This window comes from Dermacentor variabilis, chromosome 11, assembly GCF_050947875.1.
Source record: "Dermacentor variabilis isolate Ectoservices chromosome 11, ASM5094787v1, whole genome shotgun sequence".
NCBI lineage: Eukaryota > Metazoa > Arthropoda > Arachnida > Ixodida > Ixodidae > Dermacentor > Dermacentor variabilis.
The window spans coordinates 54,530,398-54,602,486 of NC_134578.1; the positions used below are offsets into that span (position 1 = coordinate 54,530,398).

The following is a 72,089-nucleotide window of genomic DNA, read 5'->3' on the forward strand; positions in this document are numbered from 1 at the left end:
GTGCACAATTGTGTAGACAGCGTCTCAAAGGGTTGACTACCCATTACCGCCTGCACATACAAAATGAACGCAGCTTTTCTTGTTTTCAGTTGTTCACGGGCTGAGAAATGAGCGCTCAGCTCCTAGGTATCCTCTTCTTTCCTCTCCCCTAGTACACATAGTTAAGCACTTACTCGCCAAATACTGACTTCCTTCATTTTCCACATCCTGCTGTCTCTGCAGCGGCTGTCCCTGAGTGACAGCACTGCATGCACCGTAGAGTCATGCTACCTTTTTTTATCGGCTGAAACACGTAGCAGTACCGATCTGAACAGCTGGAAAAAACGTACGACTATGCCCGCCCACTATGTAAATTCCCACTTTTGAAAAACCTCGCAGGGCAGGTACGAGAGTTATCGAACGTTTCACAGGCATGTTTATTTTTCGGTCGGAAAGCTGATGCTCGCTATCGGATGGAGGTGGCAACTGTGTAAGCGCCCGTCGTCTAGTTCATATAATATTTTTGTTTTAGCGTCTAGCTTTCGAATTCTTTGTTCTCCTTGTTCTTCTTGCATTACGGCGCGTAATTTCCTCTCGACTGCATCGAAACTGCGTCCCTATGGCCGATAGTACGCAGGCCATGTGTGCATCTCCGGATCTCGCAGCCTAGGCCCTCAGGTTTTCAAAAAGCTCCGAGGGAAGAGCAACTATGAGCGACCACAAAGGTGTGTAGATGGTTTATGCTAACAATTTTCGTAATAGTGGAAAGCTTCAAGCTTGTTGTTCGCTAAGAAAGCATACCGTGTACTTCAAAACAAAACGTTGGCATGGTATCGTGGTTTTCGCATGCTGTGCGTAGCAGATCTGTTGAATGCCGTTGGAACATGTCTAACAACTTTCTCTTCACTTGTTGTCCCTCACCTATGCATAACATTAATTATTTCAAGCTCCACACATTCAGTGTATGTCTCTTCTAGTAAATACATTAAATGTTGCGGTGGAGCCTCATATTAGCAAATATAAGGCTCCACCGAAACATTTCATGGATTACGAAATAGTACATTAATATAATTGTTAATTACACTGTGATTTGAATCTTGCCCCAACAGCCAGAAGTAATAGAAGAAAGCTGCTTACTGGTATCTTTCGCGCGAGATTCCAGGTGGTGCAATTGTTGTAGCTGTCCTATAGATAGTCATTTCGTGCCATCAGCTTAATGAGTACAAAACAGCTTTTGTAGCAGCGATTACGTTTCGTCTGCCTCTTTAACGGCAACAAATGCGTCCCGCAATGAGAGAGGGTTACGTTATGTATTAATAAAAAGAAATTTCGGCATCTCACGATGAATGTCCACGTAGATGCTGTCAGCACTGAAGCAATGAAGGGAAACACCTTGCCGCAGGCGGCTGAGAGAAAGATGAGGCAGGTAGGCAGCAAGATTTCACCCTCGAACTTCACTGGTGACACGCTGTGCCATCTACGGACACCGACACGAAGTACGCACATGTATGAATATATCTACAGAAAATATTGTTTGCATATCTTATGGCGCGGGTTCGATTTCCACCTGTACCGGAGAAACTTTCATGATAATTTTCTCTTTCAAGAGTGGCACAAACCATGGGTGTCAAATTCGCGTCAAAAAGGCTTATTGAAGAGCGGCGCCTACCAAGCGACACCTTCTCTGCCCATTACCATTATCCTTGTAATACTTTTCTACTGGTCACCAAAGGTCATGCCAAAGTTTGCTATAGGGACAGAAGAGGCCACTACGGGTGTCACTAACAGTGCAGGGTGACATAGGCTGGGCCTCTTTTCAAGTCGGAGAAGCACAGAGCAAAATTTGTTTTGAAGAGAGACTCAGGAACATGGATCAAAATAAGTAGGCGGGCAAAATGCACAAGTATCTCTACTTGCAAAGCATGGACACCGAATGGAGGAAGAGGTCAAGAAAGTTCGCAATCAAGTACAGGGTAAGTGAAACTGTAAATAGACAACCAGGAGTGATCATAAAGGTGACAGAGACAGAGGCAGTGAATTGGATGCAAAGAATAGAAAAAAGAAAGCCCATGCAGATTTACAAAAATGAACCAAAGAAATTAGAATCTGTGCAATAACACAAAGGGCAATGCCATGCTAACTGACGCTCGAGCTTATTGCCTAGAAACAAAAACTTACGAGAGTAAATATTCGCTACAAGATCTAGCATGCGTATGCTGCGGCGAAAATCTGGACACCACTCACCACAGTCTATTGGAATGCGAAGAGAGTCACCCAGTGAGACCCGTATGCAGCGCACACCTTCCAGGAGCGCTTGGATTTAAAGAGGACGAGAACATCGGCCGGTCAGCAGTCAAGAAAAGCCACAGATTGTTTTGAGATTAAAGCCGGGAAGAGACTGATACCACCGTATCCGTTACAGGTAGAGGAAGCGGTACAAGGAAGATAGCGAAGTTTTGAGAGAGAGAAAAAACATATTAGGGTAGTGTACACAAAAACGCTAGAACCTAAACCACGTGCAGCATAAGTAATCATCTTAAGCAGGCTAGATGACTATATGTCACCGCCCTGTTTCAAAGGGGATACCAATAAATGATTATTATTGTCATCATTATCACATAATAATCGCTGGTGTCGTCGTCTTGCATCGGCGCTTGCGAACAGCTTAGACGCGGTCGCACTAGGCCTACACGGCGGGCGATTTTGGCCTGCCGAGCTTCTGCAACAGCTGTGTCGGGTCGACGTCCCTGTCGTCAGAAGCGGAATCGTGGACTGACAAATGACACCCTTCTATTGTCATACTGCAACGACACAACGGCCTCCCGCTCCAACGCTGATGTCATAAAATTTATATAGCTGCTTTGTACATGCGTGCTGGTCACTTATTTCTTCCTGCTTTCGTTTCTTCTGCTTTACTTATTAGCCTCCCCAAAAAAATTACATTTCGCATATTGCTGGTGTCGATAGTTGTTAGAGCCCACCTTTTCGCGACTGAATACCGATTTAACCGGGCGGTGCAATTGTTTAGTCCGGCATTAGTCCGGCAGGTGCAGCCACTGTTGGTTATTCGTTCAGGTACCGAGTAAATTGCTCAGCGCTGACAAAAATACCTGAAATTCCAACCCTGCATATCGGCGTATATTAGTAGTGTCGAATCACACTAGCTCAGCTGAGCTGCGGGATAGGAGCGGCCGGCACCTTTGTAGGGCTGTGTTTGATAGGTGTTTCTCGCTTCCTACACTTCATGACGCTCTGCGCGCGCAAGCGCTCATCAAAAGAGCGCGCCGATATTTCTCGGAAACCTCGATGCCTGTTGCATACTCGCATTACCATTGAGTGAGGCGCGCTGCAGTATTTTAGGCCTGTCACTTGTTGGTACGGCATCGTGATCTGGGTTTTTTTCTTTTTTTTCTTTTTTGCGTGATATAGACTGGACGAAAGAAGGCGTAAAGGACGCACATGACGCTACACAGGACACAAAACATCGTTGGTGTCCTGTGTGTCTTCTTGTGTCAAGTCTCATTCGCGCTAAAAAAAGAATTCAAATCAAGATGTCACTTGCTTCCCGTTTAGCATGAGGCAAGCAACTTTGTTAGCACAAGAACAGCAGGACTTCCTCTGCAGGTCCTAAACAGTACGCGCAGAGCTTCCCCTATATGTGGTCACACTCGGCGAGTGCAACCAGCAGCCTTCGGCGGAAAACGGTTACGTGCCGGTGTCAGTACTGCGCCTTCTCACCGCTTCTCACTTGTTCTATGCATGTAGCATGAAACATGGGAAATCGTTTGCCAGAAATGAACTAAATAATCAGTTTGTTTCGTCCCGATTGCTTGTACTTCTTTTCAGGTCCGCCGTCAGTTGGTTCGCGAAGTCGCCGGCTGAGCTAGGTGTAATATCCACTCACCAAAATAGACGCACCTTGAAAGTGAACTTATACTCCTGGCAAGGGTTGACATTTGCCTATTTCAACATAAGAAGCCCAAGTGATATGGCGATCGCGTCGTCGATACGATGTTCTTTTTTGTTCTTATCGGTGATTGGTTTCACAAAACTGGCATACCGTTTCGTCCCTTCCCTCTCGAGACAACGTTGCGGCCCACAACGAGTCTTCGGCATCGTTGTTCATGCTCCCGATGACAATTACAGTTTCTCTGCGCATGGTAAAAGGCAGATATATCGCGTAAAGCCGCGACAGGACACCACACCAATACACCGGCCAGCTGCTGCGCCGCGTGTCACGTGCCCCTCAGAACCAGTGACGCCACCGCACGGTCACTGGTGGCAGCGTGTGAAGCTCTTCCATAGCGTTACGGAGAATTTTCTTGACCCACAAGAAAGTGCCACCAGTGTTAGAGTACTCCGCACATGTAGAGTTGTCCAAGCTGGCGCGAAAGAGGCTGACTGAAAACCGGCACACAGCTCCGGACACACACCCATGGACCCGAGTTGCTGCGAAAGAGATCACTGAAGAACTCCGCATAACATGTGGCAAGTGCCAGGTCACCCAAGTTGACATCAAAGCCTGGTTGAAGAGTTGCGCATACACAGTGGCACATAATCAGTGGCCCAAGTTTGCTCGAAATAGGGTCGTCAAAGCGCGACACCTACCCAGTGAGCCAATATACGTAGCTACGTAGAGATACATAGACATATCTCAACCTTGGTGAAGTTCCCAAAGACGGCTAAAAGTGTTCAACACAAATCAGCGCACGCGGTAGAGCCAGGACCAGACAGTGCTAAACCACTACGATGGAATGCATGCAGCCCAATTTTTTTTTACGCTTTACATTGTCAGCCTTTTTTTAAACTACTACCTGATCGCAACCGTTCCTGGGGGAAGTAAGGGCCAGATTTTTCATACCTGAATAAACTTATTACATATCGACTCCTATCATCCGTGCCTGCCAAATGATGCGTTACAAGTGGAACGCGCACAGAGCATACGAATACAGCGCTACATCACCGAGGCAAGCGTTTTGATGTGTTTATCTACATACGGCGACGACGCAAACTGGCCAGCACCTCTCAAGTATGCGAATTAGCATCTAGGCGCAATTGCTCCAACGAGTCAAAGATCATGCATAATTGGCAGGACAGCATATTTAGCATAAGCATTGAATTGAACTACAGCGGCTATTTAGGACATCGATGTGCCACCACAGTAAGAGCTGTTAAATGCACGCAATCAAATGACACGGATACAGCACTAAATTGAAATGAGTAGTATTGCAGTAAACAAATTTATGATATCAAATTCAAGTAGTTAATAAAATAGAGTATATGCAAGACTGCAGTCAAGGTATAAAGTGAGAACGAAATAATGACAGTGTCTAGGGGGAGCTCGAATTCGTTTTTGATGTAGTACCTCCATAAGCCAACGCATATTGCCTGAAGGTACATTAGATGTATCAGTTGGAGATTCAACTCCTCCAATATAGGTTGAGATTGCTCTAGTTTACCTGGAGATGACGCTGATGGTACTGTAAAAATTCCACTTTTTTACGTTGAAAAGATGTTACATAAATGTCTGCTGGATGTTCGCTACATATATTGGATATTAGTGTAAGGCTGAAACGCGAAGAACATTGACGAGGTAGAGTAGGCACGGCACAGAGCTAACAATGTATCCATTTTTTTCTTGTCTGCGTATTTCTTGCGCTGTAGATCTAGGACTATCAATGTTCATTGCTCATCGAGAAATTTGGAACTAGTCTCACAATTTTACTACGCACTCCTCAGGGCTTTAACCAGTACCTGCACGATGCCGCCACACCTACTATTATTTTGGTCATCGGTGCGTCTTCTCTTCAGTAAGGCTTTGATACGTCTTTCGGTGAAGATCGTTTAAAATTACTCATCTGCTTTCCTCTAGCGCATGAGCGTCAAACAGATCTTCCCAAGCGTTTATGTGCACATAGGGCAGGTGGCACGAAAGTGATGAAGCTAGACAGGCGAAGGTGTTAAAGATTTTTCTCTGAAGACCGTAACTCGTGGATCGCGAAATAAATACTAAAACTTGCGCAGGCTCCGCACCCACTCGTCTCAGGAGGGACATGGGTCTCTTCAGTGCAGTGGCAGTGATCGTGGGCAACAGCATAGGTAAGTGTTCTAAAAAATATAATTATTCTACTACGCTACATATGAGCTCTGAGGCAAAACTGTGCCCATTGTAGCGACGTAATGAACCTGCTGTAGTGTCAATCACTGGACCGGAAGTGCGGCTATTCAGTTCATATATATGGGTCCGTACAATGTCTGGGCCCGTATTTTATAAGGATTTATTCCATATTCCATTCCTCTTTGGGCGCTGCTGAGTGGCAGATCCCATAGATAACCACTGTTGGGTGACACTCCAAACCAAAGACAAAGGGTAAAAAGAAGGGAAAGAAATGAAGTGTATTTTTAGTCTTAACATCGGTTAATAACATTCCTTTTTTTTTTCACCCGCTATTCAAGGTCGACTGGTTTCATTGATAATGCATGGAGAGTCCCGATTGAATTACTCATAAAGCGCGAAAAGGTATAGATTGGAACTTGAAACCTTACATTATCCGTGTCTGCATTGCGAAGGTTGTGGGATCGTCCCCCACCTGCTGCAAGCTGTCTTTTTTTTTCATCTACTTTCGTTTCCATTAAATTATCGTTTCTTTATTTCATTTTACTAAGCACAAGTAATTTCCCCTATGTTGTCCTTGGCGTCAGCGTTTGTTGGCTTCTTATGATAGGTTCATATCAGGTCATAGCAGTGCCGTGCGTTGTCTCTTCTAGCTTCTAGCACCGGAAATAGCAGACAGCTTGCTGCAACGCGACTGCTATGGCGTCCATTTCCTCTGAGCCCGCCGTGATTCATTTATAGAGCACTTCAGAAACGGGGTCATTGAGTGATAAGAGGCTTGAACTTTGTTAGGAGAGGCAACGTAGCGCACCTGTGGCATAGTGTATTGAACACGGGCATAATTTATGCTCCCATGACGTGGGTCGAAAACCAGAGTAACGGTTGTTTTTCAGGGGCAGGCGTCTTTCCCCCACAATAACAGACAGGCCATTTCCTTTCCAGCGCCTTTCCCTTAACTCCTGTAATTTCATCTCCGAGTCTTTATGATTCCACAACTGATTACCCCTGTGCAACTGCAAAAAATATTACTAGGAGAGGTCTGGTTATAAGGAAGTTGAAGGGGCCGCCGAAGTTACTTCGTCATCTATTACTTAGTTTTGCCCACTATCGCCTAATGGCGGTGCACAACTTTAAGCTTGCAACGAAGACGGCTTTGACGCCAACTGAAGCGATAGATGCCAAGTATGCAGTGACATTTTCACAACAAAGTAAAAGAATATTCAGCGTGCGCAACGTACCACTTTTTTTACCTGACTCGACTGCGTTGGCGATAGGTGCCTTCTGTTCCAATGTGACGGTCTTTAGTTTTCGCTTCGCGCTTGTCTCGCCGACAGCGTCGTGGAACGAGAGAGGCGGCGAGGCGGTTCAAAAATAAACAGCTTCCACGCTGTGACGCCAAAAAAGAGCGTCGGGTTCGAGCAGCACGTGGCATAGAACACAGCGCGCCAACTGTGAGAAATCCGATGGCGATAATGAGGCACATCTTACACGCCGCACGCGCAGTTATGAGAAGGACCCGTGTTGCTCGACAGCGTATTGAACGCGCGGACGCGGGAATTTTGAACTTCCGCACTGAATGTGGGGCAAACCCCGTGAAAAGCGACGTATTCGGCGAGCAAGGGTCCACTGTTTCTTGGTTTCTAAAACAAATCTAGTTCGTTATATCCATTGGCAGGATAATTTTACTTCGTTATAACGAGGTTTTCAATACATGGGTTTTCGTGGGTGTTTCAAGGAGAATTTCGCATACTTCGTTATGTCCCATTTTCTTATAACGGAGTTGGACTATTAAACATGTAAAGTGGCTCTGACTGGACATTCGTGGGTACCACATAACTGAGAGTCCTTAAGGAGTGTGGAAGATAACCAAGTGACTTATTCTTCGAAACCGGTTATATCTGCCGATTTCATATTTAAAGAATTACAGATTAATAACACCTCACTATTTCAATAAGCAGGTTGCGTTGCCAGCAACATGTCTTTCTCTCTGAAGGCTGTGCGTTCCGTTCAATTGGTCCTCCTCTGGCTTCAACCTAGTCAAACAACTGTCCATAAGCAGCTGCGCAATATAACGGTGTGTAGTACTTGGACTCCAGTTCAAAATCACCATTTAAAGAACACGTCACATTCTATTCTAGTCAATGATATGATCAAAACCTGTAGAGAATAGATGAACATTGCCTAAAGGAAACTCCATTTTTGTATTTTGAGAGTATTTTAGGGAGACGGATAGTTATTTTGCAAAGAAAAGCTTTTATTCAGAGTGTTGTATCAAATTTGAATTGTACTGAGCACCAGAGTACTTCTTCGAACAATGATTCTGTCTTGCTGAATCATTTCCTTGCGGAATAAGCTCTCACGTTGAAGAGTCCGTTGTTCTCTCTGCCAATACAAAGAGTATATCTAAGTATGCCCGAAGGACAATTGCACAAAATGCTTTAGCTCAACGTAAGTTGAGCATACACCATTAGATTATTTATGCGTTAATTAAACGCATGAAAATGTGATCCGTTGACGCAGCTAAAGCTTGATTATCCGAAGGAGTGTTTCCTTTTTTGAAGTTGCAATGCACTTACTTTTTTTGGCCAATGTTCTTACTCCACGCGTGTGCTAAGCTGCAACTCTCACCCTTTACACTATGACATGCTGCTAAACATGTTTACAAAATACGACGCACTCCTGAATGACTAAATAACATTAACCGAGGATGTTTAAAGAGGAAAAGGACCGCGACTTCAGACGGGACGTAACACGAAGGAGTGGACTTCGGAACATGTTGGAACAACTGGCTCAAAGTTCCTCCCTCTTGAACCTGATTTCTCCTACACTGGGCTCATTTTTACGTTACTACCCATTACTCCGTGCTACCTATCAAGCAGCAAATGTGGCTTCTGCACTAGCCTAATCGCTTCAATTACGTGCCGAGCAAAAACTTATGCCTATTTTCTACGTGTCCGTCTTTGCCCACCATACATCGCAAAGGCCTTTGGGGCTTTCGCCCTTCAACTGGGCACTGGAAGAAAATTGACAAAATCTTGAAAGCGTAATGCTGGCACCAGGTATGACTTCTGTACGAGTGGCTGAAAATCTTTCCTTCTTTAAACATGTCCGACCCAACTGGCTCAAAGTTCCCCCTTCATTAACCGAAGACTGCGTAGTGTAACGTTGTTTCTAATATCATCATCATTTTCATTTATGCTACTACTACTACTACTACTACTAGTAGTAGTAGTAGTAGTAGTAGTAGTAGTAGTAGTAGTAGTAGTAGTAGTAGTAGTAGTAGTAGAAGCCAAACGAATTCTTCACCTCAAATTCGATCTATCAGAAGGCTAGGAAAACGGACGAAGGTAATGGGACATAAGAATGTAGAAGTCGCACAGTCTAACATATGCATTATTAGTGCGACAGACAAACGTTAATACGCTTAAACGCATCGTCAGAGGTGAAAAAAAGAAGCTATAAACGAACATGAGAAATGACACAATGAAGGAGCCACCTGTAAAACATGAAGGGCACGAACAGTAACCTTGCCCGGTAATGAGTTTTCAGACGAATAAGTAATTTCCTATTCGTATAGCGAAATATATGTTGCACTGGAACATTTCTCCTTCAGTGGTGATCTTTTGTGGGCTTCCATTATTTCCCATGTAATCTTGCTGCTCTTTGTTGCTAATAATTCATACTTATCAAACTCAGGCCCGCAATCCCGCTGCTTAAAATCGACACCCAGATGGGCTCTCATTTTGACACGCAGTAGAGGTGTTCGCGAAGCCTCTCGTTTAATTATCAGCGTGTTTGGTCGACATAAGCTTTTCCATCTGTCGAAGGGATACCATAAACAAAGTCTGCGACACAAGGAACAAACTCGGACAGCTGTCCTTTCGCACATGCTAACTTCATAGCACAAGGTACACACTTCACCTCAAAAATCTTGGATGTCGGGAACAGCGGCATGACGAAGCAAAATGCAGCACTGATTGTCAGCACAAACCCTCGTGTATAGTTCATCATTCTCGCTGACTTTTCTCAAGAAAAGGAATTTGCCAAAGAAACTTAGTCGGCAGACGTTTTCTCGAGGGTGGTTGCTTGGAGACTGGAGGACTTCCCTTCTCTCTACTTTTGTTTTCGATTTCGACCGTATGTGGACCGATTTCGACCGCTCTTATCGGCACCATGCGAGTTTATGTGCTGCACAGTCACGGGTTCGTTTTCATAAAGCTCCCGACAGTACGTAAACGTTAACAGAGCAATCATTACTGTTCTCTTAGTTTTAATGATGATGTTGAAATTGAGCCTGCTCTTGTTGGTGTTAATATTTATTTTATTCTCACCTTTCAGAAAAACACAAAGCGCAATGTTTGTTCACCCGCACGAGGCTGAGATCGAACGTTCTTTACCCCCGCTGACAAATAGGCTGTTTATGGTCAAAGGGTCAACATTCGCGCCGTCACAAGCGCTGGTTTAGGCTGCGGGTGGTAGCAATCTGCATTTTGTATGAAGCTGGTATTCATGTTTCAAGTTTCAGCTCCATATACTTATACATTATGTCATACAAGTATGCATGGAAGGATGGAAGAACATTCTGTGGCGAAGATATCTATTAAAACTGTTTGGGGGCGCTGTAAAAGCTGGGGCCATAGAACGTAAGACTATACCATTCTGAGGCACTATAAGTTATAGCTACTCGAAACATTTCTATTCAGTTCCGGCAATCAGCCCTCCAAGATCACTCAAACAATTTTGAGGCCGCACTCACTTTGCCTGTCTGTCACGCGACATGACGAAAACCTCGGAGATCTGACATGACGTGTACATTCTGATTGTGCGTGAGTAGACCGAAAAGAAGAAAAATAATCCTTTCCGATTATACGCTCTATTCGCCCTTAGCCCACCGCTATTGGTAAAACTTTTTACGTGCTGCGCCTACTTCGCCTGTCTGTCACGTGACGTCATAAAACCTCGAAAACTTACTACGCAAACGTGACGTGTGTGTATTAAAGATTCTTTAATATGCCGAACAAAACTGTATTTCTTGGAGGGAAAGCCGCAGACTGCTCAATGCCGAAAGGAATAGGAGATGACTTACCGCTGATCGCTCTGACACTGTCTAATCGGGATATCCTGGGCGAATGATTTGTTTACGTAAATGGACGTAAATCGCAAAACTGTTTATGTTGTTTTTTCTGCTTAATTATGCATAATCAGCGTGTACACATCCTACTAGATGTGGAGGTGTGGCGCCTGCCATGGCGTCGCGTAACAGACAGGCAAAGTCGGCATGGCACAAACCATTTTTGGTCATTTGTGAAGGGCTAGTGACAGAAATGTAATAACTTTACCTTGAAATGCAGAAATGCAATAACAGAAATGACAGACGTGCAATAACTACACGAATGTCACTCCCTCGTGGAAAACACTATCCCGGATCCTCTACTAGACAAGCGTTTCATACCTGGCATCTTCGTTATGCTGCGCAATGTTACAGGTTCTATAATTTTCATCGTGCCAAGTATTGTCTACCAGGACGCCGGTTCCGGCGGCGCCGATCTTCTGGTCTGGATGACAGGAGGACTAGCCTCTCTAGCTCGTAAGTATGCGAAAATTTCAGGTATTCCCCCTTCCTCAATTCCAAGCACTTAAACTGGACATCCAACTCAACAGCCGGTAGCATAGCGCAGAGGGCGGAAATTCAATTGAGGTTTCTATCTCTAAAATGAGCAGAAATATTGTTAACGCAGTCATGTCAGCTACAAAGGCTCGGTTGTCAAGCAGTCCCAACAGAGCCGACAGAGAAGAGTTGGCACACTTACACTGCCGGAAAGACATGGGGTTCAGTGAGCGACAACTGGAAAACCAAATGTTCCTTTGCGATTGTTTCTTGCCCACTTGCAGCACAAAATTTTCAACGATCAACTATGAGGTTCAGGGACAAGTGGGAATTTTTTAGGAAGAAAACCGCGAACTTAACGAGCACGAGAGTCAGGCACAGCGCTGACTTTCAACGGGAGGCACATTTTGTGCGTGGCAATATTGTACAATGGAAAACTGGGGTACAAAGGGCCAAGGTGTTGATCTTCCGTTTCAGGGTTACTGCTGTATCGCTCTTCATTGCCTTGTTAATTTGCCCTATCTTCATTCTAAATAGCTAAATAACACGTTGGAAATAATCCCACATCAATCTATCTCCAAAAAGTTTTGCGTGACCTGTGAAAAGAAACCCTTTAAAATAGGCCTTCCTTTACGGTGGTCTTTAGGATTCGGACGAGCAGCCGGACTTGAAGCGCAAGTTAGATCTGCATGGTCGCAAGCCCGCATAGCTCCCAAAAAACGCACTAATGGTATAGCTTTATTGGCAGAACAAAAAAATTGGCTGTAAGAGAGATACCGCCAACAAAAAATGCGATAGGTTTGTTTCCCAGGCGACCCTCAAAGGTAGAGTGCTGTACATAACTCACTTGACACACCCTCATTGTTTATTGTTTGTTTCAGCGCCTGCCAACAGCTGAAGGGGCTTAGCGGCAGGTCATTGGTGCATAGAAGAGCATAAAAATAATACAACAAAGATACACAACATCATTTCTAGCAATAATGCATAATAACGTAAATGTAGAGAGAATTATTTTGTATAAGAAAATTGAGAAATTGGAAGTACCTGCACAGGAACTTGGGCCAAGCATATTGTGCGCGAACTTCAAGTGTTTAAAGTAATGCGCAACTTTAGAGAAAATACCTATACTGAACCTTTAAGGCAATTTAGTGAGCGTGTAGGGAATATTTTTCAACTTACTCCTAATAAGTGTGTGGGTGTCAGGTGTAATAGTTGTTTATTTTGGCAGTGTAGTAGACTCAATAGAGCCAATTCAAAATTATTTCAGTGAATCTCTGTCTTGAGATACTGTTTAATACACAATCATATATAGCTCACTAACACGGAAAAGTCGGCACAATAGCAGCTTTCGCGAATGCCCGCAGACTGCTGCGTACTCAATAAAACCACACGGGGGTCACTCTTCACATTAATTCTCCCCAAAGTACGGCTATACGGCAATACATACGGATCGGGCAGCTCTTGCTATGACTCGAGAAGCAGTACTTTTGAAAGTATAAGTGGTTTTGTGCAAGCCCAAAGAAAACGCTGAAAGTGTCAAATGCCCGGCAGCCTTATATCAGGTTCAAGAATGGTGACAGCCTAAGCAACGCCAGCGATGTAGCTATATTTTTCAAATCTCCACAGTCCTGTTATTTGGCATGAACGCCATGTATGCATTAATATTGTGCGCTCACATGAAGTGAGTTGTGTAATTTATGTGTCAGGAAATAAATAAACATGGAGAAGTGGGCTGCAATTTGTGCTCCTTATCATCTGCTTGCTGGTCTCGAGAGGAGGAGGAGGAGGCGAAGGACGTTGCCGATTAGTCTCGAGAAGAGGGCTGCTGCTTATCTCTCTTAGATTATGCATGCGCTATTATTTCATGTGCTACTAATGTGGTAATAAAAATGGGCAATTTTTATGGTAAGTTCGCACAAAAATGTACATTAGGTCGTCATAGCATTTCTTATTCAGCAAACATGCTGTCAAAAGGTAATTTTTGTAGACAGGGATAGCTTAAGTGTAGCCTAATTAAATCATATACTTATTGCTGCCTGAAGGAAAAAAATACGTAATTTGACCCTTGAACATCCGCCTTTGCTGAGGGTTCAATATTGTGAATTCCAAACTCCACAAAAGCTGCTTGTGAATGCTAAAGGCACATATTGAGGGATATGAGGGTACCATTCATAGGCACACAAAAACCTGTATAGGTGTAAATTTCTTCACAGTCTACTACTGCAAGTGCACCAACCATGAACTTAGCCTGATACATTTATGGGGAATCCACAGCTATGTACAAAATCACAATTAAGAAACTCCACGAGCGCCATTTTTTCCATCCAGAGCTCGTAAGAGAGACAGTTCTGCGCGTTCAACACAGGCTTCACTGGTAGAGCACAACTTGCACAGGTGAATTCCTGCTTGAGCCCTCCTTCGACATGCAGTCCCAAACAAGTCGGCACTCGGCATCCCATAGTAACATGACATCTATTGCCGAATTTACAGATGCACTCTGCATCGCCGAACTCGGGACGCTACTGCCATCCGCTGGCGGGCCCTACGAGTACGTTAACGCGGCCGCTAAATCCATGGGAAGAGCAGGCGAGCTGCTGGTCTTCTTCTATCTGTGGTCCTTCTTGCTGATGGACCCAGTCGCCGTCACCCTGAACGGGCTTACGTTCACGAGATACGCCTTCAGCTTGGTCTACGGTACTTGCCCGCCACCGCATGCAGCAACAGCATTGGTGACAGTCTGCGTGATCGGTGAGCCGTGAGGTTGCGCGTGAACGTTCGATTGTTCTGCGCGCTTGATTTATTTAAGGAGCAGTGCCTGTGCATTTGTCGGCGAAGTCTCCCGATTTCATTTCCTAAACCTCTGCAGCTTTTACAGCTTGGACTTTCTAGATAATGAAGAAAAAGAAATGAAAAAACTTTATATCGATTCTTCAACAATGCTGCGTCCGGTGATTAATACGCACCGTATCATAAACGGCGCGCCCTCTATTGCACAAATTCTCCATCAGAAAAAAATAGTTTTTTTTATTTCGAGTGCGCTTTCTCCACTACAGTCTTCGACCACATGTAATGCGGCTCACAATTAGCGTATCTTTTCTTATTAAGCACGTGACGTTGCTCGTTTAAGGTTAAACTAAATTGTTACCATAGCACTGGTGAAAAGTCGAAATATTGGCAGTGAATCTGGCAGTACACTTAGGGACATTATCGTGCAACGCAAACCATTATCAACAAGCAAACCAGCACAACGTGTGAGGGGGCGTATTTTAACAGGTGAGGTTTACGAGCACGCCTTTCTGCACGCAACAGCTGAATTGCATTGAAAGTGATAGCGGCGTCAACGCGCCGCCCCCTCTTACGTTGGCTGCTGAGAAAAATGTATTTATCGACAAAAATGAAATAAAATAGAGTTGTCTTTTGTGTCACGCACATAAAAAAATTTAATAGGAATTTTCCTTTCCCTGAATGAATCAGTGTTTCGCTTCATTTAAAAAGAAAAGGTGTTCTTTCCCAATCTCTCTTGCCTGCAAACATTGTAACCTTCAATCACTGCTCCCGTAACCACCCTTGGTGATCTCGGGGACAGTTCGTTCTGAATCGCTTTTCACCCGAAGCTTCGCGATCTGTTTGCATTGACCTTGATGTCTATCCCTTCAACGTAAGAGCGGCAAGAATACAGCGCGCACAAACGTATGAGCCCTTTGCAGATTCTTTTCAAGATGCGGCGCACACAACCGCGCCTGCCGTGCAACGTATGCACTTGTTGGCGGGGCATCAGGGCCAGCCAGACCTGAGGCTCGGAGCGGCGGAGTCCCACTGCGCATATGTTTGCTGGAGGAATTTTAGAACACAGATATGCATCGTTGGTAGCAGTGTCGCGTTGTGGGCACCCGCATTCCATTCCAGTTCCAGTACGAGGAATAAGAACTTACCACAATTCCATTCCTTTCAATTCTTCGGAATGAAAAAGACTGTCCGGCCATTCCTCACTCCAGAAAATGGCCGCGCAGCTCAATTCCATTCCTTAAATTCCTCGACGTAGGAAAGGCGCCTTGGTAGTTGTATCGAGTTACCGATGAACGTACCATCAACCTGATGTCATCAGACGCGTTGAGAACTGAAAGAATACGCAAAACATGTTACCATGGCCAAGAGAATGGAGCTTGGTGACATATGTCTTGCAGTACAACCACACAACAAATTCCCGTAGGAGCAGTTCTCCCGCTACCTATAATATTTGCATAGTCTGCATGTTTTAACGGTTGTGATGGTTTAATATTGTTTAAGCCTAAATGTGGTAATGCTAGAACGATGACATAGCGTATTTTCGCTTAGGTGTCGTCGTTATTTTTAAATACTGCAATAAAGGTGGCAAGCAGTGCAAGGCGCAAAAAGAAGCTCCATTTTGTTTTTATTCCTTGAAATATTGAAACAAAATGTCATGAGCTGAATGGGCGCTTCGCCGTTTACTCTTGAAAGCCCGAAGTGTAAATGTTTCCTTCAGCGGTTAGTTCTAAAAGAAAAATGTGAGATAAACCAACCCGTACAAAAAAAATTATTGAGAAGGCATTGAAGTATCGTTGGTCAACGTTGAGTTTTTAATTGAGCAATTATTGAGAGTTTGTTGGAGAATTGTTGGGTGGAGTATTGAGGAATCTTGAATATTGGCCACTGAAATTTAATTGAAACACCATTAGGTACCTCAATTTTGAATAATTGTTAAGTTACCATTGAAAGTCCATTGTGCTTAGACTGCCCGTTGTGTTCGTTTTGTTGAATGGTTGTTGAGTTACCACTGATTCTGCGTTGAACTGACATTGTGGTAGTGCTGTTGACCTGTTGTTGACTTATTGCCACAGTAATGAAAAGCACATTGTGGCACAGTTGAGATGGCATTGAGATTTCAGAACTCGCCATTGAAATATGATTGACGTTTTGTTGGCCTAGTGGATTTTTATTCATATATTAAAATTTCTTTGCTGTTCACACTTCATGCCCCGGTGCCTGCTCATAACTTTCCCGAACACAAACAAAATCAAAGGAGAGACTGGTCAACTTGAAGTACCTTTATTTCCACTAAAGATGCGTGCACATGAAACATTCTTACAGTACATAAGGCACCACTACATCGAACCTGGAAACATAGGCTCGCACCTACAGCACTCTAGCATTGCAAATACATCTAAAAAATCCTATACATATGAATTCAATCAAAACGATCATTGTGGTCTTCACTCTCGACTTAAGTTTATGATAAAAGGCAAAGCTACTAAAAAGGCAGGGCTTAAGCATACCCTTGTAACAACCAACTTTGAACACATGAACACTTGAAGCTGCTTGCGTGTGAATACACAAAAGACATCTGAATATGTTACATTAAAATGTTTCGCACACTAACACATCACAGGAAGAGCTACGGCTGACAGTGAGAAAGCAAAATAAGATTCCAAACAAATGACTTCACGTAAATATATACAAGCTTTAGCACACGTCTTTCACTGCGATTAAAATTTAATGAGGTACCAAAGTAGACTTGCCTGAGCTTTGTCTTCGAGATGTATATATTTTCATGTTCCCAATTATTTTATAAAATAACATCACTCTACATCTAACAATTGAAGAGACATCATTTCGAAAGTTGTCGGGCATGGTCAACACCTGAGTCATGTTTCTCACGAGCCAGGTTTGCGTTATTGAGAAATAAACTTGTAAAACTTGTGTAATGAATGCAGCTTATCTCCCTGGCACAAGTGAAGAACAAACAGTACACCATTTGATTATGTTAATTTGGGGTACAGAAGAGTTTGTTGGTGGCATTTCCTCAATTTAGTGAGCTCATTCACAGGTAATATTTCTGGATTTGCACAAAGCTAATTAGAGCACTTTTTGGCGCATTTTTCCCTATACCCAGCAACTAAGTGATACCTCAGTCAATAAAGAGATAAGGCAAGGCTAATACCTCGAACGATAAGAGAAAAAATAAGTTAGCACAGAAAATTGGTAGTAACACACGGCTAACATAATTCCAAACAGCCAAATAAATGGTCACCTGCACTTTCGGTATCAAGTACCCCTGAAATAGTCATAAAGGATGAGAAAAGGTTCCAATGAATCGACAGCCAGATTGGTGAGACAGTGAAAAACGCAAATAAATGAATATACAAAACACCAATTACCTCAATTTCGCAGGTAAAATGTTATTAAAATAGCACCAGAATTTTGCTGCATAAAATACATAAAGGTGGCATAAAAATTGGGACAGAGCAGTAACTGAAAGATGGAGGGAGCTACAGCACCCGTGTTGAAAAAAATTACAAGGAAAGTGATATATATGCATATCTAGGCTCACAATTTTCGCTCCAACATATAGAAAAAGAACGCATGCACTTAGAGCATAAAAAGGTTCATGTGCCTGGAGAATGCAGCACAGTACAAAGAAGCGTCATGAGAACCGAAAAGTAGATCTTACTACGAATGATTGCAACCTACAATCAGGCATGTGCCATGTCATGCCTTGAATGGATGAAATTTATAAATCTGACACACAAAGGAAGTTACCATCACTCTTATTGGCTTCCTCAAGGGACTCCTTGAATTAGAAAAATGTACTCAGTGTTAAAAACAAAGAGAAGATAAGACCCTATAGCGTTCTTCCTGAAATAAACAGCGCAAATAACTTCATGTATCAATTTTATGGACACTTCGCCAATTCGGTGTACATATATATTTGATAGCCACCCAACAGACACGAGAAGGATGAATTAAGATAGGAATACACATGAACGCTGACTCAACTAGAAGTTTATTCATGAAGACAAAGATTTTAAACACACTGGCCAGCTTCACAAAGAAAAATCCAGGGATGCGCAGCTGAAACGGCCCGGCACAACAAAAAAGGACCGAAATACGTCCTGTAGAATAAACATGTGCGTCAAAAACTAACAAAAACATGAAAACTGAAAGGTTTGTCCCCTAAGTGATATTGAGAAGTACTGCAGCAACTCTTTCCCACTAAGGGTCACAGAAATCTTCCTTATGAACATTTCTATGGAAGCAATAAATAATGCTTCCATAAGTCCTCTTGTGTTCTGGACTTTGTGATGAAACAATCGTTCTTTCTGCTCTATACCGCAACACCAGAGGAGTTCCAGAAGCAATAATTATTGATCACAAACGAAACAAAATGCATAGCCAAGTTATCTGTTGCCCTAAGTAGGAAAAACTTGCAGTTCTCAAAAGAGTCTTTCTCGTTGGGTAGTATCACTTATCCGACAAATCTTTCGCTTTTTCGAAAGATTTGTCCGATAGTTCTCGTTTTTCACGCAGGTTTATTCTACATGACATGGCTTTTTCATATTTTTGCTTGTCGCACGTGGCTGTTTCTGCGATGCATGGGGGTATTTTTCCCTTTGTCAAGTTGACCAGTGTGTTTAATACCTCTGTAATCAAAAGTAAACATTTAGTAGAGCTTGCGCTCGTGTGTGCTCCCACCTATTTCGTCGTCCATCGCCCGCCTCTGTTCGCGCTGCTGTTTCCAGTACGCACATATCACTTGGTTAGGCTGGTAAACATTTTCGCAAGCAAAAGAAAATACCTCCCCTCAAAAGGTAGCTGATCCTTCACTACTAAAATCCAGAACAAATCGAACGTGAGCTTTCACAACGTCCATGCCGCAGCTAGTACACCACCGAGCAGCACAAAAACTAGTTGAAAATCCCACTTGATAGAGAGTGGCAACAGAGATGCGAGCTTGCTAGTGAATCAGCCACAAATCAACAGGTGTCTCTTGCACGACGCCAAGGTGCTCTAGACGTAGAACACTTTAGCATCTGGGCATTTGCTGCATGCGTAACCTGCGAGAAGGGAATGCGGACAGAAAATGAGATTGCGCGGATTAAGAATCAGCCACACACTGCACATAACTACGCACAAAATAGAAGTACACACTATACTGGCAAGTAAAACTTTGCGACTCTTTACGAGTACTCTCTAGAAAAGGAAGAAATGGGTTGCTACGGTAAATGATAGCTAAGACACGCACAGTGATGTTTCACAGCGGGGAGAAATATTCCCGGCTCTCTCGCAGAACAAAAGACCATGCGACAGTGCATAGCCGATACCAAGCAGATATACAATCTTTGGGTAAAGTCCAGCAGCAGCTATGGTGTTGGGCTGCTGAGCACGACGTCGCGGGATCGAATCCCGGCCACGGCGGCCGCATTTCGATAGGGGCGAAATGCCAAAACACCCGTGTGCTTAGATTTAGGCGCACGTTAAAGAACCGCAGGTGGTCGAAATTTCCGGAGTCCTGCACTACGGCGTGCCTCATAATCAGAAAGTGGTTTTGGCATGTAAAACCCCACAATTATGTCCAGCAGCAGGAATGACCTAAAGATGCGCCGACAGCGATGCGAGCGTGAGCGTGCCTGTACGAGTGAGAACATGCACCGCTTCTTTGAAGCTAGCCGCTCCGGTGTGTCTCCGATCATCCCACGCGATTTGTGTGCAGAACGTCGCGTACACGCCCTTGCGCGTTGTGCGCGGTAGCCTCTGCGCAGTGAGCTAGCTTCATGCAAGCGTCATTCTTCACCGCGCAAATGGTGCTCAAGAGAACGCGCCGAGTGGCACTCCTTTCGCGTCTGCAAGCAACGCACGTTCGGATCGGTCCAACTCAAAGAGGCAGCAGAGAACGATGGCATGTTTCGGTTATCGCCAATTGAAATTGTACAGTACGCCTTCAACGGAAACGCGCCACGCTAGATAAAGATGCTTACTGCGGTAGTTTTGTCGGTGATGGGCGATAAGGCAAGCCCGTCTGCGGCTGTGTTCCTTGCCGACGTCGTCACCACACCTCTGTTCATTTGCGCTGTGTATCTGTACAGCCACGGCGCGGAAGCTGTGACTAATCGGTTGGCTGTTCTCCGCAAATTCCAAAGAGGCGAAATATATTTCGCGGTGCGCCGCATCATTAGCCACAACCTAAATCGAGGCGCGCTTAACCGCTACGGCGCAAATGCTGATCACACTAACCGTATGGTATACGATGAGCCACTACGGAAAAAAAATTCTGATGTTCCACGTGCCAAACCACCGATCTGATTATGAGGCACGTCGTAGTTGGGTACTCCGTATTAATTTTGACTTCCTGGTAATTTTTACGTGCATACAATGCACAATGCACGAGCGTTTTTACATTCCGCTCCTTTGGAATGCGGCCGCTGCAGGGATCGTATTCACGACCGCGAGCCCCAAATTGCCACGGCGGCCGCCATAGTTACGAAATGCGTAAGCGTGAAGTGCAACACTGCCTTCCGGTACGAGTGTGGTACAAGCGTAGCACAGCTGCACACCTGCTGCACGATTACTTGTCGCGGTTCTCCTAAGCTCGTAGTGCCAGCCTAAATACCTTGAAAGGCAGCGCGCCTCTAACGTATCGGAATGCGATAACAAGCGCTTAGACGGCCCACGTGAGCCCCCATGAAAGGTGACGGGGCCACAGTACAATATTAATGCGCAGAGAAGCCGATTATTAGGTGCCAATTGTGTTCTCTCATACAAATGAAGTAAACGTTATTAGACAGGAACACATGAAGCAATGAAATTTTACGCACATGGGGCGCCGCTGCATCTTCGCCTACCATTGTTTCAAACGAAGTGACGGCGGCAGCTAGAGTTAGTATCGCACGAATTTGCTCCGGGGCATGCGGTTTGCTTGAAGAAAGTGAACGGTGTGCTTTACATCTAACGCTCGTCAATGTCAAAATAGAAAAAAAGGCTACGTGCCCAAGAAAATGAGATTACTTACCTATCTGCAGAAGTTCGGCTGCGACTGTTTTGGGGTGCCTTCTCTCCAACAGGCATCATGACCTCTGCCGCGCAACTCATCAGAACAACCAGGCTCGCACATCAGTCGAAGACTAGTAGCTGGGTGAGCGAATCACTTCAACGGATAAGCGTCCCACTTATCATCGTTAAAGCATTTCACTGAAATGTGCGTGATGATGTCCGAAAAGAAAAAAATACTTTCATCAAAAGCACGAGGCGTGGACCACCGCGCAACTGCAACCGAATAACTGAGGCCGAAAGCCGTTCACAGCTTCACTATCGTTTTCAGTTATAAAAACCTTTCAAACACAATATAATGGCACTGAAAAACCGCTAATTAATTAGCAATAATTTTTCAGCGACTAACCTTCATACATTTTTAAGAACAACCTAATTTGTAACGTAAACAATAAATACTACGAGCAAAAAATGCGACTACGAAACTAGCGGTAACCGTGTGTACTGTTGCAAAAGTGTGCGCAAAACGAAGCTTGGTTGCACCCGCTTGCGCGCACACCTACACACCCAAACGCTGCCTTGACGTTTGTAGCGCCATCTAGAAATAAAGACTACTACTAGTTTTGCTATGTTTACAAAAGTAAAGCTTCTAAAATAGTGTGTAGCGCCTTTGCAAATGACGAGGTGACAAGGAAGGTATGATAAGAGTCCGTTACCTGTATTTTTTTCATTTCCCTTTGGTGTTCTTAACAACATACGAGATCTGCATGCTTGGGAGATGAGAAGACGACAGTTAGGCGAGGCTCAAATAAATCGCGTGCTTCTTGCAAGGCGAGAGATGGGAGCAGCCGCAGATACAGCGATCAGCTGTGATACTGTTGCGGCCGTTGCTGAATCCGAAGCTCTTTGAAGTCAATGGTTACAGCGGCTGCGCGCTGCAATCTCAAAGCGCGTTCGTTCTTTGATCTCTAGTACCACGGACATTGGATAAAAAAAAACTATATTTGCTTTACGGACAGTGGGTACGTCGCAGGAAATTCGAAGACCTCACCCGTGTATGTTTGTAGCGTGTGCGCGCTTGCATCCTACGGTTCCCACAGCGCGTCCGATGCTCGAAGGTAGCGTCGTCGCCTGTCTTATCGCCGGCCGCGCTGCCGCCGTGTCTACTTTTGAGGAGCTCCACATGCGTAGTCACCGTGTGTGCAAGTGAATTTCGCATTCTTCTGCTCCGCGAAACGTGCTCATTTCAGATCGTACCCATGGTTATGTCATCTAGCGTATGTTGAAACGACGATGACATTTGTACACCGGCGAAGAAATAAAACTTTATGAACTTAGGCGGTCATGAATCTAGTCTAACGTTGCAATTTTTACGTAGCGAAAATGGCTACGAAAGTGGGGCGGCACCGGACATAGGCGTTTCAAAGCGCTAGCTGTAGCGACAGCACCAGGAAGTGGCACGCGGCGCACGCGCCAAGCATTTCAGAGCTTACTGGCTTTCGAATGAGAGGAGTATGCGCGCGCTCGTGGCCTATTGGTTAGAGTACCAGGCTCGACGGCCGACGTTCGATTCCACCCCATCGGTCACACATTATTTTCTTTTAATGAAAGCGAGGTGAAAGAAGAATCTACCTGCCGCAAAGTTACAGGAATGAGGTTGGAACGCATCGCAATAAATGTTTGGAATGTCTTCATATGCGAGTCCTAATTATTGTATACTGGACTCAACTGCTACACAACAAAAAAAAACAACTAGAAAAATCAACATAAATTACCCAATAAATTGTTTATTGAGAACACTCAACGGAAATATTGCTGTGCAAGGGTTGAGTGAACTCAATTGCTCTTGAATATTTGTTGAAGTCCGTTGTTTCAACAATTTCCCAACAATATATCAATGGTTAATCAACAGTCATTTTTGTACGGGAATTGCCTTCTACCTAACTATGTGTTGCCCTTAACAAACATGAGCTGATCGAAAGAGGTGCTTGACAGCCGATTTCGCTTTGCTGTCATTATCAAGGATGCCACAGAAAACACGCGTTCTATGTCAGCTGACGTCGCATCCACAGTGAAAATTGCCCTTGCGAGGCGGGAAAGCAAGGGAAAGCGGCTAGCATTCGCCTTCCAATAAGTCAGGGGCTCAACCGCGTCTGCGCAAATTTCCTATGTAAGGTAAAGAGAAATTTCCCCTGCAGTGAATCCAGGCATATTGAATTGGTGGGCATTTTCATTTTACCAGATGTTTTTCAACATCAGCTCGCTTGGCCCTGCTTCATAGTCTGCATTCGCAACGATGCTCGCACTGTCCTACCCTAACAAAAGAGCTCCCCCCTCCCCCAGCACAGCAGAACGCATCTGCTCGGCTGTTGCAGTTGAACACCAAAAGGCTTAAACGGTGGGCCTAGGAGTGCACCCATAAAAACGCACACACAGCAAGTCCACGTGCTTGCGAACCGCGTCTACAGGCTACGCTGTAGGCCTTTAGGCGCTTCGTTGCAAAGAAGTGCGACTTTGCTTAAGATTTCCACAAGGGAAACTTCGATACCTCGCTACGCGCGAAGCAAAAGCCCAGCTGTCTCGTGCCTTTTCTGCAGCAACTGCGTGGCTTCCTCTACCGGGGGAGAAGCTCAACCAGCCTCAGTTCATATTTAAACAGTTCACCCTTCATGCGTGCGCGCAGAGCTTTTATCAGGCCCGAATGACTCGAAAACGTGGTAATGAGCCTTCTCATCATTCGCAGCTGCGAGTGCCGCCTCGTGGCGTTCTGAGATTCTTGCATATATAGTATAGTGCTCTTGCATATAGTTGCAACGATGGCACCGCAATCTTGTACGACTTCCTGGGCATTTGGGTCCTAAAAGAAATCGAGGACGACAATTAGTGAATATTGCCACTGCAAGTACAGGTAGCGCAAACGGCAAACATGCAATGGGGTTTCAGAAATAGAATGATTACGTTGCACTGGACGACAAACTGACACTCTTCAAGACTGCATTCGACAAAATAAAGTGGTGACAGATACAGCCGTTTTCTCTAGCCCTACGATAAAATGAGTGCACATTAACGCATAGGCTGCATCTTCCTGTTCTTCAGGAATAAATGTCTTGCAAGTAGTACCATGGCACGGCACTACGGCTGGCATTATCTTAATGAAATGGGTTTCGTTATTCAAATAAACATAGTAGCAGCAGACTGCCGTCTCACTGACTGGTCTTATATGCCAGAAATGTGTGGGTGCGTGCAGAGCGATTTGTACTACAAGCAGTCACGTACGCAGGATTTCATTTTCCCAGGCGGGAAGGGAGGAATGTGTAATCAAAAACAGGAGGAGAATTAGAACGACAAAAAGCTGAGCTAGTTGGTAAGGATTCTTTATGCAAAAAAGGTGAGGCGTGCAGACAGGACACAAAAGAAGAGAAGTGGACAAGAAGCATGTTGTCCACGTCTCTTCTCTTGTGTCCTATCTGCATGCCTCAGCTTTTTTGCACAATGAGAAGGAGATCACGAAAGGGAAAAAATAGCAAGGAGCACAAAACACAGTAAGACAAAAAGATAGCTTGCGCAAGGAAGCAAATAAAACCAAATCTTTTAAAATGTTACTTCGGGATACCATGGGCGTACGTTACACGATTGCCCAATATTGTTTTTTATCTTTAGAGGTATTTCAGAACGGCTGATTGTCGCGGTGAAAGCAGACCTCGAAGTCGTGTAAGCTTGATGCCTGGCCTGCAGCAGAAAAATGACCACAGCCACTATTTGATGGGAAGCAGAGTTCGTTACCTCGGCCAAGGCAACAAATGCAGCGCGAATCCCTATTATGAAAAAGCGAAGCATGCTCGCAAATTCGGCTAAACATGAGCTCGGGGTAGTGGCATAAGAAAGCTTTGAAGCACCGGAACTGTATTAAGCACAGCTGACGTCTGCCCTTTCTTTTCAAACTGCAATTATTAAATTCATACGTTCTCTGTCCACGAATTCATGGAAAATTATTTAACAAAGCTTGGCCCAAACAAGTATTCATGAAGATGGTAATAAATGAACGACGTATCAGTATGCACATCAGATGAAACAAATATGTTATTTTTTAGCACATACCTGCCGAATGGCGTCTTTTATGGCAAGCTGCAGGCTGTGGGTGGCGCAGCCAAATAAAAATTGCTCCGACATATGGAACTCGCTTAAAGGCTCCTTGTTTCAACGCCCCGGGTCGTCGTCGAAATTTTCATTATCGTCCTCTTCAGCCACCCACACGGTAAATGCAAATGCCTTTATCACTTACAAAGCGTTATCTGTCACCACGCGAAGGACCTGCTGAAAAATGAAGAAAAAGCAGTTAACGAAGGCGAAATTGTACGAAAATACGTATTTAACCTTGTCAGCGATGTTCTATTGCAGCAACACTGCATCATACTCGGAGGTGATCCGAGCAGCTACGTGACTTCCCGTCATGCGAGTGACATTGAGAAGGTATGTGTGAGCCGTGAAGTCGCTGTCCACGAATGTTGCTTCGACAGCCAGGAAGCCCTCCGTAGACCGCGATGTCCACACGTCTAGTGCGAAACAGACGTACTTCGCTCGCACCACCAAAGACGATGACAGTTTGGTTTGAAGCGCTGATATTTTCCCGGGCAGGTCATCCCGCGATGGATACTTGCAGCCCGGGACGGCGACCTTACTATGAAAGAATACAAAGCAGATCCTTTGATGAAAGGCCGCTTACGATATTGTCAAACTTACCGTTACGAATTGTTTGAGTCCCTCCCTCTCGACAACAGGAAAGGGCGCCACGCCATCGTAAATCATGTTGATTATGGTGTCGTCAAATGCAGCCTTTCGATCAAAAGGGACGGAGCTCAGCGGTGAAAGCCGATTGTATCTTCGACTGGCTTGCCAGTCCTTTCTCTGATTGCGTGTACTCACGTTCGGGCTTTCTTTTCAGGCACCGCATTAAACTAGATGAAACTCCGGCTGCCGCATTTATAGCTTCGAAGTAATGTTTGCAGCGTGCAGCTTGTTTGTTTTCTTCGCGGGCAATCTCAAAACAATTGTTTCCAATGTGCCAAGATGGCGGAATTACTGCGCGCGTGAGCTACTGGGCGCAGGTGCCAGTGTGGTAGTGCGTTATGGAAACGCTTTTTATTTGCAATAGAACAGAGTTCCCTAGAACAGAGCGAAAGTGGGGTTTCTTTGGTTGGAATCTTCGCGTCGGGGCTAGGGGAGGCGCCGCCGTGGCCGCAGTTAGTGGGCTCCCCTGGTTCCGCTGGCTTCCCAAAGCAATGCTTTAAAATGTTTATTATTTCTCTCTCTTTCTCTCTTCTCTCTCTCTCTCTCTCTCTCTCTGTGGAGGGAGAGGGCGCACAGTTCATCGTGTACGACTGTATACTGCGCCGACCTGCAGATCTTCGTCGGCAGAGGAGATTCCCGCAAATGTCTGCGTGCATCTATACGGGTGGGGGGGGGGTGGTTTGAAGCAGTCTCCGGGAGACGGCTTCTTTCCAGGAGAAAGATTTTGGAATTATATCGCAAGTGCCCTAGTCTGCAAAAGTCTAGAGTGTCATGGTATCCGTTCGGCAAGCTCTGGGAGGCTTGATCAGGTTTGGTTGCATTACTGCCAGGGGCCCGACAGGTTAGCTTTCGGGCAGCCGCATGAGCGCGGTTATTGCCCGACAGTGAGGCGTGACCAGTTGTTGAAATCATCCTGATGCGTGGTATTGAGGATCTAGAGTTTTGGGAAGCTTGCGTGTGCTGACAAGAGCGCGATCAGCTTGCTGGGCGGCCATGACCGCCGAGGTAGGCTCGAGATGCGTTCTGGCAGTCTGTAGTGATGATGTAGTCGTGTTTTCGGGATCTCGTCCTGTCGATGACGATGTGGCTGATGGCGAGTGCTATAGAAAACCGCCCCCCCCCCCCCCCCCGTGAGCCTAGCCTTGCTTTAGATGCTGCAAGAAGAGACATCACTTTGATCTTTCACCACCACTGACACTTGTGTTTCTTTATTCCTGAACGCAATAGCGTTGAGGGCAACGTCGGTGTAATACACGGTGCCTTCCAGCTGGGTAGTCAGGAATTTCTGAAGGTATCTAGCATGTGCCTCCAGGCCACCATTATAATGGTCTGCAAGTATATCGCTATGGTGCCTATGGTTCAGATGTTTGAGGGATGGGGACTTGTTCTCGTAGAACGTGAATGCTGCGGGTAGCCCAGCCGTGAGAATAAATGTCGGCCTGTGGGGGTCCGCCTTAGCCGCTTGAGTTGTGTCATTTTGTGAGCTTCGATGTGTTCCTAGGTGGTGGTGTGCTTTCCGAGATCCCCTTCGGCACGGGCCAGCACTGGTGAGGCTAGGTGTCGGATGCGTTTTCAGTCCCACATGTGGTGCAGCGCTTGATGCTTGGCGTAGGGCAGACGTCCGCCCGATAGCCCAATGTAAGGCAGATTCCGCGGACTTCAACCCTGAGGATGTGTATGTAGCATCTGTACTCGGCCCCGTAACAACTCACGTAATGCGCTACCTTGAGACTAGCGAATGTAATGATGGCCCTGGCCGATCGCCCCATCATGCAAGCACGGAGGATTCCCACCCCAGGTGCCAGCAGGTGAAATAAAGGTTCAGTTTGTGTAGTCCCTGCGTCGGGCCCTGTGATAAATCCTTGGCAGGAGTTCTCAGGATCGGGAGAGGCGAGGCACGTTGAGTGGGGAAGCGATGCGGGCCAAGCATAAGCGATGCCATGTTGTTAAGGATGGTCGCAATTCAATCGCATGACGTGCTGATGAGCGCGATGCTTTGAGCGGGTTGAACACACAGGTGAAATTCGTTGCCCTCTTGCCCCTTGAGGCTTGCCTCGATGCCAGCAGCGCAAGTCAGAGAGCGTCGAGGCCACTCACCGAACGTGAGACCGTTTCTTGGGCGCAGAATGATTTTAAAACTATCGATGGTCAGAGGTGGGGGCGCTGGGCTCGTTGTGGTACAATTCGTTTCAAATGCTGCATCTCTTGGTGGCCGGCAGCTGAGTCAGACCTAGCGTCAGCGCTGTGGCCCCGCAGACCGCGGATGGTGGGCCATGGTCCATACGCGGGGTCTTCTGGATGTTCTGTTGTTGGATAACCGCGGTTGGTGGCTTTCACCTACATGTTGATGGTCAATGGACGTTCGCGGTGCACAAGGACGTGCACAACGTCGGCAGTAGCTGGACGCCAGGCCTGACCACGCTGACGCTTAGCTCGAGCAAGGCCTGCGCGGTGGCTTCTAGGTGCATCAAGCGTCCCTGCTGCATGGGTGGTGATCTTGACGTCGCCGAGGAAGGTCGCGAGAAGCGTCTATTGTCGAGGTCGGAATAGGTCGAGGCAAAGTACGTGAGACGCTATATCATCTGCCGTTGACGCGAGAGCTCCAAACCTCAAGTTCACATCCGGTGGTAGCTCCGAGATGATTCTCTTGGTAAGGTCCAATAAAAACGCACCAAGAGACTCAACGCACTCGCTAGCGCGCGAGATGTTTATAACCAGAAGGACGCCAGCAGCGTTCAGTTGGACATTGGGCCACCCGAAAATCTCAAGTTGGCCCCCATCCAAATTTTAAGTTGGCCCACCTCCCAATTTAACTTGGCCCACCTCCAGATTTCAAGTTTGTCCACCACCAAATTTAGGTTGACCTACTCCCAAATTTATGTTGACGTACCCACCCCGAAATTCCAACACTGCCTACGCCCAAATTCACATTGGTCACTACCAAATTTAAGCCGGTCCACTCCAAAATTTAAGTTGAGCTATCCTCAAATTTCAACTTAGACCACCCCCGAATTGAAGTTGGCCCACCCAACATTTGAAGTAGCACTTGCACAGACAACGGCCGATTTCCCAGTCGTCGCAATGAGACAGATACGATAGTTGTGACTAGGTGCGATAAATATATGCGTAGCAAGAAGCGAATACCTCCTTAGCGCTGTTGGTTGAAACTTGTTGAAGCTCGGCCGATATTTTGATGTATAACTTCTTTAAACTAGTGTCAATTCAGTTACGCTAGTGTTTTGCCGTAAAGTTAGACAATGTGCCAAAGAGGTAATGTGCAAAATGCCTGTGGACATGCTGGTCGAAGTTTCTACCACATTTTTGGCTGTACGTGATAATTTGTGTACTGAAACATATTAGCGGTCATTATCACACCTAAATTATGGGTATTTAGCACCAAGACCACGATCTGAGATTAAGGCACGTTGTAGTGAGGGACTCCGCATTAATCTTTACCGCCTTGTTCTTTAATGTGGACCGACATTTAGGCGCATGTTAAAGATATGAAGGTTCTAGCATTTCCCTCCCATCAAATTGCAGCCTCCGCAGTCGGGGTTGAACCCATCCCCTCGACCTCAGCATACCAGCTATGTAGCCAACAAGCTACCGTAACGAAATCATCAAGTTATTCTATGAGTATTGAATTGAATCAGTTGTGTTAGTTATTGGCTTGCTTCCCATTTTGTATTTTCAGAACTCGCAGCTGTGGTGAACGTGTTTTCTTTGAAGGCCTCCATGAAAACTCAAAACATCTTTTTCGCGCTCAAGCTTGCTGTACTTCTGGGAATCATCATCACTGGCACCGTATGGTGCGTTCAAGGTAAGCTCATATTTTACCACATTACAAGTAATATCGGCTACTTCCGTGAATCCCACATGGATTGGCCTAAATAAGCAAGCGTGTAATTCAATGAGCGAGGCATGGATATGTATTTCCGTTTATTGAGCATATTCACATCCCCTTATTCAGGGGTAAGATTGATCTATGTCTTCTAGACGAACTCTGAAAACCAAGAGCGTTACCTTTATCGGCCATATAAACTCTTCAGCACTCGCTCGCCAACTTAACAAAGACGGTGCCACGCGCGCACAGGCAAACATGAGCGATTGTTTTCATGGCCTCGTTGGTCGCGGACGTTCGCTGTCGATATGCTGGCGTGAACAATAGCGGCAGCAGCAGCGAGCGAATTGACCTTCGTGCTGCCTCTCACTTGAACGCAAACCAAGCACGAGAACAGCGCACACGAAGAAGCTACGAGCCGTCGGCAAACCTAGACCCTGTATTAATCGTAGATCGCTTTCAATATAAGGCCCGCGCGACCGCGCACAGACGCGTCATATGCAGCAGCTGCCAGAGTCGAATGCCCCCACCGCTCTCTCTCCCTTTCCCTTAGTGCCTAGCGCGCGACGGAAGACGGCGCGCTTACTCCACTCCCCGCTTTCCGGCCTTTCGCGCAGTGAGATTGAGCCCTCATCGTCGGCTCAACCTCGCATGCTTGTACTGGCCCACACACACCATACGGCGCGCGGCGACGAAGTTATCGCCCTTGAACTTCATACGGAAGATCGCAGTGGGTGATAACGGCGATGGCAGAAATGCGCCTGGAGCGTCCATATAACTCCTAGCACAATAATATAAAGCTGGTCTTCAGAGCAATATTGAGCAACAATAGCAGCGTCTTGAGTAACCATAACAGCGCCTGTATCTGCGCGCTATAATGCATTTTAGGCTCACATGGTGTCGATTTCGCAAAATTGGTAATTTGTATTGAAGCCTCTAGCGTGAAACTAAGCAGTCCCAATTAATCTGCACCTTCTAGTGTCACACACTGCCAAACCCATCGGCTCTTCAGTGTGCTGGCCTAGAACAGCACGACGTTAATGGGTGTATACCGATGTTGACGCGTGCTTTCTTGAATATTTTATTAAAACCGCAAGGCAAAGCTGGCTATGAAGCACTTCTGCTTAAACAAGTCGACCAAGCTAGAGATTATGCATGATAGCAAAAAAGAGAGGAGAAATAACCCGAACAGCAGCACAGAGATTAGAAGCGATTCATACTTTGTCAGGCCGAGCAAGCCCCACCTGATCTCCTCATTGACGCTCTTTCGTGTGTTATCAATTCAAGTAAAGGTAGCACGTATCTTTCACGCTTTAGATAGCCACAGAGCAAAAAGGCCACGCATTCATTTACACGTAAAGGCAGCGCAGGGTACCTTTGCTGAACAGGTGATCTTAGAGGTCATGCTTTGTCTGGCGTCATCACGCTCGGTGAGTTCAAATGCTGAGCAGAGAGACTGCGCGAGTGCCTGAGATCTTGCTTTATTTTCAGCACCGTTCTTGCTTAACAGGCTCTCCCTGAACGGTCACACTACCCCCGGAAATTTGGTCGCAGCATTTGCGATAGCTCTGTTCCCAGGAGCTGGAAGGTAAGAAAGCATCTATTGCTCTTTTTTTCCGGTAGGGTAATTTGTGCGCACACATTAGCATGCTGCCATAAAATAAGACAGTTACCTCACTGTCTAGGAATGCAGACTGCTAGTGAAATTCTCACTCTTATGGTAAGAAACCGGACACGCTAGAGCACCTATCAAATTAAAACTGTCACACCTACGAAGCGAGGAACATAACCATGTTCAATTATCCCTGGTTCATATTTTTTGAACTTGTTAGTGTTTTGTAACCTGCAGGACTTGTGAGAACGCGCCAGGATTCAAATTGTCGCCGCTTATTTGCAGCGCATCGATCGTCTTCATGGCAGAAGAAATGTCTGATCCATCGCGCATTATCCCCAAGTCTGTCGTGGGTGGAACTGTCTTGGTAACAGGGTTGCTCGTGCTGACGAACGCGGCCTACTTTGTCGTCCTGGATCCCGGGAGCATCGCAGCCTCTGAAGCGACGGCCTCAACTTTTTCCCGGGAAGCGTGGGGCACGGCGGGCGAGTTTATTGTACCCGCCATAGTCTGCGTTTGTTCATTTGGAACGTTGAGTGCCTCATTCTTCACCAACAGCCGACTCTATATGGCCGCTGCTCGGCAAGGGCCCCTGCCATCCTTCATCAACCTGATCAGTGTCAAGTCGTCTCTACCTGTCGTTGCGATTGCGCTCAGGACGTGCATTGCCATACCGTTTGCTCTGACTGGATCAGTGACTTTTCTTGCTAAGAGCTCCATGATTTTCTACTGCTTCAATGTTGTAGTGGTGATGGTCGCCATGCTCAGGCTCCGCGTAAGCATGAAAGACGCCGCAAGGCCTGTAAGAGTGCCGACTTTGTTTGTTTTTGTCAACGTTGGCGTCTCCCTTACCGTTATTCTTTTCCCACTCTTTTCAACGGCTGAAACCGTGCGATACGCATTCAGTATAGGATGCATATTGATCGGTTTGCCAGTTTACATCCTCGTTAAGACTGTACAGTGCCGGTACGCAGGAGAGAAATTACTCAAGGCACTTCAGAAATTGTTTTTAGGTGTCCCCTGCGCTGACTGCGAGAAACTAAAATGAGATACTTCTCAGACTGAAAATTATCTATCTTTGGCACAATTCTTAGCGAAAATATTTGGGCAAAATAGACGCTAAGCAATGGTCTTGCACGTTTAAAAAAGACCATAACAAGATATTTCAGAACGATAAACATGACTAACTTTCATCAAAAGTATTTATTGTTGCGATAGTAACTATATCAACACTTCAGGCACGTTTCCGCCATCGTCATCCCTATGGTCGTTGACGTGATGTACCGTATAAAGTCTAAGTGCCATAACATCATGGCCGCGTGGCGTATGCTGTGGCTGCGAGTGAAAACGTGCGACAGTTCCCGAGGAAGGCGGCTCTATCTCGCGCGCTCGAGAAGGGGGGAAGGCAGGGAAGAAGCCCGCCGTTTTACATCACTCGCAAGGCGGCAAGAAGCGTTCTACTCCGGCAGACTATGGCGCATCTGAGCAAGGCCGGGAAGGCCCTATCTTGAAAGCGATCTCCGATGAGTACAGAGTCTAGGTGCACAGAGGGCTGATATCTTCGTGTGCACTATATGTGTTCGCCGCGTAGTTCACACTGAAGCGAGAGGCAGCATGAAGGTCAGTTCACTCGCTGGTGCTGCCGCTATTCCCCAACGTAATACCTTCGACAGCGAGTGTACGCGGTCATCGAGTGAGATGTGTTTACACTTTCCTGTGCGCGCATGACACCATGCTTGCTCACTTATTGAGCGAGTATTTACGAGTTTATGCGGCCGATAAGACTACTATTCTCACTTTCCATGGCTGCATATTAATTTGCTATCCTAATCGATGCTTAGCCTTTCAGGCGAAACTACGACTGTTAGTGACAAGTGGCAAAGACAATGAGTAGGGCTTCTTGGCCGACGTTCATTACGATGAAACAGCGCAGACGATGGGATGGGTGAGAAAGACGGAACAGCGCAGTGTTCTCTTTGTTTCATCCATCCCGTAGTGTGCGCTGTTTCGCCATATTGAAATGACTATACCAAAAAGATATATGCAATGTTCTGTTAGGGCTGCCCGATCACTATCGGCGGTGATAGTCAACGTGGCGGAATTTTGCGATAAGAGGGTGATGAAAAAGACGAAAAAACAATTTATTTCTGGTGTTGTTTTGTCGGAATCGCTAAGACAGAGAGAAGGGAACTTATTTAAAATAAAGGAGCTTGTGAGGTCGGCCTGAGCTTGAACTCTCCGTATCTGCTACTCTTGTCATAGGAAATGTGAAGAGGAAGAAAATAGGGTATGAAGAGCTATGACGACGATAAGCGCATTACCAACTATGAATATGAGCTTGTCTTTATACAAGGGACATTTAAGAGGCCTGCAAGGCCTACTTTTGTGGATATTTGCAGCCATGTACCTATACTGGCGTACAGCTTTCTTTGTATATCAAGGGAAAGCTACGAAGGCAAAGCACGTGCGACTGAGAGTGCTTCTGAAAAGAGTCCCGCGTTTTATACCACATTTGTTTCGGCTGGGGAAGACAAAACATAAGCACCTTAGTAGCAACAGTTAAATAAAACAGAACACACCACTGAGTGTAATGGTTTGCTTATTTCACGGCTTTTCTCTTCCGCGTCTGGGCAAGCGCGAAAACGTAGCATGTGGAAGCTGCGTCGATTCAACGTCTGTTTCAAAGCACTGTCAAATCCCGCTGAACTACTTGGCGCGGTAACGTTTCTGCAGCAGCCACGCGCCCATAGTTTTCTCTTCATAGCGACAGAAAGCTTTCCGCTATTATAGTACCACGTCTTCGCACAACTGTCTCCTTCCGATGGGAGCTAACGAACAGGTGAATGACCGTCGTTTGAAGTAATATTGTTATATAGCAACAAGTGCGGGCTCAACTAGCTCAGTCACATAGCTCAAGTCACGCACACTGGCAAGTCAGGGTTTGCTGTGTCCGTATTTAAGAGTAAAGGCAACACCTAGTCTGAGCCTGTGCAAGATGGTCATAGTGAGACGTCTATCGTTTATATTTCTCGGGTGACCACTTTTCACTGGCTAAGAAATGTTCAACGTTATCGCTCACCGCAAGATTCGCCTGGACGTATCGAAAGTTTCTCGAACGTTATCAATTGTTCTGTCCGTTGTCTGCTGTTACCGAACCCTGTGTAATCAGATGGTACGCACGACGCAAATTGTGTAGTACTATCTGGAACACACGCGGGCACCAGCCATTACTCTGGGACCTTCGACCAATCAAGTTCGAAACTCGACACGCTTGACCCGCTGATCGAATTGTCAACGATCATTGACTTTGCTCGCTCCTATTGTTGTGCTGAAATGTTGGTTATTTTGCTGGGTACAAGTTCGCCCCAATAAAGAGTTAAAGTTGTAAGTCACAATTTTTTCACTGTATGGTTCTTCACCGTCACTACCACTTGACCATATGCCACGTTGCATTCCACATGGCTCGCGATTATTTCACATAGGAATTGAGTACATCAAAATTCACCGACGTATAGGATACTCCCTAATGACAAATTTGAGCGCAGCTCTACGGGTGCTTTCATTACGCACTAGATTGCTTGGCGCGGACAACCTTTCTCGTGCGGCACATTCCAAACGGAGCAAACTGTTGCGCGTCTGCTTCATTATTCAGGAGATAGCAAAAGGCAGCGAGTGGGTGTGACGTCGACGCAATTTGCAGCAGCCGCCGCAGACAGACCTCTACTAAAGCAGCACTTCGTTTCCATACAGACGATACAGACTACTCTGTCGCCATATATCGCAGCCTTCGTCACCGCACAGCCCCTCTTGCACGGCACTACGCTTTTCTTCTCACGCTTTCGTTCCACCAACGACTTGCCCTTCGTCGCGAGCAAGTCGTGCCACCAGTGTTAGCGGCGAAAACACCCAAGAGATCGCCACATCGAGCCTTACTCGTAGCCGCTCGCCATCTCCCTTTGCAGAAGCAGTGATCCAGGTCAAACACACTGGCACCGCGGACTGACCTGAGCAGCAGACGCCGTGAACGAGCCCTGCTTTCTCCACCTCATGGCACTCTGGACCCCCTCGGAAGCGCAAACGACATCGCACACACGGCTGCGGATGTTGTCGCCGCCAGAAACTCAGCACATGCGCAGGCCGTCACCCCTCCGCTTTCCGTTTCATGGTGCCACTGCGCCCTTCTCTTGCTCTTTTCTGCGTCTCTCTTCGCTGTGGCTTTTCTTTCATCTGCCGCTGCGCTCCACGTTCACTTTCATTCTTTGCGACGCACGTTCGGTCAGGCCGACACCTCCGACGCTCACCGCAAGAACGTGCTATTAGATGCTGAGCTCTAAAATGTCGTGGTGAGTTCCTTGTTGTGCCCAATGACTTGCTGCGGCGTTCTGCATAGTCTTGGAAAGGAACAAAATGCACTTATTGCTTTTAAGATTGCTAGAGGGGGGGGGGGGGTTACAGGCACGCTTACAGGTTACAGGCACAGTCTGTTTCGCTGTTGAATCTCTCCGACCATTCCCCTGCTTTCTGCAGCCTCCAGAGAACCACTGGTAAGAAAATACATACCACTTTTCTTTTCAGGGAAATTATAATTTCTAGCATTCAAGTATTTTGGTTTGAGAACGCAAATAACGTTTCTCGCCGAACAGATATTTTGCAGTCACGAATCACGAGTCATGAAACGTCGTGAAACGTCATGAAAGACATTTTGCAGACATATTGCAGTCAGTGAGCACAACTGTATTCTGCATGATCGTCAAATAAATCAAAATCACGACCTAAACCTCTGCATACAATGTCACCTGATAGGCGTATCTAAAACACACAAATTACTTAACAAAAAACGATTAACGTGGAATGGCGCCGCTTTAATCACGGCGCGTACTCGATGGCATGAACGCAGGCAGTACCTGACGCAGACGCCGGAGGGGAAGGCTCGAGCTTTGTGCCGACACAAGGACACGATCCTGGGAGAACTAGCCCTTCACAGCTTAGCTGTAACAGTCACAGGCCTGCGCAGTACACGCACCACAGTCGCAGCATAAGCTGAGGTAGTGGCTCCATAGGAGCTCCATTTTAGGGACCACGCACTACAGAGTTTTCGCGTCGTTTTCACGAGAAGGATCTGAACCGTCCGCCCGGCGTCGACGGCAAGCAGCTGCTTGCGCTGCGGCTTGTCCTACTCTCTGCACAGCGGTCTGATGAGCCCTATGTTGCCTGGCTGCAGCCGCGCGCGTAGTATCTACGATTCTCTTTTTCAGCAGCTGTTCGTACCTTGCGAGGAGGCGCCATAACGTCTACCGAAGAGCAAACACAGGTATTCAGACTACGTGGCGCATATATCATCTGCCTGTACGCGTGGCACATTGTGTTGCTGTTGACGACGATGATACTAATGGAGTATTGACGTCCCCTTCAAAACGGAGTGGTGAAAAATAACGACCTAGCCTGCTTGAGTTAACCAGGTCTAGCTACGCGCAGCGTGCAACTGCTATTGTGAGTGAGCTCCACTAGTGGAAAAGCTGGCGCCGATGTCGGCGTGACGTGGTATGAGGGATCACGTGGACACAGCAGCCGTGTCGGCTGCTTCGGAAGCGATGAAGCAGTTCCATCTGTGCTGCGGTTCTGATTAAGTGGGTAGGTTTCCCCGCTTCGGGTGTGCGCTTGACAACACTTGAAAGTCCTGTGCTAGGTAGTGGCTGCCTTTGAAGGCGTCCGAAACGCAGTGCCTGACGTACGCCATGAAGCCCGGTGTCAGCCTTCACACGTACCCGCAGGACAAGAAGCTGCGTGAAGCTTGCATTCAGAAACTTAGAACCGGTAAGCAGCCATCGGCTACAGCTCGGTTGTGCAGCGAGCACTTCCGCGACAAAGATTTCTGATACGACGTAGGGTCTGCGATGTTCGGCGAGTAGCAGAAAGAGCGCACTGAGACGGTCGCCCGCGCGCGCTGCCCGGCTGTCGCGAAGCTTTGTTCTAAAGCCCCTTTTACATGAATGCGACAGTGTCGCATTGCCCTTCTAGCGCATCGCATTCATGTGAACCGCGGTAGTGCGCTAGGAAGGCGCATCGCCTTAATCTGCCAGGCGAGGGTAGATTTGCGGGCGCGAGTAGACTCCCGCGGAGAATGTAAACGCAAAACTCGTAGAACAAAGAACCAACTCAGCATCGTCGCGTTAGGAATTATGGCAAGGAATGAGCTGCGGGACCGCTGCGCTGGTGAAGCTGCGAGACAGCAGCGCCCGAAGCAGAAGCGGGATGCACTTCCATCGAGCGACACCATGTGGCGCTACGTTCTCGACGGAGTTAATGCGCTACGTGTAGACGGCGTCTATGAACTTGTTGATGCTAGATAAAAATGGAACCGTGATAGGAACATCAAAAAAGGCATTGCGTGTGGTCATGCGTGTGTAGCACCAAATAATGGAATGTCACTGGATTAGGAAAAAGGAACAGGCGGGTAATTGCTCGCGGAGAAGATCGATAAACATACAGTTCAACGCGACTTGAGAAATAATGCTATTGAAACGTTCAAGACTTTATAACAGCAGAAAAGAAAACTGAATAGTCGCGACGGCACATCACAAGTCGGCATTCTAGGCGTCGACGTTCCTCGTTATAACGAGACTATTCTTGAACAGCTCTGATAGTGTCCACGTAACAATAGCTGATTGTGTACTGTCAGATGTCGTATACTGCGGCCTAGAGCTCACGGCACGGTGGGAAAACTCGCTCGCAGCGAACGCGAAACATTCCGATCCGACATGCACGCGCACGCGCAGTCGGTCACCGCGAACCCGTGTGATCGCGGCATTGAATCATCAAGCTGTCATGCCCCATTAGGTTATACAGATGTCCTTGTCAGTGTCACAGTCCACTATAAGATATTTCACACAGTTCGCTCTCAGCGACTGTCGAACCTTCACGCAGCATGCAAGCCGCTTCGGGTGACTCCATCGCTGTGACCACGCGCCGTGGGCGTTCACTGTACTTATTCGGTATAAAGAGACAGTGTCTGTAAACCATTCTGCGCTTTCTGTTTGCCCAAGGTTATTAATTTGACAGTAAAACACTTCTGTCATTTCGAGAGTACTTACAGAAATGTCTGGGGGGGGGGGAGGGGGGGGGGGCTCCTCGTGGTGTTTTCATTGAGCGCTGACAGCCAAACCATGAGTGACGCGCCGCGTTACCCTTCATAATATGCGAGCGAGGCGCTTCGGACAGATGGCGACCCCCTAAATCCTCGCCCCCAATACGCAATCGCCCGAGTTACTGTATATGGCTGCCGCAGAAAGCTGCTGTATGTGGCTCCCTGCGGGAGCCGTGTACAGTAGCTGTAGTATCCGCTACATGTCGGGACTCCTGGTTTGCGTACAACGGAACTGCAGTGCGAAGTTTGTAGACATCGACGCTAGGCGGCGTGCGTGTAACATAGTGTCAAAGGGCCCGATACAATGGTAATGATAGTGACGATGATGAAGTCGCATCCTCTTTCATACGGGACGGTGAAAAACAATAACTCAGCGCATTTCTGTCGTCTTCTTGCTAAGTCCAAGCGTAGAGAAAGAAATTCAACAAGAGCAGAGACTCCCACAGAGCTCAGCGACCAAACTGATTGTAGCACTCCAAGCCGCCGAGATTAATACCTGAACCACATATCCGGTTTCCGTATTGGGCGTGCGCGTTTCTAACGCTAGCTGAAACGCATTACGGCGGCTCCGCTGATTAGCGAGGCATTTCTGTTCTTTTCGCTTCTACTATTCAACCGCGTGCGGTTTTGGCGCGGAATCTTTATTTATTTATTTATTTATTTATTTATTTATTTATTTATTTATACTGTCGATCCCATCAGGGATCATAATAGGAAAGGCATACATAGTTATCTTGCAATGTAACGATAATAATTAGCCCAATATTAAGGTTACACAATAGACATGCAATTAGCAAAGGAAAAAATATAGTAGGCAGACAAATAACGTAATACATTGTAATAATGTTACGAAAAATCAAGAGGTAATCAGAACGGTAGAAAATTTACGAAGGTGAACAAAATGGTAGGCATTAATTACACAATAACAAATAGCAGTAAATTTAATAGTAACAAGGGATAATGAGATAGTCTGTCAAATACCAACGGTGGTAGGCAATAAATACAACAGGAAAAGAAGTAAACAATTGCCGAGTAAAAATAATTGCGAACGATCATTACGAGCCTCCATCGAATGTGTGCGACATGCAATTTCATAAAGACACAACGCACCCTTTAATATGAGGAAATGATTATTTTCCTCTCTTTAAATGCTCCTTACGGGCTTTTTGTGCATTCACCCAATGTTGTGGCACCAGATAAGCAGCGGCGGCAGTTCCAGTACGAAGTTCCACCAGACGACGTCAGCTGAAGAAAGTAAATTACAAGCATGTGTCATTTTGATAATAACTCATAGGAATAATGCGTGTAGAGGCGAAACGTGCGGAAGTGGGGAATGGATGGCATTAGGAACAAAGACAGTTCGTTTTAACATACATGGTGCAGAAGATACCAGACTCACTCCAAACAATACCGCACATATCACGAAAACATCCAAGTATACCTCCACTCCCGGGCCTTGTTCCTGCACCTTAAGAGCAGAAATACACGGGCGAATTAGCGTTTCCAGAACTCGGCTTAAACCGACGCGATAGTATGATACGGATACACAGAAGTGGCCACAAGAAGGGCTCTTAACCCGACCATGCTAGACGATCGCAGAATTCCTTCTACTCGCACTCGGGACGAATTCGTGGGTGCAAAGCCTGTTATCGGTCGTTCAGAAGACAGAATTTTTGAGTCACTAGTTCCTGGTTCTTTAGCTCCTTGGCGTTATCGTTCGCGCGTCCTGCCGCCGCAAGCAACACACTCGCGGGTTATCAGTCTTCGCAATCGCTCGTCGCGATTTCGCCAAGCGGGAGTACCGAAAGGAGTTAGATGTTGTTGAAGGCCCATAAACAGCGTCACAAACCTGCCCCACTAAGATACAGTATACACGCGCCAAACTAACTTTGTCACCGCGGCCGAGCTGCTTTTCACCGCGTCACGACAGGCGCGGCGAGCAAGCCCGAAAATTGACCCAAGATGTTACAAAATTAATTACAGTAATGCTCGGGGTCAGGGAAACCGTCACGAACTTGTCCCAGTAAGGTTCTGTTAAAAGCGAAACTAACTGCGTCACACGACCGAACCACTTTTCGCTGCAACACAACACCAGGCGCGGCAAGCGCGTTCAAAAACAACCGAAATTACTTAAAAGTATTGCGAGACGCATAGAAAGCGTCGCAAACATCTCCCAGTACGAGTCAGCAACTCATAATAACTGCGCCAAGGTGGCTGAGCTGTTTCTCGCTAACTGCGTCACAAGTCAAAGTTACCGCCGTAAGCCTAATTGCCTGAAACGCGTAGCAGACGGTCAAACAAAATTTCTCACCTTGCCGTAGTCTAATAGTGCAGTGGTGCCGTGTCGAAGTGCAGAAGAAACGCAAGAATGCGCCGGGATCCCGACAAACTAAGCTAAATCCAAAAGAAGAAAAACAGGCAGACGGGTCGCCGAATATATAACCAACGCTGACATGCGCAGCCGGCCTCGCTCACTTCGGCGGCGTGTCTGACGCATGACGCAAGCACCTGGCGCTTCATTGGCCTGTCGCTACGCAACGCAAGTGGCCAAGTATAAATTTTTTATAGGCAGATATCCTTAGCTTTGCCGGGAACGAATAAAGAAAAAGAAAACAATGTTAACTTCATTTCACGTTCTTTTGCCCCGATGCTCGCGGCAGCAAACGGTCGGCATTAGTACAAGCGTGACGTATCTTATGTTGCCAATTTTCGTCGAGTGTCCACTCATGTTTAGTTTCTCTATGGTTCAAGGGCGATAACATCGTCGCCGCGCGACATATGTTGTATGTGCCAATGAAAGCACGCGAGGGAAGCCAATAATCGCGGCCGAATCTGGCGCGCGCGAACACAGAAAATCAAAGCCCATTTCTTAAAGAAAGATGGCTGAACGCGAAGCTTTCCCCCAATGTAAAACGAATCAAAGTCCAAAGCCAACGACCACGCAACGAACCCAAGAAATTCTGAGTGACCCGATGCTATGCATATGTCACTTGATTGCTTGTTTAGGATTTACTTTTTGAACGTTGAATTTGAAGACATATTCCGTTAAGTTGCACAGCCTTTATATTAGATCATGTTGCCGTTGATTACACGAAAACACTCCTACTTTCATGGGTGTCTCTACACTTGCACAGTGTTGCCTCGGGATCGCTGCGGTAGACGGTCAGAGGCTCTGCCATCATAACGTTACACAGCCTGCTTGCAAACATGAGATCAATGCCGGAACGGTGTTGTATCGTGGGTCTCTGTATAGTCTTTAGTTTCAACCAGTAGTGATCTAGCACAAAACTCTCGATCCATTTGCCGTGCTCTTTCGCCACATCGATGCTAAAGTCACGGCACACGAGGGCCGGCGTACTATGCGCCTTCAAGGTCTTCCTTGTTTCTGCCAGGAACGTTTCTGCGTCACAACGAGACGTGTTTGGTCTGATGTACACGCTGACAATCACACGACCAGTAGGCATCATGACTGCGCAAGCCTCTCACACATGGCTTCTGCGTACTGTTGCCGATACACGGGACAGGCCTTACGGGCACGATCGCGCTGGCGCTTACGTTCGCGTACGGCAGCCTCTTCTTCTGCCGTACGCTTCACCCGCGGCCTCCCCATGGTGACGGCCAAGAATGCATTGCGTGATGCGCGTAATGAAATGCAGATATATACAGTTGGTCTCGGTGGCGTTGCCTTCAACCATCTTTCTTTAAGCAAGGGGCTTTGACGTGTTTTTCCCCAGATCCTAAGACGAGCCCGTATGCACGCGCACTTGCCGTCTCCGATAAGCAGGGAAGCTCAGCTAATCGCGACAGAGGTGGTGTCATGCCTAGCAGACGCAACTTGCGCTTCCAGTGAGCTTTGTGCGCATGCGCTAACTATTGCTGAGCTCGTCGCTTCGCGCCGTTATCAGGCACTGAGCGACCGGCCAGTCGACGCTGGCGCGGTACTTTGGAATGTAAACTGTAGCGTTCTACGCGGATGTGTAAGCTGGCTTTCCTGCACTGCGTTTTCGGCGCACACGGACGAATCGGAGAGACCATAGAAAGCTTCGCTTTGAAATCAAAGAGCAAACGCGCCGCTGCCCGTCGCGCGATAGGCAGTGGGGCATGGGTGGGAGGGACGGACGGGCAGCGTGGTACTCCGGCAGCAACTGCGCATTTCGCGACCGAGCGCACGGCGAACTGATGGTCGCGGCTCAATCTCGCGCGCCATATATGGAAGTATGCGCGGGACGCTGCTTCGACACCACCAACATGTGCGTAAGTACGTACATCATATGGCTGCGCACGGTCACGCGCCCGTTATCTTACAACCTATATGCAGACGGCTCTTGCCTTCGTGTGTGCTGTGTGCTCGCCGCTCTTGTGTTCAAGCGGTAGACCGCACGGAGTGTCATTTCGATTGTTGCTGCTGCCGCACTGATCATGCTATCGTTTTGACAGCTAGTGTCCGCGCTCATCGAGTGCAAAGGCCCGACCACTGGCACGCGTCGGTACGGTTTGGCACGCGCCGACAAGCAAATAGACGTGCGCGCCGAGACATCGGCGCGAAGCCGCTGGCGCCGCGGCCGATGTTTCTTGTCGGCGTGATCGGCGTGCGATGTAAATAGGAATAGAGATTTCTTTTTTTAAGTCAATACAACTTTGTTTGAGGCTTTGCGTTGTTTAAATATTTTGCCTGTCACGAGCATAGAATCACGTCACGCAGGGGAGCAATGAAGCAACTCAGTAAAAACATAGGTATCCCTGCTCTCAACGCGTCTGCGCATGGCTTCATCTCAATTCAGCACCGCGTCGGATTCCGAAACTTTTCCTTCAAAGCTCACTATGACGCAATGAGAATAAACAGCGGCCTCGGAACGCCGGAATCACGGCTCAAGGGTCCTGAGCACTGCAGTGGCGGGTAGAATCGGCGATATGTTTGATGGTGGCATCAACGCGAGAGATGCAACTTGTACCAAGACACAAACATCTGGCCTCGACGTGTTGTCGCATTATTCGGGCTGTTGCATTGGAAAGAGATTTTCTACACTTCTACATGAAAAAAAACAATATCTATACATGTCTACTGCGTGGTGCTGTTTCTTTGTGGCATTCACATAACAAACAATGCAACTGACACCGATAGCTGCGCAGAACTAATATAGTTTCGACGTGCAGGTTACAAGAGAAAGCTTTTCTTTTTTTCGGAAATAATTGTGTATCTGTGCAATGCTTGCGATTATACTAATCCACACTTAGTTCATTCAACATGGTGATGACGAGTTACAAATTGAGCAAATTTGTTTATTGTAAATAACATCTCACCTGAAAAAGAATGTTCATCAGTTGCAGAAAAAAAGTATTTTGATCCTTTTTCTTTCAGGAAAAAGAACGTTACAAGAAAAATTACAGAAACAGTGGTTAGGGATATTCAGCACAAGTAATTTCACTGATTGTCCAGTCGTGAATGTGCGTTATAACATCTGCTGATGGGTTGACAGCTTAAGGGCTCAACCCAGCAAAACTTGGTCATGAAAAAGTCTGTTTCTTTTTTTTTGCGTAAAGCATATTGTACGAACCCAATCTCATTCAGAACAAGTGGGAGCAAGGTTAACATATCTAGAGAGTTTCACGTGCGTCGGTGTTGGCTAAGCAATTCTAGATGAATTGACTGACTCTTTGCTCGATGAAAAAATCTCGTATAAACCGAGGCATAGCGGAAAAGGAAAACGATTGTGACCGCGACGCAAAAAAATGCGACTATCTGCATAATGGTGGAGGAAGGACACACTTACTCAACATAGACACTTTTGGATATATGCTCAATTTTGTTTTTAAATATGTCTGCTGAAAAGCAATAGGGCTTGCAAAACTTTTTCTATTTCTCTCATTTGAGACACTCCTCTAATTGGTCCTCTCAGCCCTTAGTCGCTTGATGATCCATTCGAATCGCACTGCTTGAAAGCTCCTTGATAAGTTAGTTTCGGGTTCCGCTTAGATGGTTGGGACAGATAGCATGGCTCTCGTGAGAGCACCGCACAACAATCAGTATTACTAGTAAGTAAATGCGACTGCATTTATTGGTGCCACACATTATCTCTTGTAGGGAACGCACGGTACACACTGAAAAAGTTTCTGAACAAAGTGGAAGAGAGCCGTTGCTGCAGTCGTTTGACTCAATGCGCAGAAAAGGAAGTACGCAGGAAATCCGAGCAGCATGGTTCCAAATGTCACGATATACTCCGTGAGATGACTTCTTCCCAGCAATGGCGCGATCACAAGGGTCAACAAGATGGCAAGGTTTATAAGTATGACGAACGTTGGAACTCTGATGCCTCTCGATGTGTCCTTGAGGGTCCTGCGTAGCTTGAGCATGGCTAAAATTGACATGATATTCATGACAGAAACAGCCGCCATAAAGCCTTTGGCAAGGAATCCCACCGAGCCCGTCAAGGTGAATGCCACCGCGATACACGTCCTGCTGAATATGGAAACCACTGGCAGTGAAGTCTTCATTGATATGAGCGAGAAAACTTCAGGCATATGCTTGTTCCGTGCGGATGCCATGAAGAGACGAACGTTGGTCAAGCAGCTGCAACTCATCGTCCCGAACGTACAGACGCAAACGACGATTGGCACAAGGAATTGTCCTGCGGTTCCCCACGTGAGTCGTGTAAATGTCGCGGCAGTCGCTTCAGTTGCGGTCAGGCTCCCCGGATCCAGGACCACAAAGTAGGCCATATTGGTAAACACGTGCACAGCAGTAACGAGGAAAAGGCCACCCAAAAGTGCCCTCGGGATTGTTCGGCAGGGGTCCGACATCTCCTCGGCCATGCAGCAGATCGGCGTACTGCACAAGTTTGTAAAAGTTTGTGAAAATAGAACGTGCAGTTCCTTAGCAATACATGTAGATCACAATGCGGAAAGAGCGTATACACAGCAGAGCAGAACCGAGGATGGAGTTTTCCCTTTGTCCTACTCTTTTTGTGTTTACAACTAATTACAATGTAATCAACACAAATTCTTAAAACCTTGCCAGGATTTCTACCTTAAGAACTCAATATAAAATATTTCGTGTCATATGGCCAGCGGTTCACATCTTTCTTTCTTTCTTTTGGCGGTAGCGTGTCATGTAATGGTAATATCATACTTTGGCTGGGCTAGTTGCCGTATGATTTCTATAAGCAGGAAAGTGCCTGAAGCAAAAAGACCCTCAGAGAGAGAGAACCTTCTGTAACGCTATTTATAGTCCGGTATCTTTACCGTAATTTCTTGGTTGAGTCAATGTTCTGATGACCAATAATATCAGGTTCATTTCACAGTGGTGCTGCATGCGCTAAGTACAGTGGGCCTTCATATATTCCTGACCGCTAGATAAAAATGACCCTGAATATTTTGGCAGTTTCTGCAAGCATCTTGGTATCCGAATATCAAAGTATGCGCTGATATTTGCGAACAACATAGAGTTGCATGGTTTTACTGACTGCGGCCCCAAACTACTCGGAAATGCATTTTCTGTAATCCCCTAGTTCGTAAAGCCTTGACGCCGACTATACAACACTATACTGTAGAGTTTGTTTGCGTTTCGTTACAAATGTGAGTGTTGCGATGGGCGTGCCACCTGTTGATCGCGACTTATATAATCAAGAAGTCAGTAAAATTCGAGCAAAGCGAGCAGCCATTGCGATGGTGGCTTTTTTTTCTTCCTGTTGTACTACGGTATATATGGAGTAACCATGTGCAATAAAATTCATTTGTTAGCAGCGCTGTGTGCTTGTTCCCTTCCGTTGTCCTACGTGCTATTTTGCGCTTTGCCTCAAGTAGTGCAGTACCAACTATCCCACCAGTCCGTCCTCTTGAACAGCATATGGAGCCGCCAGAGTGACGCCCGAAACAGAACAAAAATGCTGAAAAGCGGGAGCGGTCAGGGCCGAAATTAAGTAGAGGGGATTTTAGAATGGTTCTCTATAACTGATGATTGTGTTCTAAACATCTGTAAAGATGTGGAGCACTTCCTTAGAGAAAGAATGCTAGAAGAGGAAAGGCAGGGAGGTCTACCAAGCGAGCGACCACTTTGGTAACCTACACGCGGGGTATGGAAAGGGGTAATGTAAACGGAAAAAAACACGAAGAGAGTGATCACTAAGTGCACGTGGGAGGATGCAGAAAAGCACTATAAACGGTCTCTCAAACCGGTGCATTTCAAGTGCTGTACTAATGCACGAATCGTTTTTTGTGCCAGCGACAGGCGTCGCCACAGCCCTAGTATCTTTGACTCAGAACGGTCTCAAGCCCAGCCGGTTCAAATTTGTCCAGATTTAGAGGTGTTTTACGTCATAGAGGGAACAGGTACACAATAGGTGCTGGATGGTTTCCTCGCACCTAAATGCGTCGCACGTCGGGCTATCAGCCATTCCCACAGTAGTAAGCTTTCCTGAACACCACTCCCAGTCACGAGCAGTATAGCTAGATTGCTTGGCCGTGGGACAGGCTAGATGGCAATTCTAGCTGTAGCAAGGGGTCCAGATTACACAGTCAGAAATGGAAGGCACCTTAACTCCACAAAGCTTGTGTCTTCTTGAGTGTAAGCTCACGAAATTCCCTGGCAGCGTCCGCCTTCACCAAATGTATTGGACGCGTATGGATGTCTTCGTGGGCAGACCGGGCAGCCCGGTCAGCAAAGTCGTCGCCGGATTTGCTGACCACAGTGAGCAGGAATCTACTGAAAGATTACGTTGTGCCCTGTTTCCAGAGCATGGTGACGTATTTCCTAATGCCGAATATCATCTCCTCCTATGTTCCGTAATCTAGGGCGGATTGATACAATGAAGAGCTGGCTTAGTGTCACAAAAGATGCCCCATTTTTGTGCCGGCTCATTGATGACGTATTTTATAGCGACACGGAGGGCTCTAAGTTCTAGCGCCGCTTTGCTGGAATGGCGAAATCGGCAACTATGCTGTTAGATGAGGTCGAATCAATCGCCTATATGTGCATATGTGCGCGGTCATGATATGTCCTTTGCGTCAGTTGCTTCAGAGCCGGGAATGGATGAGTCGCCTTCTTTGTAATTCTGGGAATAACAAGGTTCACTTGAGGCTGTGGGAGGAACAGAGATGAAGGCCAATCATACTCAACTCCACTTGTCTTGATGTGTGTCAGAATATTGCCGATTCCGTCGGTCTCCATGTCCCTAATCCGTTGGATGCTCGAGGTGAAGTGTCTTGACACTAAAGTCAAGTCCAAGCAGCTATTGTAGGTGGCACCCCCGCAGATACGTATGGCTGCCATCATTCACATTGCACATATGTTCGGCAGCCAAAGAGGCAAGACTCCTGCGTATCGAGCCAAACTTGGTGCTTCCGCATAGTTGGTGATGCGTGTGGAAGTCACCTGTGATAATCCAGGTCCATTGGTCATTAGCAGTACTTGCTTCAGGTTTTTGCCCTCAAAGTGATCTCCTGGGGATATGTTGACTCCAATAAGTTTGAATGGCACGGTCGTCTTTTTTTTTGACGTACAGGCAGATATCTTGATTGTAATCGTGAGGCTCAATCACGTGGGTGACATATGTAATTTTCATGCGGATGTAAAGGATAACTTTGCTGCACGCCCCGCATGTGTACGAGACGAAAGATTGGTTTCCACGCAGTCTGAGTGAGGTCGATGTATTGGGTTCGCAAATGACCAGTATGGGGAAACAATTTGTGCGAACCAATTGGCGGTAGTCTGGCATACATGTCCTGTGACTTCTGGCATTCCATTTTAGGTTCGAGGCATTTAACTTGAGGGCAGGAGGAGACTATTGGCGGAGCCATGTTGCTGATACGATGCCAGCAAGCACTGAATTTAGGGCATCCAGTATTTACAGAGCACATCGAGCGGCTGGTGTTTGCAGCTTGTTCAGTATCATTCAGATCATCTTGACTAGCGATTGTAGCATTGCAGTCACTTGCCTGTCCTGGTCGAATAAATCACCGACAGTAGACGCTGGGGCTTGTCCATGAAATTCTTTATTCGGTTGGTGATTGCTGTCATTTTCATAGAGCCGGCTAAGCTTCGGCAGATGTGGTCTTCCCGCTGACCTTGTCCTTCGTAGTCTCTATCGCAGTGTGTGGCCGGGGCGGCAGATGAGGAGTTAATGATTGGCGGTGATTTACGTATCACGGAAATCATCACGGAGATGACTTGGCATTCTTTAACGTGCACCTAAATCTAAGTACACGACAGTTTCTTCTTTTCTTTTATTTTAATTTTTTGCATTCAGCGGCGCAACGCCACAGCCACTAAGCTACCGCGGTGGTTCGATATATTTCGGGCAGTGCGCAAAGCCGAACCTCTGGGACTTCCGAAGGCTGTGCGAGCTCTCTTTATGGAGCTCTGCTGTCTTTGATCTATGACCTGCTCGGATTCGTATACATCTACGAATTTCTCAAATTAATTTATTTTTTTGTCAGGCAGAAAATTTTGTGCGTGTTACCATTACCTTCCGGCACCGTTGAACATTGCCACAGCGAAGGCTTCCACGACTCCCCTCGGTGTCGTTCGTCCGCTGAATGAGAACTTCTCTAGCAGAAGCGGCACTACACAGAAATAGCGTCACCAATGAGTTGCACTAGCCTGCAGCCAGGGCCAGTATTCTTGCAACAGTTTAATGCATACAATGAGAACTACTGTAATTGTCACATTTAAGATTGTAAAACACGATATTCAGTTCAGTACGCACAACACCTTCCTTACCTTCTAGGATGACACATGACATCAGTAACATTCCTGACGAAGGTTTAATACTGCTGCTAAATATCCTTGTGCTTGCGGGACATGCCCTTAGTGTTCTTTTTTTTAAATATTATATACAGGCTCAAGTAGCTGCCAACTCGCCGAGATGCTCAAGAAGAACTTCATCTTATTGCTTGGGGAGGGGCAAGAGACATGCTTATTCTATGAAGCGTATCTCTTGAAAGACAAAATTATGCCAGCGGAGACTACTATCATAATTTTTGTTATCTTTACATGTATTTATGAAATTTAGGTTCGGGAATTTTCGTCACAAGACCTTAAAAGAACGTTAGCTAAACATTGCACGACTTTCGACACATAAATTATTATATCTATATTATCTATATCGCTAATTGAGCCGCAGGAGCTTGATTTCTAGAGGAAAAAATTGAGGCCCAACTTGCGCTTTCTTAAGTTTTGAGCCAGAACCCTAGAGCCAACACCAGTTTTAAAATTTCGTGTCCTTTTTTCGTATCTGGGCTGTTGTGGTGCCCTAAACGTTCGTGAAACTTCATAAGTTCTACCTTCGGCTCTCTTAAAGCACTATACAATCTATATTTACTAATAAACAGTTAGCTAATCTCGAACAAGCTAGCCCGGACTTTGACGTCATGGACTTAGCTCGTGACGTCAAAACCTTTCACGTCACAGAATGCTAGCGAGAACTTCATGGGGGCGTCACCATCCGTCTTTCGCTTCCGCGTCTTTTTCTGGCTTACTGAGCCTCTCCAGAATGTTTGTTTCCCGATATACGCCAAAATATTTTCCCCGTTATTGTCGCTTTAAGTCTTATTGGTATAACTGCTTGAACATATGCCCCTTGAAATAGTAACGACACATTAGCATAGCAGTTGCGTGATTACCTTGAAAGGCCCACACGATGCCCGTTCCGACGATGGCAATCAGTACTCCAAGCTTCACAATAAACATATAGTTCTGCAATTTCATCGACGTCCGTAGCGAAAACACGTTGACTACGGCTGCCAGTTCTGAAAAATAATATATATTTGCCGACTTTAAATTCATGGCTTCTGGCCCAAGCCACAAATACTATTCGTGAGAGTTAGTACTGATAAGCTTTTGTTACATTAGTAGGACCACTCGGTGTAAACGCCCCTAGACATAACCTACTGACTTTAATCAAACGTCCAGGGATCGGTGTCAGTAAGGGTCGCACATTGCCATCCGAAAATTTGCGCTCCTCATAAAGAACATCTCTTGTGTCGGACATATTGGGCCGTAATGCTACGAGAATGTTGCGTAACCTGGCATCACTATCGTAGATATCACTTGTTCCGTCACTTTTTGCTTTCATTGTAAGCAGAAAAATATGTGTTGCCGTTGTTAATGGGTCACAATCTATTGTGGTCATCAAAAGCCACAGGAACACAATTACCTGTGTTCAAAATCCCATCAATTTTTCCAAGCCAGAAAGCACAAGTTACCGCCTCTTGCGCCGCCTGCTGTCAAGACGTACAGAGGTAGATGTACGAAGAGAAAAAATAAATGGTCGAAGGTGATTCAACCTCTCCTTGACGTCAATGAAAAACAATGTCTTCATGCATGAGTTGAGGGTGAACATGGGGTCTAAGAAACATATAATTTATTCTGAAAGTACCGCAGCGCCTGCTCTCTTCGGCAAAAGGCGCAGTGTCTCAACGGAAGCATCTGGAAACATGAGCTTTCACGAAGGAGAAATGTGAGAATGCTCCCCATACCATCGGTACCACTGGTGCCGATACTACCTGTTCCATACACTGGCACCGCACTGGGGTAACCCAGGTGCCGGATCTATCTTCGTCCACGGCGCACATTCTTAGACTCTGGCATCTCGCGGATCGGCCCACGAATGGGCCTAGAAAACTATCCCATACGGAAAAGTGGGCGGGGCGGGAGGGGGGGGGCGGGAGTAACTTACTAAGAAAGACATTCTGTATAAAAACACGGCTCAGTTAAAAACTATAGCAACTAATGAAATTATTTCGTTTATGTCAATGTTTAGAATAAGTCCTCTGGACCCCTTTCGGGGGCAAAGCTTATTGCATAAAGGAAAGCTTCAGTGCCTCATGAAGCTGCGAAATTTTGAAGGAAAGGAAGGCTTTAATTTTTCTAACTCCGTGTACCTCCCGAATATTATAACATTTCCTTTTCTAGAGCAGTAATCACGTCATAGGTATTGTTCAACCAAGTTTGCCACCACAAAAAAATTTCATGCAACTAGTCTTAAATTAGAAGTAAATTACTTTTATCGATTTATATTCCATTAATCATTCCGTCCGGCTTTCGTAGCTTATATGGCAAATCACGACTAACATACGGGTATATTACTGTCTAATAGACGTGTGCGCCATTCGTGCGAACGCAGCCTTGCTATCTTAGCCTAGGTTTTGACCTAAATCACACACGTCGCAAAAGGTGGTGGGTTTGGCTACCACTGGCGCCAAGCCCACTTTCCTTTGCCTTCTCTCCTTTTACCTCCTCGCCAATTTCGTAGTTAGGGTATCAATTCCAGCAGGCAATGTTTCTTCGACATAATTAGACCTGGTTGCCATTCGTGGCCGGCTATTAATAGACATGTATGTAGTATAGGCCTGCCGCGGTGGCTTAGCGGCTGTTGTGTTGCGCTGCTAAGCACAAGGTCGCTTGATCGAATCCCGGCCGCAGTGGCCGCATTTCGATGGGAGCGAAATGCAAATAGGCCCGCGTCCCACACATTGGGGGCACGTTAAACATCCCCGGGGGGTCAAACGTAATCCGCTGTCCCCCACTACGGCATGCGTAATAATCAAATCGTGGTTTTTGGCACGTAAAATCCCAGAATTTATTAAGGCACGTATTCGAAACGGTTAAAGAATGTTTGAACAACGCATGCGAGAAATTCAGCAATGTGCGCTTTATTTATTAAATTGCCAGCGGAAACAGCGGTATTCAAATATTCTTCGTGGCTGCTAATGATGGGCGTTTGAAGGAATGTTCGCTGCGGATACTGGACGAGATAAGATTTGTGTCGCATGATTTGTTAGGCTCGAATGACATTGATGTTTCTTTATTGACTAGACGGAAGGTCATAATGTGCACCAGTTTTGGACACCTAATGCGCATTCTACGATCGGCAGACATCAAGCAGCTTTTGGCAGAGAGTTGCTCAATTGGCATAGAATAGCAGCTTGGGCTTATTCGCTTTCCATGCTGGTGTTAACAGCGCAAAGCGTAGACGCGACATGAGGCGAGAAGACGACACCGCAGCGCTTGTGGTGTCGCCTTCTCGCCTCGTGTCCCGTCTACGCTTTGCACTCTTAACACCAGGATCAACGAGCATCTTGCGACTGACTCACCGATTACTGCAACAGTAACCAATGCGGTCGCCAAATGCGGTGGTGTGCAGGTTCCATAGACGAGCCCGAGAAAGTAACTTGTGAAGGTCAGGGCGTGGAGCGCCGCGCCCATGGGGTCAGCCACAACGAAGCACCAGCAGTAGAGGAAACAAATCACGTCTCCTGTTTTTCCTAGGGACTCGACGGCAACCTTCAGGTACTCGTAGGTGCCACCAGCAGATGGCAGCATCGTGCCCATTTCGGCAATGCAAAGTCCGTCTGGAAGTTCAAAGCGTACGAACAACGAGATGCGGAAGTTTGTGCACCTCGTACGCGTTCGTGCTTGTGTTTTGCAGAAGAGAGAAGACCACATAGGCACGGTAATAAATTAATGAAATAGAAATCAACAGAGGGGGCAGTTAAGAAGATCACGACCCAAAGCTGAATAGATGGTGTCCGATACACGGCGTTCACATGTTCCCGGCTCCGCGGCCGCTTCCGGTGGGTGCAGTCCGCAAAAGCATAGCCTTCGAGATTGGTATTTATTACTTGAAGGGAGGCACATCTGGGGCATAGATTTGGACACAAAGCTATATATAGGTGACCCTAAGAGCAAGAACGTGGCAAAAAAAGAACAGTATATTATACAATAACAGAATAGACGTTGCAGCTACTGCTAGAATGAGCGTGGACCGCAAATAAAAGCTCGCTTCAACTATGTATATTACTAGAATTATTCACATAAATTCTTCTAGTTGTAGTTCTTTATAGACAGCTTTCGAATAGTATTTACTGTATTAAACTTCAATTTTTCGGAATGATCAAAAATATTGTTTTCATCATCATCACCCTGTTTATGGTCGCTGCAGAAGGACAACTTCTGCCATAAAATTCTAATCCGAACATAGTTCAGCACAATGCGTTGGCGGGCTAGTTGGTGCGAATCAATTATTACTTTCTTTAGCGCAAAAGTGACCCAAGAAAGACGACAGGACAAGGGGCTACTCTCTACTGACATCATTTTATTGCGTCCCTCCTTTATAGACAGCAGAAAGTAGAGGAACATGGGCAGTGAGCACCATGTGCAGGAACCACCAACATCCGATCACAAGAGCGCACTCATGCTACAGAATCCAAGAAACCATATTCAGCACTGTACAAAGTTAAGGAAGGCACACTAATGTACGGTGACCCCAGTGACTGTATGAAGAATGCTTCCGATAACTCTATGGCGGTGGTATCACGGCTCTTTTTCAAAATTGTAGCATCCCGAAACATGGCTTTGCACTTGCATATTTTACAATGTTAAGCCAAATGGGAACCTGTGCCTCTTGGTACGGATCGCTTATGTTCTCTAAGGCGCTCGTTAACGCAGCGGTCTGACTGCCCTACATACACTTTACCACATGACAACGGAATCTTATATACCACACCGACGCTGCAATCTACAAACTTCGTGGTTCTTTTCACAATATGGTTTTTTTATTTGTTCTTGAAATACGTTGGCAAACCATTGACGGTTTCTGAGGAGCAGAAAACACAAACGGAATTTGGTATCTAGTGGCGACTTTCTTTAGCTTGTGAGCCACTCTATAAGGCAATACGGCACAACTTCATGCCTCTTCTTTTGTGTAATACAGTTACTTTTGTGCCGCTTTCCTTTCAGTTTCTGAAGCAATACCTCTGAGACTGATGTCACCATCACAGTCCGGTAACCCGCAGCCTGCAGCCTATTTACCTGTGCAATGAAACTCTGGTTTGCAGAGCGATGACAAGATTTCATTAACGAAGATTCTAGAAACATCAAAGCAATGGCACGTTTCACAATCTTTGAGTGCGCAAACGCATCAGGTAAAGGTTCCTTACGTGCACGTGGCGAGTACATCCAGCAGGCGTGACCTGTTTCTAAGGACAGCTGCTCATCTGAAAACAGTAGTTCACCGTCCCTAGATAGCTCATGTGGTCAAGTAAAACCTTTGCCATTATCACTGAACACAGTTAAAATGTCAGCTACCGTAACGGAGCATTCGTTGTTAGTCTGTTTTATCACAAGAAAATGGTCATAAAAATATGAACCGAGTCATTGTTTTAGGCACTCTTATGAGCGCGGTTGACAAACAATAAAAAATATTACAAAGAGCAGGCGCCACACATGAACCAATAAACACACTATTTTTCGGAATAGAAAGCATATTTTCGAAGCAGGTAAAAGTTGCACTAGGTAAAAGTCAAGAAAGGACAGGAAATTTTCCGAGGACAACCCGGTCGCATCGCGAAAATCAACCTCGCCACTTTCTTCGATGCGCGTCATCACATACGAAATAGCTCATCGTGAGGTATTGAATAATAAAGATCGTCGACGTGAACAGAAAAACGTCGGCTACTGGATGGTTGTCTTCCAGAAAGAAAACAACATCCAAAGAATTCTTTATGCAGTAAGGATCATCAATAGTTCAATGCTTCAACTGTTTTTTGCAAAAGGCGGCTAACCAAGACCTGCCAAAAGTTGTTTTCAATGACTATTGTACGGAAAGGCATATCCGGTTTGTGCGTTCTTGCAGGGAAAAACACGTCTAGAGCAAGCACCTTACATTGTTTCACATCTTTCACAATCTAGATACCAAATTCCGGTAATGTTTGATGCTCCTCAGAAACTGTCAAGGTTGTGCAGCCGTATTTCTAAAACAAGTAAAAACCTAATTCTGAACAGAACCACGCGAAGTTCGTAGATTGCAGTGTCAGTGAGGTATATAAGGTTCCGTTGCCATGTGGCAAAGTGTATGTAGGGCTGTCAGGCCGCTGTGTTAACGAGCGTCTTAGAGAACATGGGCGATCCCTACCAAGAGGCACAAGTTCCCATTTGGCTCAACATTGCAAAATATGCAAGTGCAAAGCCATGTTTGGGATTCTGCGATTTTGAAAAAGAGCCGGGATACCACCGCCCGAGAGCTATCGGAAGCATCCTTCATACAGCCATTGGGGTCACAATGCATTAGTGTGCCTTCTTTAGCCTTGTAGAGTGCTGAATATGGTTTCTTGGGTTCTGTTGCATGAGTGCGCTCTTGTGATCGGATATTGGTGGTTCCTGCACATGGTGCTTACTCCGCATTTTCCTCTAGTTCTTTCTGTCAATAAATGAGTGACGCAATAAAATGATGTCATTTGAGAGTAGCGCCTTGTCCTGTCGTCTTTCTTGTGTCCGCTGTTTTGCGCTAAACAAAGTAATTATCAATGCGAACACTTCAAGATGTGCGCCAAATCAACCACATGATAATGTATGCCACAAATGCAGATAATAAACGCAAGCACATCAATACGACACAGCTTCCACAGTATCAATAAACGTACTTACGTATGAGAGAGCCCACCCCTGCAGCTACCCAAATGAGAAGGTCGACGCCCACAGATCCCGCCTCTTGATACACAATGCTCGGTGTGATGAAGATTCCAGCTCCTGCAGTTTTTTTTTATTGGGGAAATCAGTGTTCTCTAGCATGTGGTAACCTACCGATAGTATTTATTTATACGTAGCGTTAGTTACGTACACACATTTAGATAACAGTCATTTCAAATGTCTTATAAAATTACTACCAGGTTAGAGCCATTAGACAGGAAAATGTGCCTAAGAAGTGTGTGTGCGTTGTGCTAACGTTCCCTTGATTATGTTTCTTTAACTGTCGTTACAAAAATTGACGCCACAGGACGCACTCAGCATATCCCGCAGGTACTTAGAAATTCTGCACTGCCAGCAACAAGAATGGAAAATGAAGGTACCGTCACCATCACGTGTCTCGCAGTCAAAAGGAGATTGGCACGCTGGAAATCTCTGTGGCTATCGCTTGACACGCTGCCAGTTTGCAGAACTAGCTGAGTTATTGTCGCTGCCACTGTGTTTCAGGCTGCCACTTGACGAGCCCAATCAACCTCGTCACGTTTGGTGGAGGTGCGGGGTACGCCTTGAAACTTGGAACTTCTAAGCAGGACTCTCTCTTCCATTCCTGTCATGGCGGAAGACCTGTCACCGCGTCCAACGGCCACGACGCCTGCCGTGGCCTCCTCGAGCGCATTACGTCAGGGCAACTCTGCCACCTTCAATGATATTAAAATTATATTATGGGGTTTTACAAGCCAAAACCACTTTCTGATTATGAGGCACGCCGTAGTGGGGGACTCCGGAAATTTCGACCACCTGGGGTTCTTTAACGTGCAACTAGATCTAAGTACATGGGTGTTTCCGCATTTGGCCCCCATCGAAATGCGGCCGCCTCTGCCAGGATTCGATCCCGCGACCTCGTGCTCAGCAGCCCAACACCATAGCCACTGAGCAACCACGACGGGTCTTCAATGATATCGGAGGCCATGACGTGCAGGATTGGCTCGACCACCATGAAAGCTGGAGCAATCACAAATGGGACAATGCGAAGGAACTGAACAACACCATATTCTATCTCAGCGACGTTGCGAACTTGGGGTGCCGCAACCACGAACCCTACCTATCGATTCGGTGGTGTCCAAGACTAACTTCTCGAAGGTGCTTGGTCGGCCTGCACTCTGCAGGCTTCGCGCACAGCAATGCTCGCGAGAACGAGCGCAGCAGAGGGGTGAGACATTCACTATTTACATCGAGGATTTTGTAGATCTCTGCGAGCGTGTCGATGGGCCAGTGGCGGGAAACGACAAGATCAGGCATATTTTAAAGTGGATTGATCATGATGCTTTTCAGATGCTGTTGGCAAAGAACTTCAGCACTCTGTCCGGAGTAGGGACCGTCAGCCAGAGATATGATGAGTTGCGCTTGCTGTGGCTCGCCACCCGCCATGCATTGGTAGTCTTTCTCTGGCTTGACGGTTGCCGACAAGGAGGCTTCGCTTATGGTGCCAATTAAACAGTTTGTTCGCGATGAGGTGGTCCACCGAGTTTCACTGGTGCCTCTGACACCAGTGGCGCCCAGCTCTTTGTTGACGCCCATGTTGCAGTAGGTCATCCCGGATGAAGTAGCTGAATTCATCCCCTTGCCTTCCATAACACTCATGCTGCTACGCCAATTAGCTATGCACAGGAGGTCACCGCGACGCCCGCAACGCCGATCCGTGCCCGTTTCGTGCACCAACGTAGACATCAGTGTCTTCCGCAAACTTAGTGCCGCAGTGCCCCATCGTGCGAAATCCATGGCGCACACCAGACAACCAGGTGGTTTGTTACTCCTGCGGAATTTTTGGCCATGGGGCGCATTTCTGTCAGTGCCGGATGCCACCGACTGCTCGTTTCTTGCAACCGACTTTCGAGTACCCGCGAAGAGATTTTCAAAGATGTGCTTCACCGGATCCGCTTTTCAATTCCATGAGTTCGTCGGGCGAATCCGCTTTCGCCAGTCGTCGTCCACCTTTCGCTCGCCGCCGTTACATTTCGCCCATGATGGGTCATCCTGCCACTGGTCCCCAGGAAAACTAGTCACTGCAGTTCGGGATGCGAGAACTACGTGCCCTGTGAAATTTTCGAGGCCTATAATTTCCCCTGGTAACGTCATTGATGTGGTCGTGGAAGGAGTACGGACATTAGCGCATGTAGACGCAGGACATAATGTTGGGATAAGATTTTCTTTCAAACCATCGTGCCGTCATTGGCTGCGCCCGCGCGGAGTTTCCGCTCCTTCTTTGTGGCATTCCATTTAAGAGCAGCCTCCTGCCAAACTTGTGGTCACAGAAGGCGTCTACATACCCCTGTTGTCGCCTGTGACCATCCCCTTGTCCTGTGACAGTATTGCGCTTTTTATGCCGTCATACCTCTTTCCGTCGCCCAATGGTTTATTCTGCCATTCGTTCTGCTTGATTTCCGTGCTAGTGCCGCTTCCATGTGCGTTCGTAACCCACCGTCGTTCCCGCTTTATTTGTTCCGCCTAGAGTGCCTCGGTCGCGCTGAGGTGGTACACTCAATTTTCAACATGCTCGGAGACCCACCTGCCCCTTACATTGCCGCTGTAGACTTTGTACCATCGACTTCTTCACCTCTTACCAAATGAATCGACCATAACCTCTCTCCAACGAAACGCGACGAGCTTCTCCGTCTTCTTCATCAATTCAGCTTTTCGTTTGATTGCCTGACACCTTCTTTAGGCCGAGCGACAGGTACCTCTCAATCCATCAACACTGGTTCTCATGGTCCTCTGCAGCAGCCACCTTACCGATCTTCGGTCACAGAGAGGTGGGTTACTGATGAGCAGGTGGCCAACATGGCCGCTCGAGGTGTTATTCCGCCATCAAGCAGTCAATTGGAATCCCCAATCGTTCTTGCTAAAAAGAAAGATGGTGATATCCGACTTCGCGTCGATTATCGTCGTTCGAATAAGATCATGGGAAAGGATGTCTATCCTTTACCGCGCATAGACGACGCACTTGATTGCTTACAAAGAACCGAGTTTTTTTGTGTCCTTATATCTTAGGGCTGGATACTGGAAGATGCCATTGCCCGAGACTGATCGCTATAAGACCTCATGTGTCACACCGGATGGCTTGTACGAATTTAATGTCATGCCTTTCGGCCTTTCTAATGCGCTGGCCACATTTGAGCAGATGATGAGCACTATTTGACGGCACCTAAAGTGGCAAATGTGTATCTGTTACTTAGTCGACGTTGTGGTGTTTGCGCCCAACTTCTAGACACATCTTCAACGCACGGAACAAGTTCCGACCTGCCTTACGCAAGCTGACCTGCGGCTTAACTTAAAGAGGTACATTTTCGGTGCAAAAGTATGAACTACACTGAAAATCTTGTTTTGAAGCATGACGTACTTCCTGATCCCACTAAGCTCCACACTGAGGCCTAATTTCTTAAGCAAACAAAATTTAAAGCACTACTCAGCTCCGTAGGCCTGTGCTCATACTTTCGGTGTTCTGTGAGAAATTTCGCTCCCATCATTGCACCCATGACTCCGCTGCTTTCAGGTGCTAATGACCTTTCCACCTGACCGGGAGACTATGACGTCGCATTCACCAGCTTACTTTACTTCACCACCAATTTTACGTCACTTTGATCCGAATGCTCCAACGGAAATTCACACTCATGCCAGCGGCGTCGGCATGGGCGAAGTGCCAGCGCCACGGAAACCTGGCTTTCGCGAGTACGTCGTTGCCTGCGCCGGCCGAACTCTCACCAAAGCTGGGGCAAACTGCTCTGTGACTGAAAAGGCATGCTTAGCCGTATAGTGGGATCTTGCTAATGTTCGGCCTTACCATCATGGTGGACCATTCGGCATCATTACAGACTACCATGCGCTTTGCTAGTTATCGCTCAAAGACCGGTCTGGGCGCCTCGTTCGTTGGGCTCTACGTCTACAGGAATACCACATCACAGTTGTCTAGCGCTTAGAGAGCAAATATTCTGACGCCAACGTTTGATCATGCTCGCTAATTACCCCCAAAGTCGACAGCGTTCCGTCCCTGACGCCCGTGCACATCACCGACTTGGTTTCAAAGCAGCAAAATGATCCATGAAAAGCAATTCTTCTGAACCTTCTAAAGAATCCTGTCGAACCCTGTCGAACTACCGGCGTCTCGAGTGCTCCGCCATCAAGCATCAAACTTCGCAATTCAAGATGGGCTTCTATAGCACAGAAATTACCATTGCGATGGCCGCAATTAGCTTGTAGTGGTCCCGCGCCAATCCATAGCGATATCTGTGTTTCATTCACACTGACATGCAGTATGAGGATGGCGGCATGTCCAATACCTACACGCGACTTCGATTTCGATTTCTCCCGCGGGGCATGTGTAATTACGTCGACAAATACGCTTGCTCGTGCTCCAATTGCCAACGTCACAAATTTGCTCCTTATTTAGTCGCTCCGTTGCAACCACTCCCATGCCCAGTCTGCTTCTTTGGTTGTGTCGGGATTGATTTATATGGTCCTCCTTCATGTACGGCTGATGGTAACCGCTTAATCATAGTTGTTGTCGATCACCTGACGTGACATGCAGAAACTACTGCCTTCCCACCGACGACAGTGCAGGACGTCGCTTCCTTCATCCTCCTTCCCTTCGGTCTACGCCATGGCGCTCCTCGTGAACTCTTCAGGGAACGAGAGCGCGTGAGTGCACTCCTGTTTCCAGCGCCGCTAAGCATGACGAGGAATGTCAGCAGCTGCGCCAAGGTCCATCTAAACAGGTCGCGAAGCTTGGAGCGAAAAGCGTGCCAAGAACTATCGCCTGGGATATCAGTAAGTAGTGCACAATGGAAGCGCGATGAAACCAGAAACAATGAAACCAGAAAACCTATGTGAAAAAGGAAATGTTCGAAAATTTTAATCAGAATACTGACATACAAGCAAATTTACCGTTTCAGATATTTTTCGTGCACTAAAAGAACAAATGTTATTTTTTTTCCTGTTTCACAATATATTATTTCTTTCTTGGCGACCACTACCAACAAGCGATTCCAGCGCAAGACTTGGTAAGGCTGTGCAAACCAGCGATTACGTCGGAAGGAATGGCGTTGCTCACTTGAACGCGGTGGTTTCGTACGAGTCTTTTATTATTGTTATCATTATTTCCTTGCGCGTTTCAAAGTGTGGCGTGCGCCTCACTTCAAGTTTTGCGTGACCGAGCTCACTGCATTCATCGGCGAATGGTGTGAGCGCAGGTTTTTTGTTATCGTGCAAGTTCACGCTGTGGCATCCGACGCGCTTGCCTCGTCGGGACGATAAATGCGGAACGCGCCGCAAAAAAACGTCGCGCCATATTCGTTTAGTCTCCGTAACACAGGCTCTGAATGTCCGACGGACAGCAAAATTAGTAAGTCGAAGGTTTTACAAGTGATGATGTGGGGCAATGTTGTCTGATAACTGTAGTATATGAATACATGGTGTGGCACGGAATCGCACATGATTATGTAAAAAGTATTCGCACAACTTGCTATGCATTATGACTGTCTGCTAACCAGAGTTCTTTTCATCAGAGAAACATGTTTTGTTTGGTCAGTTACATTGGTCGCATTATTCAAGACGAACAAAAGCGAAGTTGATTTTGAGAACTGTTTGGCAGTGTCTTGTTATTTCCATCCTATTTGCTTACCTTCCTAAGGAAGCCACTGGAGCAATCGCCGTCCATAACAGCCTAATTACGTTCACATTAAGACATACGCCACACCTCATAGTTAAAGGACACGCTGGCGTTTCAGCTGAGGTGACTCGCAAGCTCGCCTCAGCCTCAAAAAATATATAATAACTGCTGTTGTAGCAGCCGTAATGCCGGACGCTAAAGAAATTTAAACATACGCGCCGAGCAGCGTAAGATTGTGACGTCACTGCAATTTTTGGTTGTGACGTCACTTCTTTTACTTTTTGCTTGCTGTTAGTTGTCCCCACGATAATTACATGATGACGGTTACAGCGAGCCCCATTTTCTTGACATGTGGGCGTCTATGGAAGCTTCGCTAGCAGTTTACGTAAACCTTGGCTTGGTCGCTCGCTTACTACCGCATTCCAATCTCGCCAGAAGCTTCCATGCGAAGACACACGACATGCTCCTACCTTCTCGACAGAATTCATTGTACGGCTCTGGGTCCCACCTACGAGTCCTACCCTCTCTTCCAAACTACTGCTGAAGTTTGATAATTCTTATAACTTCCTTGCCCAAACTTCGTCCGTCAACTACATCGTTGAGCCACTGACACCCCCAAGTGACCACCGTCGCATGGGGGCGTGAAATTTCTCATCTATACAGGCTCAAGGCTTATAAAACCATCGTTTCGTCATCGCCTTAGGTCGCTAGAATGGCTCCTTTTTCAGCCGGGGAGGCGGGAAGGGGCGATTGTAAGGAGCAAAAATTGCACTGGGAAGTCCCGTCCCCATCGCCTGTCTCAGAGCCAGAAAATCGGCATGCGAAATAGCGCTGTCGCCATCGCGTGTCTCGCAGCCAGTACCCCGATCTAGCTGAGCTATCGTTGCTGCAGCTGTTTCTGGCTGTAGCTTTACGAATCCAATAAACCTGGTCGCACTATGTACAATTTTGATCCAAAAGCAACTGTCGTTCTTAATAATCAATTTTACTGTGAGATTTCCTCACTTCAAACCTTGTCCACCCTGCACAACTTCGTTTGCAGTTTTTCCGAACGCGCGCAATGGGAGGCGTTACTGACATTTGGTTACCATCGAGCCTGCATTGTACCCCTGATTTTGAGCGAACAACCGCGTTTCCAAATGCAAGTCCTGGAAATATTACGCCTGTCTACATACCCCGGAGCACCTCGTATTTATTGTATCCCCATAACGGTCTGTTTTTCATTAGGGCCGCATTTCTCTTCCCCTCCTCTGTTATTGTTTCTTTCCAGCGTTTCCATATGGCTGTTCCCTTCGTTTATCCATATAGAAAGGTATTTATGTTCTTTTACGCGAGGTATTTCCTTTCACTGTTTTCATTGAATATCGTAACACCTGAATTTCACAGCTAAATTCTCACCTTCTTGACCATTGATATCAGCTAGACGTTCCATATTACTTTGCTTGTTATCTAGCAATACAATGGCGTCTGCATAAAAAACCTGGAAACTGCTGCTCTACTACTGTACCCGCCTGTTTCTATGAGAGATTGAACCCGATATTACTTCCTTCTAGCGCCCATTTCCATCCTCACATCGTAAACCGCAGCTGCGATAAAAGGCACCCCTGCCTCAGTCCCTTGTTGATATCAACTTTCTCCTCGCTGATCATCCCTTCTCATTCTACGCAAACGGCATTTTCTAGGTAAATCTCTCTCAAAAGCTGTAGACAATCGTCACCTAAGCGTTCCCCTTTCAGAATATCCTACAAAATGTTGCGGTCTACGTTGTCATACGCTCCTGTAATGTCTAACAAGGTCACATATAACGGTCTGCTTGTTACTCTTCATATTTCAATACACTGAGTAAGAACACATAAGTTAACATCCGAACGCTTACATATTCTGAAGCCATCCTGAAGTTCTTCCAAAATGCCGTTATTGCACCGCCATACTTGCAGGTTTAATTCAAGTGCCTGCATTGCTAACCTATATATTACCGATGTAATGGTGCACGGTCTATACAGTGAATTCTATATTTCTCCCCCTAAACTTCATAAATTAAATTCATTCTACTTTATCGCCAACTGTCTGCTATTCATCTATCTTTTAAAGTTTTTTCCACTGCTTTCACCAGAGCTTCCTTACTTTTTGGTCCTAGTTCGTTAATCAGCCTAACGGGAACCTCATCTAGCCCTGTCGCTGTGCGCTTACGAAATTTTCTGTTCGGCTTTCTTTCAGTTGAAATTTGTGACCACCAGCTCTTTCTCCAGCTGGTTCTCTTTTTTGCTCTTTTTTTCTTCAAATAGAACCTTGTCATTGCCGTGGAAACGTGCGGCTGCTATTTTTTTTTATGTAATTAAATGCCGCGTTCCCTTCCAGTTTGTTTCCATCTTCGCCCAGGATATGTTGTTGAATTGTTCATGACTTCCGGTCTAATAATTTTATGCGGTTCCAAAATATTTTAGGTGGGGCCTCCTTTTTCTCACGTATTTCTGACAACCAACGTTCCCTTTCACATTTTGGCTTTGCTTGCATCAGTATTCGAACTATAGATTTTTTCTCCCGGTATATTTCCCATTTACTAGCTACTTCATCCTGCGTCAACTGCGCGTTTTTTGCCTGCTTGTGCTCTCGGAATGCTTTCTGTCGTTCGGCGATCGCTTCTCGCATCTCCCTGTTCCATCAGCTTTCCGGTTTCTTTTTTTCCTTTCCAACGAACATGTTGTTTCTCTTTCCCTATTTCTGTCGTCATTACACTCAGAAGCTGACTATATTCCCGCTCGTTACTTTGCCTTTCGCCAAGTTCTTCCTCGACTATAGTGACTATGTTGTTATTTGTTCAGCCTTCAAATTCGGACTGACCATTTTGCACTCCTTGCTCTCTTTCCCAACTACATATCCCCTGCTAGACGCCATCATCCCGCGCCGCCACCGCGAGGCCTGCGCGAGTGGTCGGACGCCAACCGGGCTCCTCTCCCGCGCTTCTTTCCGGACACCCTACGCCCTCTAGTGGCGCCGCCGAGAAGTCCGCGCCTTTCCTCCGAGACAAAAAGCGTGGCGCACCTCTGCGTGCGAACGCTGAGAATTGCGGCCTCGCTTGCCGCACACTCAATGGCCGATATTCGGTGACCCAAGTAGGCGAGAGATTCACTGAAGAGCGACACATCCCCGGTGCCCGGTGCATTCATGGCGCAAGTCGGTAACGCGTTGGCGTCAATGGTGTCAATTAGAAAGTGGCACATATTTAGTGTGCCTCTTGGTACAGCCTGTGAAAGCGTCAGGTACCTGTCCTTAGAACCCTTGTGACGTGTGTTTGATTCCGCTCAGCATCGGAGAAATTAGAGGGACCTTTTTCGTCATTGTAGAGCGGCGCACACCTTGTTACTCTAGTTGGCGTCCCGGATGCTCATTAAATAGCCGCACGTATTTACTGGCGCATACCTAAGCACCCAAGTTTGCCTCAAAGAGGTTCAGTGAAGACCAGCACAGACCTAGGGCCACATAACCACCGAAAATTTGCCGCTTGATATGTGCCAGTGGGTAGCTGCCGTGCTTTAATTAAAGAAGAAGGAAAGTGTGATAGAGGAGCCCGGTTGTTCCACGTGCCTCTTCAAACCATTCAACCCACTCCATCTGTACGTGTCACAGCTCTGTCAAGTTACTTCCATCAGTATAGTCAGCACAACACTCACCGGAATATTCATCGTAACACAGAAACCATACCGCTCACTTGTTAGGCACATAAAATAAAACATATTATTAATTGCGGTAAGGTCGCCAATCAATGCTAAAGGATAGATGCGGCGGCGTTTTTTTATTCCAATGTTCAATATCTGAACGAAGAGGCATCTATTATTTCACGTGCTCACCAACGCAGTTTCCCACTACCACCGCTACAGCACTGAAGAGGCCCATGTCCCTTCTGAGGCGACCGTAAGTGGAGCCTGAAAAAGAATCAATGCATTCACTTCTAAAAGACTGGTGCCTTCTATGTCTGCTTTCGTACTGTCGCACGAAAACGGGTCAATGAACGAAGCATGAGCAACCTGATATTCCGGACACATGATGCTATAAAATCAGAGCATGTGCTACAAACGTTGCTACGCACAATTTGCTACGCAGATTCAAATGTCCTTTGTAGTCGGCACGATCTCATTCTCACTTCGGTGGCTTACCCTTGGTGTTTACATAATTTATTTACTTCACACTCAATATCAGGGAGCCTGTCGTTGTTAAATGTTCTCTACAAGAAAAGGAATCGTAGAGCCTATCCTGAGAACTTAACTTAGCATTTCAATTTCAACAAAACATAATTGTTTTGAGAATTTTGTTGTGCAGACTCCTTCAGCGGCAAAACTGCTATGTAACGAACTGCCAGTGACTTAAGTAAATAAATAAGTAAGCCTGCAAAAACTAGCCCCGCTGTCAACTCATCTGCAAACCATTGGTGTTTCGTGATCCATATTTCCTTCTGAAAATTTTTGGCAAGGATGCATTGCGAGATTTAGAAACCATGAGCCATTACTGTATTACAGCCACCTTATTTGTCCATGCATAACGAATGGGCGCGTAGTGCAACAAACTTTTTCGAGAAATTCAGGTGTAAGATGCTTTACCATAACCGCAACAAAACATGTTTTCATCTTCAAATTGCGTTAAATTCACTTACCTTTTTGTTCAGCCATCTTTCGAAATGATGGACGCAATCTTTTTCTCAGCTTAACGCGCGGGACGCCTGCTTGAGCTTCTATATAAGAGAAATCTAAAGCTCTCACGTATGCGAGTCCATCCTTGATGACCAAGGTCCCGCTCTTCAATGTTCCGAGAAACGCATGGCGGCTCTGGACAGCGTCTAAAGTTTCAGCATTAGTGACAATATCCAGATGTCACAAATCTTTCAGCGTGAGAGCATTTGTACCAAGCACTCCAACGATCAAGCATTCTGCGGGGGTCTTTGCCGCAGCACTGATGCTTCTATCTCGAAAGCGGCAAGCCATCCCGCTGTACCATTACCTTTCCACCGGCTTTAAACAGCTGTGCAGGGCAATGCGAGCGCTCTCGCAAAAGGCGCCTCGTTTCCGTTGAGACAACTGCTTGGCGCGTTTGGTACACTTGCTATGGTCTGCATTGTATTATTTGTGTATAAAATGTCGCGAGCTATCTGTAGAAATAAATATTCTTGGCGCGCTTCATACACTAGTGATGGTCTGCATTGTGTTATTCACAATGAAGAAGCCTTTAGGGCATTCAAAAAGACAGGGGCGTGGTAGAGACACAGGATAGCACTACAGGGACGTGAGAGCGACGGCGTCTCTGTCACGTCCCTATCTTTTTGATTTGCGCTAAAGGCTTTGCCATTATGAGTAAACCGTGCCAACTAGCCCAAGAATCAGCCTTGTTGAGCGCATTGTATTATGCCTGTATGAAATGTCGCGAGCCATCTGTAGAAATAAAATATTAGCATGAGAGGTCTGCTTCCGGTGCAAGTGAAATCCCAGCACGCGGAGCAGGGTGTTTCACAGCACGCAGTAACCGCAACAGTAGACGCAATGTCGTTCTGTTCCCGCTGTCGCAACTTAGTGGTTTGGAAGGCTGTTCCATCGTTGAGCATTTGCGTTAACTTACTCAGTGGAGTTAAGCGCCCAGATACCAGTGGCCAGAATGCTGCATGTCTGTGAACAAAGCTTTGCGCCTGACAGGGATTCACGTGAACAGCCTGGCAAAATTATGCTCAATGACAAGGCTTCACGCATTTCCATCGCGTATTCATTCCGTGGAAGCACACAATCATAACCGCGGCAATGATTTACGGACTTCAACACTCTTTTGCCGTCACCTACTATGAGTATACAGACCACCACTCCGTGTTCATTCAAAGAAAATTTCCAATGTTCAATGCACGTTGAAAGTCCGAAGTGCTCCAATTCGGAATCTGCGGCGGACAGAAGTCATCTGGGGGGATGGGGGGGGACAAATGGACAGTCCATTAGGTGGACTCTTACGGAATACCCCCTCTGCTTTCAACATTCCCTGGGACAAGGAATGTACATGAAAAGCGCATTCAGTGCAGGTAGCTTAAAATATAAGCAGCTTAGTGAATATGAGCGATAACTCATGGATCACATATATAAACGATTACTCCTGAAGAATCTTCAAGAAAAGTGCTTGAATTCATTGATAAAATTTATTTCCCAAGCCACGTAGACAAAAAAATATTTTCGTTTGATACCACTGAAATACAATCTATTCCCGTAAATCTGCAGGCCACATCACTCTTCGAGTAAGTGTTTACTGCAAGAAAGACATTTTGTTGTCACATTGCAAGAACACGACGGGTTTGTGCGGGAAACGTGGCCGCCTCTCGGAGGCGACAGCCTCCCCCTTCTTATCTATCATGTTATTGTCCCTGCACTACTTCGTGCTGTCGTTGTCGACATGTACTTGTATTTGCTATAGATTTGAGTCACTATGCTTGGAATCAAAGTGCTAGTGACAACTGGGAGCCCTTTCCAAGTTCTCTTTTTTTCTTTGCACACTGGGCGTTACGAGGGTGGATGCAATAGCTGGACATGGTCTCCAAGGTTTTGCGGCTCGTGTAGCAATGCGAAACATGCGTACCGTATACGTAACAATGCGAAACATTCGCCAGTCAACTGCTGATATATCGTGTTATATTTAGTTTGTCGTTTCTAGTTCTCTGAAACGGGAGGCCATCGCACATTTAGCGCGTTTCTCAAAGGCTAAATTCCGCCCGCGACTTATGGTGTTCGTGGCCGGCTGCCCTGCGCATCACCTCTCCTGAGACACTTATGAGAAACTTCAGTAGCACATGCACCACGTATCACACTTAGCATGTGTTTGCAGCGTCTCCATGAAAGCCAGGCGAAAGCATTCCGAGCGCACAACCGTCGACGTGTACAATCGAGGCGATTGATTAGCGTGCGTGAGTTTGCGCTTAAAATTATTTTACAGCCCTGAAAGTGAATAAGGGTGCTAAATATTTTAGTGTGGGGGCTGTCGATAGGATAAACTCGGAGACCCTTCATTGGAAGCTAAAGTTTTCCAAGCGAAGAACAACTTTTCAAGCGCAGGAGCCGCTGCGACAAAACCAGCAGGAAAATGATGCAGCGCTATGACACCTTCACTGAATCCGGGCTCCGGGAAACGGGAAACAGGAACGAAAGACGGGGAGGTTAGCAAGTGCACGGGCCGGCTGGCAACCCTGTGAATAAATAAATACAGGATGTCTAACGTACCATGCGTAGAAATTTCAAAGGGTCCTGAACTATCCCTCGGGCTTCGCGAAAGAACACAGTCCGCGGATCATATACGCGGCTCTTAACATATCAGCCAAATTTTCCAGTCGTGCGCAGCGCACGAAGATCGCAGGCCGAGGCCGAAGTTACCTTTTTCTCGGGCTCTCTTTTGAACAGAAGCCTTCTCCTCACTCTTTTTCTAGGCTGCTACATATTGCCATATAGCGTATTGCCGTACGCGACTACTATTGGCTAATAGCTGACGTCCATCAAGAAGGTTGTTTGAAGCACTGCGAGTCTTCTCACTGCTGCAGTGTATACTTATTGACGCAGTTTGTTGAATAGGCAGAGGTAAGCGAAAATCAAATTTAGATGGCAATTGCGCACTTCCGAAGTATCATTTGCTAACGCTCGGTAGCGCCTGCGTGAGTAAGAGCCACACTGTCTGTCAGAGTCGTAGCGGTCGGGTTTCATTAAGTTCTATTAGTCTTGAGCACTCAACTACCCTCTAACCGACCTGCCGTGGTTGCTCAGTGGCTATGGTGTTGGGCTGCTGAGCACGAGGTCGCGGGATCGAATCCCGGCCACGGCGGCCGCATTTCGATGGGGGCGAAATGCGAAAACACCCGTGTGCTTAGATTTAGGTGCACGTTAAAGAACCCCAGGTGGTCAAAATTTCCGGAGTCCTCCACTACGGCGTGCCTTATAATCAGCAAGTGGTTTTGGCACGTAAAACCCCAAATATTATTATTATTATTACCCTCTAACCACGCGAAGGTTTAAGGTCAAACCACACGCACGCTTGCCAGCGCGCTCTCGCTCCTGGCCACTCCTGGCAGACTTCGCTTCGTATCGAGCAATTGCGCAAAATTCGCCATTTGGATGTGGCTACTCTCGGTTGGTCGAGCTGCTGTAGTGCAAAGCTGGTGCGCATCACATAGCACCGCATTCCCGTCCAGACGTGAGCACGTGAGCGAAAACGCGCAGTCCAGCCCTGTCGTGCACATAATCACCACAACTTGATGTAACTGCGTGTGCAGCTTAGCGTAGTTACCTCGGCCGCCGCTGGGAGCCGGGACGAACGTGCCCACTGTGCTTCTGCGGATCGCTCTAAGTGTGAATCTGAGTGGCGAGTGTGTGCGTTTGTGTGTGTGTGTGTGTGTGTGTGTGTGCGTGTGTGTGTGTGTGTGCGTTTGTGTGTGTGTGTGTGTGTGTGTGTGTGTGTGTGTGTGTGTGTGTGTGTGTGTGTGTGTGTGTGTGTGTGTGTGTGTGTGTGTTACACACGCTCGAGGTGAGTCGCCATCATGGTCGAAACTCGTTAAGAATTCTTTCAACGCAAATCCTGATTGCGGCATCCTTCGCTGAACCGATGAGCGCGCTGCCGACGTACTTGCCCAAGTTAACATCAAGATGAAGTTTATTGGACCCTCGGGAATCGGAGACAAAATTGGAAGGAAATGCGAGTATAGCGACGCGTAGGCGTCTAATACACAGTAGATCGCAGTAGCATGCCGTGAACTCAACCGTAAGCAGAGCAATAACATCTCAGTTTGGTGTGGCGTAGGCGGCAAAATCTGAAGTGGGGCGTGTATGTGAACATCCAAAATCAGGTTCCAACTGCGCGCCCCGGTGACGTTCATTAGGTGGAGGGTTGTGGGCACCGCCCCGCACCTCCGTAGCCTTCTCAGTGCAAGGCACTGAAGAAGCACCGAGTGAACCGCCATGGGATTAGACACGATCTTTGATTGCCAATAACTCCGCTTCTGCTGAACGCACTGAAATACTTTTTGCGACAAAGTATTTCTGAAGTAGTCTGCTTTAGCCTCAAACGCGCTTCTCGACTTCTATAAAAACTGGTTCAAGACCCCTGCAAAGTGTCACAGACCTACGCGCCACATGCAGCACATTCACAGCGTAAGCTGCAGGACAGCCTCAACAGGAGCTCCATTCTCAGCACTACGGGGTCTTCGCGGCGAAGTCTCTCCTCGTCGTTTTCACGAGAAGGGTCTGAACTGTCCGCCCGCCGTCGACAGCCGGCTGCGGCTTATCCTGCTCCCTACGCAGCTGTCTGCTGAGCCCGATGTTCCCTGGTTGCAGCCGCGCGCGTAGCTATGCGATTGGCTTCTTCACCAGCGATCGGTACCTTGCGAGGAGGCGCCATAAGGTGTACCGAGGAGCAAACACAGGTATCCAGGCTACGTGGCGCACATTTCACATCCCTTTCCGTGTGACACGGTATGTTGCTGTTGACGACGATCGTAATAAAGCTTTATTGGCATCCCCTTCAAAACGGGGTGGTCAACAATGGCCCCCTAGCTTGCTTGAGTTAACCAGGGCCAGCAAAGCGCAGCGTGCAACTGCTGCATGACGAGACGCCTGGTAGAATATAACAGAACTGCGATGCAATGTTTGTACATGTCGTCGCTAGGCGACGCGCGTGCCACATCGCGTGTCAAATGGAGTGATACGATGCTAATAATGGCGATAATAATGGCGATAATAATGGGATGGTGATTTAATGGCATCCCTTTGAAACCGGACGGTGACAGTGACCTAGCCTATTTGTATTAATCACGTGTGCTATACGTGTTTCTCATTACACAAATATTTATACATCTCCATAAGTTTCCGTCCACAAGACTTCTCGATCTACATTCTACCCCTGTCTATGCAACTGCAACATGAGGTGCCTCCTGGTGTCGTAACATGCAGTTGCAAAGCAAAGGGCGCACTTATGGACGCCACGCGGAGCGCATCTCACTTCGCAAAGCAAGTGGCACGATACCATGATAATGACGATGATTTACTGGCATCCGCTTTGAAACGTGGCGGCGAAAGAGCTTCATTTATTCAGGTACATAATA

The 72,089-nt window shown here is 46.7% G+C and overlaps 2 protein-coding genes across 2 annotated transcripts; one reads left to right on the forward strand and one right to left on the reverse strand.

Annotated features, from left to right (window-relative positions):
- The first annotated feature begins 6,032 nt into the window (after nucleotides 1-6,032).
- LOC142563274 (Y+L amino acid transporter 2-like) lies at nucleotides 6,033-36,274 on the forward strand. Its single transcript, XM_075673828.1, has 7 exons — nucleotides 6,033-6,078; nucleotides 11,580-11,681; nucleotides 14,193-14,450; nucleotides 29,968-30,082; nucleotides 31,625-31,702; nucleotides 32,285-32,501; nucleotides 36,254-36,274. The coding sequence occupies exons 1-7, from the start codon at nucleotides 6,033-6,035 to the stop codon at nucleotides 36,272-36,274; spliced, it is 837 nt and encodes a 278-aa protein (XP_075529943.1).
- A 7,893-nt stretch (nucleotides 36,275-44,167) lies between these two features.
- Nucleotides 44,168-53,196, reverse strand: LOC142563276 (Y+L amino acid transporter 2-like). The gene is made up of 4 exons (XM_075673829.1): nucleotides 52,959-53,196; nucleotides 49,331-49,427; nucleotides 45,511-45,696; nucleotides 44,168-44,171 (listed from the first exon to the last, which is right to left on the reverse strand). Exons 1-4 carry the CDS (start codon nucleotides 53,194-53,196, stop codon nucleotides 44,168-44,170), a joined length of 525 nt encoding a protein of 174 aa, XP_075529944.1.
- Nucleotides 53,197-72,089: the final 18,893 nt, after the last annotated feature.

Excerpts from the sequence above, each read along its gene's own strand:
- LOC142563276 (XM_075673829.1), bottom strand. The coding sequence starts at position 53,196 with ATGGGCACGATGCTGCCATCTGCTGGTGGCACCTACGAGTACCTGAAG. Across the intron at positions 49,428-52,958 it reads GGTTACTGTTGCAGTAATCG|TGCCGCTTCTGCTAGAGAAG; the intron begins GTGAGTCAGTCG and ends ATTTCTGTGTAG. Across the intron at positions 45,697-49,330 it reads ATGTTCAACGGTGCCGGAAG|TACGCCGATCTGCTGCATGG; the intron begins GTAATGGTAACA and ends AAACTTGTGCAG.
- LOC142563274 (XM_075673828.1), top strand. The coding sequence starts at position 6,033 with ATGGGTCTCTTCAGTGCAGTGGCAGTGATCGTGGGCAACAGCATAG. Across the intron at positions 6,079-11,579 it reads GATCGTGGGCAACAGCATAG|GTTCTATAATTTTCATCGTG; the intron begins GTAAGTGTTCTA and ends GCAATGTTACAG. Across the intron at positions 31,703-32,284 it reads CTGTTCCCAGGAGCTGGAAG|CCGACTCTATATGGCCGCTG; the intron begins GTAAGAAAGCAT and ends CTTCACCAACAG.